General features: G+C 41.9%; 3 protein-coding genes across 3 annotated transcripts; 1 reads left to right on the plus strand and 2 right to left on the minus strand.

Moving 5' to 3' along the window:
* Nucleotides 1-9,731: 9,731 nt before the first annotated feature.
* On the minus strand, nucleotides 9,732-12,020 carry LOC306776519 (interferon-induced protein with tetratricopeptide repeats 1-like; the record flags this gene model as incomplete). Its single annotated transcript, XM_079267233.1, has 2 exons — nucleotides 9,732-11,040; nucleotides 12,016-12,020. 2 exons carry the CDS (start codon nucleotides 12,018-12,020, stop codon nucleotides 9,732-9,734), a joined length of 1,314 nt encoding a protein of 437 aa, XP_079123359.1.
* An 8,499-nt stretch (nucleotides 12,021-20,519) lies between these two features.
* Nucleotides 20,520-34,690, plus strand: pomgnt1 (protein O-linked mannose N-acetylglucosaminyltransferase 1 (beta 1,2-)). Its single transcript, XM_079267529.1, has 22 exons — nucleotides 20,520-20,619; nucleotides 20,805-21,051; nucleotides 21,936-22,038; nucleotides 22,783-22,898; nucleotides 22,983-23,048; nucleotides 23,230-23,343; nucleotides 23,438-23,555; nucleotides 24,289-24,387; nucleotides 24,585-24,712; nucleotides 25,399-25,469; nucleotides 25,894-25,969; nucleotides 26,377-26,460; nucleotides 26,669-26,710; nucleotides 26,922-26,980; nucleotides 28,584-28,656; nucleotides 29,230-29,358; nucleotides 29,939-30,064; nucleotides 30,280-30,344; nucleotides 30,473-30,517; nucleotides 30,613-30,748; nucleotides 31,071-31,180; nucleotides 32,421-34,690. Exons 2-22 carry the CDS (start codon nucleotides 20,932-20,934, stop codon nucleotides 32,500-32,502), a joined length of 1,962 nt encoding a protein of 653 aa, XP_079123655.1. The 5' UTR covers nucleotides 20,520-20,619; nucleotides 20,805-20,931; the 3' UTR covers nucleotides 32,503-34,690.
* An 8,204-nt stretch (nucleotides 34,691-42,894) lies between these two features.
* tspan1 (tetraspanin 1) lies at nucleotides 42,895-55,700 on the minus strand (the record flags this gene model as incomplete). The annotated part of the gene is made up of 7 exons (XM_079267025.1): nucleotides 55,641-55,700; nucleotides 52,585-52,791; nucleotides 51,603-51,677; nucleotides 45,943-46,041; nucleotides 44,845-44,988; nucleotides 43,408-43,491; nucleotides 42,895-42,954 (listed from the first exon to the last, which is right to left on the minus strand). Exons 1-7 carry the CDS (start codon nucleotides 55,695-55,697, stop codon nucleotides 42,895-42,897), a joined length of 726 nt encoding a protein of 241 aa, XP_079123151.1. The 5' UTR covers nucleotides 55,698-55,700.
* Nucleotides 55,701-72,089: the final 16,389 nt, after the last annotated feature.

A 72,089-nucleotide genomic window follows, 5' to 3' on the forward strand; every position in this document is an offset into this window, starting at 1 on the left:
AAATACTATAAAACAGCAGTTCAGGACATGTACTTCTTTACACTCCTCCACTGGTTGATTTTCCTGATGTCACATGTAGTTGCTTTGAGATACTTTAACGTTGTAAAATACTTTTGGAAACCACGTATGATTAAGACTCACCACTCGCTTGAAAGCAGCGGTCCTCATCCCCCCTACATTGTAATGTAGAAGTACATTGAGAGGTCAAGGGGTTACAAGTGAAACACTGTAGGGCGTTATCTGTCTGAGCAGCAGGGACTGAAAGAGAAAAAAACATAATTAGTTTGAGGAAGAGAGAACATTTAAGCTTCACAAAATCAATTTTTATCTTTTCTCATCTTAAATGAGCTACTTATCCGTCTGTACTTACACGGTAGAGTTGCTGTGTTGCAATTATCTGTGTTGCAGCACTGAGCAGATGCAACTGTACCCGAAACACCCAAGTTGACTGAAAATGTCTGAGAGCCTGTGGCTGGACACAGGGAGGATGATGCACACGCCTTGAATATTTGCTGTACTTGAGTTCCAGATGAAGTGGCTACAAAATAAAAAGTTGAGTTTGTCAATATTAACGGAAAGAACACATAACTTTGCAGTACATTTATTTCACTCAAAAGTAGAACATGGTATAAGGAAATGCCGACCTTGAATGGAAGCTGTTACACACATCGTCTCTGAGGAACATGTGGCTAGCGTTGTGGTTGAACACTGCTGATCTGTGCAAGTCTGACACTGAAGTGCCCGAGCTGCGATTGGGAGAAGAAATTGTCAATGAATAATGATCACATCTCAAATGTCAAATCAAATATCTAAAGTGTATTGATGGTTTGTAAAGACTGAAAAGTGCTCTTCTTCTACTTCTTCCCCGTCTTCTGAAACAGGATTGTAAATAATATGAGGTTGTAATTTCTAAAAATGGTTCAAGTGTCTAATACACACTACTTGACTCTTTACTCCAGCAAACATATCTGTTTACTTGCACAGCCAAGTCTTGTCATGTATATTGCCTAATCATTTTAATGTATCAAATGTTTATTGATTTTGTATCAAATTTTGTCATTCATTCATTTTTATTTTTCATTTTGCTGTATTCATTGTTCTAAATCAAACCTGTGCTAACCTGTGTAACTAATGCTGCCAGACAAATGTAGTGGAGTAAGAAGTACAATTTTTCCCTCTGACATTGTAGTGGAGTGGAAGTATAAAGTTGAATAAAATGGAAATACTCAAGTAAATTACCTTGAATTTGTACTTATGCACAGTACTTAAGCAAATAGTTATATTCCGTCACTGATAATAATATTTACTCTTACCAATCACAGCTTATCAAAACCCTACAACTTACTGCTTTTTATAAAGAGGTGGAATAATATTGAGCAGTATTGAGTTCAATCTTTTGGTCCGGCCCTCCACAACAGTCCCTGTTTCTCATGTGGTCCCTTGGGAAAAATAGTTGCCCACCCCTAGTCGAAATTATCTTTATCCCTTTCCTGCCCCTTTGGACTGCTTCTTCTGCTCCTGTATTGTGACATGCAAATTGACCCTCTATGGATCAATCAAGTCACATATTATCTTATCTATATCCATCTTAACCATGATTTTCAAGGGTTGGACATTTGTCTAAAATATATTAGAAGAACAGGTAATTACCTGTGCTGGAGAGTGCCCAGATTAGAGTCAGAGAAAGGATCAGCTTCTTCATGATGAACAGGTAAGTTCTGTAGATTACTATCCTTAAACGGTGATACTACACCTTATTATGGACGCTGCATTGAATATACTGCACAGGTGTTGTATAAATGTACCACACCTTTACCTTTGACAGTGATCACATTTTTGCAACGTGACGATTCAGACTCTCAACCTTGTCACAAACAAAAGCAGCCCATAAACTCACCTTCCCACACCCTTTCTGAAATTTTGGCAATGTTTTGTCGTATAAGTACTTCATCCTTAAGTGCTACATTTACATGAGAATTATGTATTTTTGTGTCTTTGATACAGTATTTTGCTTTCAGAAAGAAAGTGCAGGAATGCACAGCACTTTTTTCATAAACAACTGGTTTGTTGTTTGGTGTCATGCGTCAGTGAGCCTCAGACGAAAGAAAAACAAGATAAATATTTCCTTGACAACAAACCAATGACGTGTCACTGTGATAGAAGCTGTTTTAACATGGATGAAATAGTCTGACATACTGTGTTAAGTCCTTCACTAACACATTATCACACACTGGCTTTGCATGAGCTTCTTCTGTTGTGGAACTGGCAGCCCAACGTTCAATGACAATTCATTGAGTTGACTGAACTGTTTTCTATTGCAAGTTGGGTTTGGAGCTATTTATTCATATTGTGCACTGCACTGTAGCAGCACTGTCATTTTTATTTTACTGTTTACTTTAGTTTAGTTTGTTGCATTTGATCGTATTGTAATCGTCTTCGGCTTGTTTCAGAAGTGACAAAGCAAAACAATTCAGTTGCATTATGATTTTGAGAAATTATATAGATTTCTTGAAAATATATTAACATAAAAGTAAGCACAAATATATTGATCTTTGAAATATATTTTTATTTACCTCCTTTAGTGTCAGTAAATTGTGTCAGCAGCTTTCCTGCTTCTTAAGGTACATGAGGTATTGGTCTAATAGTGTATTTAAGAAAAATTATTAAATTATAAAATAGCTATAGCTTTGTGATTCTGTTTAGGCCAGCAGAGAAGGCTTTGCAGGCCCTGATGGCCCACCACTGTCCTAATGGTAGGCTGCCTTTTACCTTCCTGCAGTATTTGAACTGGGGGAAAAAGGCGCTGTTTGACGTTGCGCGATCCGGGGCCCTGCAGTTGTTGTTTGGGCAGCTGTTGTTGTTGGGGCTGCAGTTGTCTGTGGAGAAATGGTTGTTGTCGTCGGCGCGACAGTTGATAAAGTGCAGTTAGGAAGGGTTTTATCCCAAGCTACAATAAATATGTTGTCACATGGAATAGCATCCTGTCAACTAACCTTCCCACCTTGCTTTCAGAAAGAAAGTGCAGGAATGCAAAGCACTTTTTCATAAACAACAGGTTTGTTGTTTGGTGTCATGCGTCAGTGAGCCTCAGCCGAAAGAAAAACAAGAATTTTCTTGATACAAAAACAATGATGGTGTGGTGTGAGAGGCATTGTTCTGACAGGGTGGAAACAGTCTGACATACTGTGTAATGGAATGTTCTTACCAAACACGTTATTATTACACAGGTAGCTTTGCATGTTCTTTTTGTATTTTATCATTTAGAATGTTGTAAAACTGTCAACTTGACATTCTGTTCAATTAAATGGACTGTATTGTATTCCTTTGTAATTTAAATTTAGAACTATTTATTTATATCTTGCATTACACTGTAGGTGCACTGTAATTTGGATTCTACCCTGGTTTGTCCTGTTGTATCTTATTTCTTTAAAAAATTATAAATCATATTTGTGTCTTATTTACTGATATATACTGATATATATATATGCTAGGCAACGATTACAATTTTTAATCGCATGATTTTTCTGCGACTAATCTCGATTAATCGCATTGTTATGGCAAAGTTCATTAATGAATTCAAAAGTCGTGTATTGCGCACTTGTGTTTTAAAAGTACTGCTATTGTTACGGGTGTAGGTAGGACCCAGGAGCAGTACGACAAGACCAGGACTGGTATGATTTGAGTTCTTTATTTGAAACGCATGACAGGCAGAATATTCTCTGGAAGAACCAACAACAGGTTTCTCGTGGTCTAGGACAGAAGGGCTGAGTAGGTTACCAGGGCAGAGGCAAGGCGAGGTAGTCCGGGACAGGCAGGGTCGGCAACAGAGAATCAGTCCATGAGTGAGTGCGGGAAAGTTGATAGCTGGGATAGCTGACTTTATGTGAAACGTTCGACTGCTGTGCAACATGAATAAAATGTTGCACGTTTCAGCAAAATGTCTGTCTTCTGTCTTCATGACAGTCAGAGCATGTGAATGCAGCTCCCACTGTGCATCAATATAATGCTGTAACTCCGAGGTGACGATGGTTACTGTTGAGGAGAAAACTCAGGTGAACAGACTCAGGTCGAGGCGTTGAGCTCAATTCAAGCAATAAGGTTTATTTGTAACAGAAGTATCATGTCCAGCAGTTAAACGTGCACGGACCAAGAAGAATGAAAACAAAAAGAGTGCGCACACGGTGTATAGGTTCTCCCTTCTGGAAGCCTATTGGTGGAATACAAAGTAGGAGGCAGATCTGTTTCTAGCTTTCAGACAGCCTCGTTGGAGCACTGGGCATCTCCGCCCACACTGGCTCACGTCGCGGGACCGCCTTCTCTGCGTCATCAGTGCGTGTGCATGTTGATGTAATCAGCATATTGTTATCTTCGGCCGACTTGATAAGCTAGGCGCTAGATATGCTAGGGCGCCTTCTCTCTATCTCTAAGATGGAGCAGGCAGTTGAAACTAGTTCTCTGTAAGACTATGTGACAGTTAACTGGGGCAAAAGCTATCCTTCAGAGCTCTAGTACTTTCCACTTTGTTCAGGCGAGCGCTAGAGTACCCCGCCTGGAGTATTTGACCTTCGTGCACTAGAACTCACATATCCGCGTATAAGCTGTGTTAATGTATATTTTATTTACATTACCCAGCGATGTCCAGTAGTCTCCAGTGAGAGCAACAGCTCGTGCACGTTGTAACGCTGTCGCTTTTGTAGCCCTCACCTTTTCATACAACTCGTGTATTCTTCTTGTGATGGTGCGTCTCGAGGCTCATACGTGCAGTCATTCGCTGCGATTCTAAAGGTGCACCTTGAGAACGTTCCTCAGACCGACATCTTCCATAATACTAGTCGGCCTGCAGTTTGTATCCACTTCTCTGGGGCATTTGTTAGCTTGTCTTGCTTTTGTTTATCTATACTTCTCCCACACGCTGCATCCAACGTAGTCTGCCGAAGCCTCCCTCCACCGCTGCCAGTGAGCAACGGACTTTCAAAATAATAATAAAAAAGAAAATGCGTTAACGCGCGATAAAATAATTGGCTGGTAGTTTTGTGCTCATTCATGACTGTGTGCACAACACCTAACGTTAATTCAGAAATTCATACTTTTGACACAATTAGCCAAAGTGTATCAGCAAAAGCAAAAAACTGTAAGAGGCTTCCGGGTTTCAGCACCCATTGCTCCAGCTGACGGGGCTAATACAGCCAGCAGAACTAAACACACAGCAGGACTGTTAGTTTCCGTCTAATATGAGTGTCATCTTTGTTTGTTCATATATTTATTTTATTGACCCTTTTTTTCTTCAATGATAGTGTCTGTTACATGAGATGTGCGAGTGGAAATGTGTCTGATACACTTACAGTTTAGACGGGATGCAATTTGGGTTTGTATTCATTCAATGAAACATTACAGCAGTAGTCGTTGTGGCACTGGGTGGAGATCTGCACTCTGCTGAATGCACTTTCTTGTTTTTGTTGGCAGTGAGGTGTTGTTGATGTTATATGACGACATTGCCACACCTGCTCTTGTTGAATTGATGCCACTGACTCTGTCTGTCTTTACTTCAATAATAGAACATTGAAAATCACGTTCCCTGATTCATCAAGTGGGTTGGGCCTTGTCTGCCTTGTTCATTTCTAACTCCTCTATTTTCTGTGTCCGGACACCTCATAGTGTATCAACAAAGGAAAAGCAAAGTAGGCTGTGTTTAATTTCAAATCAAGTAAATTGTATTTACATAGTGCAATATCACGAATCACAAATTTATCTCAGGAGGTTTTATGATCTGTAGAGCCATACTAACCTCAGACCCTCCCGATAGGGAACAAATTAAAAGATGGTTAAAATACTCAGGAAGAACAAGTGAGGAGGGATCCCTCTCTCCGGATGGACAGACAAGCGATAGATGTCGTATGTACTGCATAGACCCACATAATACAATTACAGTATAGACAACCATATGACAAAATGATACATAGAATGTAAACATAAGTGAGAAAGATGGATCCAAGATGTCAAGCAACTGGAGCCCGAGCCACACAACTTCCTCTCCAGCATGCAACCTGGAAAGAGCAGGCTACACAAACGTACAGGACTGTCCACTGCTTATGTTCCCAACATTTTGTATGAAAGGTAGGCCAGGCTTACAACTGCACACAGGTTTGTAGATGCCAGAGGTTGGAGAAGTGCTTGACCCATTTGTCACTGTAGATGAAAAATATATCATGACACAGCTTCTTTTGTTGTCAGTTAGCAATTTTCTGAAATAAATGTTCAGATACTTTGCTGAATTAAAACGAGTAATACAACAACCAAAAGTTAAAGCACTTCCTCTATCACAGTGCTCTGTAGTTGTAACTGATTGAAGTGGAGCTAACTTTAACATCTTTATCTATTTATTGGCTGAATTTGTTGGAGATTAAGTAAAGAGTCACTGTTATGGTCATATAAATGTAGTAGTGATAATTGTTTTCTTGTTTTGTGTCATGCGTCAGTGAGCTCATAGTGAAAGGAAAACAAGAGAAAGATTTCCTTGACAACAAACCAATGACGATGTCACTGTGATAGAAATTGTTTCAACATGGATGAAATAGTCTGACATACTGTGTTAAGTCTTTTACTTTTTCATTATCTGTAATGTTGTGGAACGGGCAGCCAAACGTTCAATGACAATTCATTGAGGTGACTGTACTGTTTTATATTGCAAGTTGGGTTTAGAGCTATTTATTCATATCTTGCACTGCACTGTCATTTTTATTTTACTGTTTAATTTAGTTTGTTGCATTTGATCTAATTGTAATCTTATTCAGGTGCTTTCACAAGCCACAGCAAAACAAGTCAGTTGCATTATGATATTGACAAATGATATTGCTTTCTTATAAAAATATATGAATATAGAAGTAAGCACAAATAGATTCATCTTTGAAATATGTGGTTATTTACCTTCTTTTGTGTCAGTAAGTTGTGTCACCAGCCTTACTGCTTCATGAGGTACATGAGGTCTTTGTCTCTTGTATGAGTTTTGTTATCCATTGTTATTTGTCACAGATGGATGGGATGGTCATGCTATATTATGGAAATTGTCATGTAATACGAATCATAGTCAGTGATTCGCAGTTTCAGAAATCTTTGCAAGTTCGACGATCAGGCAGTGGCTCTTTAAAGAAAAAGGAGCTCTTCTGCCACCTTGTGGTCTACAAGTGTGGCTGATGGAAGAGCTATGATGTTATGCTATGATTTGTGTTGTGCTTCTTGTTATGTGTGTTCTTATTGCTTTGGGTTGTGAATTGTTCCTTACGCCGTTAAGCTTTGTGAAATGTTTTGTTTTGCCAAAAATATTGTGATGTAAAATGTGTTTTCTGAAATGTTGTGTTTTACCATCAGCGCAACCATCGGGGCCTTCCCCAACCCAAGAAGAGAGTTCCTGTCTGCAGCCAACTTTTCGCAGAAATTCCTGAAATAGCCCATCAGCTGTTAGCTCTAACTGTATTAGCCCCGTTAGCTGTTAGCCAAACACATGGCAGGACTCTGCTGTGCACCGGCTGCTAACAGATAACAAGCTCTCCTCCTATCGACATGGGACGACGTGCTCCGTTGCGGTCAGTGCTCAGTTCAGTTTGTCATTTGCTTCGCGATAGGTTTACATACCTGTGCCAGCTGATGACTCAAAACATTAGTGAGAACAAGAAGACAACCGACCCACAGGGTCATGGTATTTCACACTAATTGGTTACTCATCTCTGCTTTTTTTTCTATTGAACAAAATAACACAGATTTTGTATTCCGGGGATAGTATATACAACAATAACTAAAGAGCCAGGGTTCATCATATTTATCAAAATGAACATATAAATAAGATACAGATGGTAAGCATTTAGAGAACCTCATTTCCCCATAATATTACGTTTTCAAAGATATGATCGATAACAAATCTGCAAAGGTCTTTGTAGAATTTATTGGTGAGAGAACAATGCAAAAATAGTTTCTGAGCATTCATCACAAAAAAAACTTCTGCTTGTAGTGATTGGCAGGTTAATATTCATGAATATTCTTGAAGGACACTTCCTTAACCTTGTTCACATTTAGGCATTTATGAGTGTGACCCGGAGATACTCAATGCACAAGACCCAGAATAAACTGGAGTCAAAAATAAACCAAAAATATAGATTTTATTGACAATGCATGGAATAAAAGATTTGTCTCTACTCAAATGAGTTTCAATAGAAGGCCTAAATGCAGGTCATAATAAAAGAGGGATGAAGTACATTTTACGAATAGATAAATCAAATGAACAAGTGAACAAGCAAAGAAATAAACAATGTGGCTAAACTGCACCATCAGTGAGGTCACTGTCGAGCCTGAGTTACGGAGGCGGGACTTGTGTTGTTTTGCACCTTTTGCAATCAATTATTGAACCTTGAACCAATAACTTTGTTTGTTGTGAAGTTTCCTCCAATAGAACATTTCCAAATGCAAAATTAGACCTCTGAGCTAAAACTAAATAGTAAATTTAAAAAATAAAGGGGAATAAAATAAAACACGTGGTAATTTTTCAAATCAAATAATGATCAGTAACGTTCTGATGCTCGTGATCATTTGATACAAACTCAAAGTATGTTTGCCTATTAGTGTCACAATTCCTACAAAATGTTTACAAGCTTGGTTGTGATGCATATTTGAGACAATTTAATAGGTTTAAAAGCATTCAACTTAAATGAAAGTAAAAAAAGAAATCAGCTAATTTTTAGATTGCTTATTTTTTACAAAGAGAAATGCTATGCCAGCAGTGGACAGCATCTAATCAGGAAATAAACTAAGACGTGACACTGTGGGTTACATGTAACCACCCTGGTAATGAAGTGTGGCGTCCCCATAAGTGCAGCTAATTGAACTGTGGAGATTACAGCAGCCGCTGCTCCTCTGTGAAAAAGCCAAAAGTGGAGCTCGCTCTAATTCATTTATCTATTGCTGGTAAGTGATCCATAATGATATGTAATAATCTATAGTTAATAATTCATATTTTGTCTTAATAATCTGAATATGCAAAGTAACTAGTAACTGATGTTGTCAAATAAATGTAGTGGAATAAAAAGTAGCGTACACACTGAGTCGTAAAAGGTTTATGTCAACGTCTTACCAAGCGACATTATTTTCTCTCCAATTAATTTATATTATCTTATTCCTGTTTCCATGAGTGATTATGGAAAACAAATGACTCATAGTGTCACTGTATATCCTATTCTATGCCTCATGAAGTAGATCGAGTCAGTCTATACTTAAGAATACACGGATACAGTGTGAATCATCTATTTCATTTTAAAAGAGACCATCATTTACGAAATGACCATGCTGTATTGAAGAAGATTTAAAACTAGCGATTGAGACCATACATTCATGTTTACAATGTTTACTGAGGTAATAAATCAAGAGAGAAGTATCGTCATTTTCTCATAGACTTCCATACAATTTGAAACCAGAGGAGTTGCCCCCTTCTGGTCATTGGAAAGAATGCAAGTTTAAGGCCCTTACGCATTTGCTTCACTCTTCAGAAAAAAAAGTTGCAGCGTGGCTTGAATCAATATACATGCATACAATAATTCATCAAATGAATCTGAACACAATGCAAAAGGAGTCTCGTAGTTATGAACCTATGCAAGGAAGCTTTGAAGGAATCATTAATTACTTTGGATTTAGACCCAATGTTGTTGTTAACATTACAAACATCAAACGCTTCCGCTTTTGTCCAGGCTTTATTGAAGGTTCTTCAGAAACTCATCAATTTCTCTACACATTCGGTTTCTGTTTCTTTCTTTAATCCTCTCCAGAGTATTAATGCTGTTCTTACGATATGAAGATTGTTGCGGTATCGCTGCGGCCTTCATGTGGTATTTTATTGACTTGTAGCTCTTCTTTAGACTGAAATGTACATATTTTGCATAGTAGTTGTAAAGCATCTGTGCCCCTTCGGGATCCAGGTCAGGTCTTTCCAGCAGTTCCTCGTATATCTGGTCCGCTTCAGCTTGGTTATTGGACTCTGCGTATATGTTGGCAAGAGATATTTCTATCGGGAGTGAAGAAAGAGGGTAAAGCGTAATCACTTCCCTATGGAGACTGATTGCTCTGTCGATCATGCTGTGCTCCAGGGGATTGTCCCTCCCCTGGAAGATCCTCTTCTTGTAGCAGAGTGCGGCACATCTCTTCAGATAACGCTCATCTGGATGTCTTTCCAGAACCTCTTCTGCCAAATCAATGGCCTCATCCATAGATACATAGATTCTGTACAGCCTTAGTAATGGTGTGATACCACTGTAGCTGCTGATGGGCTTTCTTAAAACCCTCCTGGCCAACTCACGTGCTCCACTTTCAATGTTCTTCCCTTTCTCAGCACATGCCTCAAAGTACAGAGCAGCGAGGTACAAGTTCTCTGGATCATGTTCCTTGGCAATTTTCATTTTCTCAAAGATGTCAGCCCCCAGCTTTTTGTCACTGTGTCTAAGAGTATTCGCTAACCCTATGACGTGGCTGGTGTGCCACTCCACCATGTCCGGCTGCATCCTGATGGCTCTCTGGAAGTAATCTACAGCCAGCTGCCTTTTGTCTGTGCCGAACTTCATCAGGGTCCAGGCTTTTTCAGCGTAGATCTCCGGATGGAGCTCGTCCTGGGATGGAGATGGGTACTCATTCATCATGGCGTCGACTTTTAACAAGTAAGCCTGACACTCTGCTCGTTCTCCCTTATGGTAATGCAGCCAAGCCAGGTTCCCGTAGTTCACCACCAACCAGGGGCCCTCATCTGAGACGGTGTTTCTCATCTGGCGGAAGGCCTCCGCAGCCCTGCAGAGGAAACGGCAGGCATCATCGGTGAACCCAAGCTGGTAGTGAATATACCCCTGTAGGTTGTAACTGTGACCCAGCCAGCTGTATCCCTCCTCTGTGCCGATGTCCTCCAGCTGGTCCCTGAGACAAACAAGTGTAGTCCTGCTGGGGTGCAGATCCCAGGTGAAGTGGCACTGCAGGGCCTCCAGTTTGGACTCCAGTGTTGTTTGACTCCGTGCCGCACTGATGGGGATTAAAAATGACAAATGTCAAAACACTTGTGCAGTACAGTAAGATCATTTGCTCTGTGGTGTGCTAAGTTAGATAATCACAGCGATAATCCTCATGTTGAGGAAGGAAGGAAGGAACAATGAATGGACAGAAAGGAACGAATGTGTGAGGGAAGGAAACAATGAAGAAACCAATATCAGAAAAATAACAAGGAAAGGAGGGAAAGAAAGACAAAAAAGGTAATGAGTGAAGGAAATAAGGTAGGAAAGGAATAATTTAAGGAAAAGATCAGGTAAGAAGTATCAGAGGGGAGAACAGCTAGGAGAAAACATCTGCCTCTTGGGACTACAGATGAAAAATAGCCTTTTGGCTAACTGGCGCATTTACAGAAATGTTTTTATTTAATGTGCACTGTCCCGTATCAAATAAACCAACAAATAAAAACGAAATAGGAAGAAAAGACAGAAAGACAAGGGAGTAAGGTTACAAGTGAAGAAGGACTTAAAAGGTAAGAAGGAAGGACAAAACAGAATAAGTCCCAATAAATGAATGAAAAGGAAAATAAGGAGTGAATAAAGAAATAATGTATCAGAAGGCAGCAGGAAAATATAGAGGAAAAGACGATGGGTAGCACCGAAGGTGAGAAGGAAAAATAAGGAAAGAACTGAAAAAAGTCCGAAATAAAGAAGGAAGAAAATAATTAAAGAAGGGAAAAGAAGAAATATGGACATAAAGGACAATAAAAACTGAAAAAAGGGATGAAAGTAAGAAAGGTTAATCGGAGAAAGACATGGAGCAAGAAACGAAAGAAATCAAAGGAATAAATAGTGTGAAGAAAATAAACGAGGGAAAGAAGAGACCAGAGCGAAGGAGGAAAATAGAACGTATGGAGGGACAAAATCAAACAAATGACTTTGGATCCATAATGTTCAACATATATTGACAATGCTACTGATGGCAGATTGACATGCAGAAGCAGACGCTCACCTCATCATCCAGCAGTAGTTTGCTAAATATGAGTCTCTGGTGTCTGCTCTTTGCACTATGTACAGTGGTGCTTTAGGTGCGGTGCCATAAAATGACAAATGTTCAACTTCTGGCGTTGTAAATGATGTAATGTTGAGCACTAGATTTGAACTCAGTGGACTTTCAAGTAATAGAAACCTACAGGCACATCTGTCTTACTGAACAAGCAGCACAACGCATGACTCTTCAGAGCTCACATTATCATGTTTTTTCTCTCTTTTACTATATATTCAAGTCTTGGCTATGAAGTTGTAAGAAATTTGAGTAAAAAACTGTAGTTAGTAGATATAATAAAAGTGTTTAATAATTCATAATTAATAATTCATAGTTAGTCATAATCATAAGGGTTTTGAGAATGCATAATTAAGATAAACATAAGCATGAAACTTCTGCCAAGTGCAGAAGTATAACTTTTATTTTGAAGGATTATTATAGAAGGGTTTAAAACGTAACTGACAGTCATTGAATGTGATGATGAACTCAGAGCCAGACAGTAGAATACACTCCTGGAAGTTAGCCAATAGGAATCGGGATAAACGGAGGAGGAGGTGTTTCGAACAAATGTGGGAGGTTTATTTTGAAGACTTTTTCCTCGCTCTCTCTCTCACCTGGATGCTCCCGGACGACAGATGTGTTTTCACCGGAGGAGCCGAGCGAGGTTTTTTGCAAATGGGGTTTTATTGTTTTAATATGTCATAGGAGTGTACACTCCAATGTATAACTGTAATCGTGCTTACATCAGTGGAATTAAATTCCTTATAATTGTAAATCAGTTTCGGTAATGTTTTTAGCGCCGTGTGACTGAAAAGCTATCATTCCACGTGTGCTAGCCTGCTCCATTTTCATTGTGAGGAGATTTTAGCCTTAACAAATTTGGCACCCCAGATGGGACAGTCTTGCCGGCCTCGCTGTGTGTGCTGACGGCGGCATTAGTCAAGCAGACAATCCTGGGCCCACAATATCGGTGGGCAGAGCCGTTTCATGAAATCTGTGAGTTAGTTTCTAGGAATCTTAGAGGTATTTCTGCTTGGCTAAGCGCTGCTAACGGCTAACGCTACGTTGCCGGTGGGTACGTTCCAACGAGGGAGGCCATGTTCCACTGAGGTAAGTACGATTTGCTGTCTGAAGTATGATGAACTTAAGGGATTAGTCAAGAGTATAAGGATCCTAAGAATTAATTAAAGACGGACAGCGCTGTGTAAGTAATTAAATCATCACATTTGTACCAAGCAGTTGATTAGCTAGAGCGGACTAGCTTTGCATCGCTCTGAGATCCTCCGGCTCTGGGGTGCATGGCTGGGTTTGTGCTGACAACTGTTCAAAAGCAGGTATGTAACTTGGCGGACTGAGATTTCGTGGCATTCCGGCTTTGGCTTGCAACCCTTTGCGGGTCTCGTGCATGAATTTTCGGGTCTTGAAAGCGTACGCTGTGTAGCGTAGCTAGGCTAGCGGGAGTTAGCTTCTGAGGCGCAGACTTCAGGAAAGACACACTCGCTTGTTTTGGCTGTGAATGTATAATTAGAGGGTCGTGTGGATGATTCAGAATACGTAGAATAACGGCTTTTGGCGGTGCTAGGCGGACTGGGCGAGTGGGTGACGCTGGAAGTGTATAACTCGTGATCAAACGTAACAATGACCTCGGGTCTGGAGAAGCTAAAAGCCGGTTAACCGGAGGTTTAAGGGAAAAAAAACCGGACAATAAGTCCGATAATACGTGTGACTAGTCTGTGTTTTAGCAGCGTGGAAATACGTTTAAACTGATGAATAAATAAGTCCAATAATACGTGTGACTAGTCTGTGTTTTAGCAGCGTGGAAATACGTTTAAAATGATTGATATTGCATGACCGCGCTGTGGGGAGCTAACGCTAGCTACGTGTAGCTCCGGCGTTGCGGTACGCTGTATGTAAAATAAGTGCTTATAAAATAAAATAACGGCTGGATTGAGAGAGGAGACAGAAGGCGTATGAGTGGAATTAAAGTGTGGGATTTTGGTGATACTTGTGTGTGCGTACGCTGTATTAGAAGCTCCGTTTTTTTCGTTAGCATTGCGGTTAGCATATCTGTACAAAAAAGCCGGTTTCATGACAACTTCCGGTTTGGCGCAGAACAACTTCCGGTTCGGCGCAGACGGCAAGGCAAGTTTATTTATATAGCACATTTCAAAGTGCTTCACATAAAACCATTAAAAGCATCAGAACATAAGGCAAAAGAAAAGGAGATTTAAAAACAATTAAACAGAAGAAGGACTAACTGCAGGTAACCGTAAAGAAGTGTTTAGAATCTGAATTTTCAGAGATTCATTGTCTAAGAGCTGTGAGCTCATATCCTGACCTTAGTTTTAATTAAGCATTATAACTTTAGTCGTTGACTTTGGTTTTAGTTCAGCATTTTAACAAAGATTAATGGTTTCAGTTGTGTTTCTTCAATTCTTGAACTTAATTGTGACTCAGTATTGTGCAGACCAGAGTGTAAGTGCAGTTCAACAGTTTGACTTACATTGGTATTTCTGATTGAATATCTTTGAACACAGTTATTGATTTTTAAAGTTGAATTTAATATTTAATTGATTAATTATTCATTGTTTTTTAATTTCATTTTACTTCCAATTTTAAACCTTTCGAATTCTGATTTGGAACTGGATTGTGATTGTGATTCTGATTTAGATGTTGAGTTTGATTTCGGAATTCCAGCTTCAATTTTGGATTCGAGATTCCTTCACATATCCAGTATTGACTAATTTTGGTACATTTACTATTTTACATAGTTCCTAAGAATCAATTTTGACACGGACGGCGCAACATATTTGAGAGATCGTTGACCTCTCTTACACTACAGACGTATGCTAACATTTACTGCTGAACTTTTGGCAGTTCTGTGTTTGTTTTAGTCAAGGTGCATGGTTGAGTGGGTCCAGATCTGGGAAGTGGAGCAGCGGATCCCAGTTTTGGAGTCAGCGGCCACACGCCATACAGCACAGAGGGTGAGTTGACTTTGATTCAGGTGATGACAAGCATGCACATTTAATACACACATTTGAATACTCCTAGGCTGCATAATGTTTACATTAAAGAAGCAGAGTAAGGAAGTAGGAGCACTGGTAAGAAGACTAAAATGTGAAGTAACAGAAGTAGAACGCATTAGAAAAGATTTGCAACAGCAGATAGAGGAAAGACGAGCAGAAAGTAAAGAAGACGAGGATATAAAGAGAATGCAGCGGCGACTGCTGAAACTGCAAGTAGCAGAGGTCGACAGAGAATTAAATAGAAAAGTTCAGGCCAAGAAACAGATGATAGCAGCAGAAGCCCAGCAGCAACAAAATCCAGCAGTACCAGCCCCCACGGTGGTGTACAATCAGCCCCCACCACGATGCAGAAGTGGTGCATCCAACAGAGGGAGAGGTAACGATAAAGGGGGGCGTGGGGGTCTTGTAAGTAAAGGAGTGTGCTACGTATGTGGGAGAGAAGGTCATTGGGTGAGGGATTGCCCTCATAAAAGAGCAGGCGGATATGGCCAACCAGGAAACAGAGAAAACCCTGACAGGTTTGGTGAGTGCTACGTATGTGGGAGATGGGGCCATTGGGCCCGAGACTGCCCAAGGCAAATGGGAAGAGGAAGACAGCCCAATGCACCACCACAACATGCTCCGTTCCCACCACAACATCAGCAGTACCTACGACCAGGTCCAGCTGGACCTCCTCCCATGAGACATCAACAGATGCCCATGCTGTCACCAGGACCATGGGGGGGTTCAGTGTATAGCCAGCCATGTGATCCCTTACAGCAGAGATATCGAGGTAAAGGGGAGATATGGTAAGGTGTCAAACATTTTTTGTAGATCCACATTTAGAATAGTTTTCAGTAAAGGTGCGACTCACAATTTTTGAGATTTAATAACGTCATGACAAACCACAACTAGACTTGCTAACTCTAGAAATTGAGAAATATACGGGAGCTCTAACTAACATGAGCCGAGTGTTGTTTTCTCAGGTGACAAACGCAGAAGCAGCAGCTGACGAAAGGAAGCAGGCTGATGTGTCACCAGGCAGTCTGGTGTGGATAAGAGTCCATGAGCGCAGGTGGAGTGAACCAAGGTGGACCGGTCCATGGGAGGTAGTATTGGCAACCTCACATGCAGTAAAGGTGAAAGGTAAAACTAGAGCTACTTGACACCACCTCACTCACTGTGCAGCAGCGAAGGTAACGAGTGTGACACTCGCAGAGACAGGAGTGAACATCAGACAGGAAAATTTGAAGCCAAAGACACCTCAAAAGAGGGGTTAGACAGTACTGAAGATGACGTTTCCCCCACAGTTTAAGCGAGGGCGTCCAGTAGGAGACTCTAGGGTCAGTGGGTTATGGAAGTCTGTATTTATTTTATTCCTGAGTTCTTAGTTCTTAGTATGTGAAATTAACCACAGACAGGAACCAGATCACATGCATGACTACATCAGGATTCGACATTTAGCCTCAGTAGCTAATCAAACCGATCTTAGACCACGTAGAGAGGCTTCTCTGACGACACTCACCTATGAAAATGTAACTCTCACTCTTATGTTCAAAGAAGGTACAACATCAACGGTCCAGTTCGACTTCTGTGAAGTAATTTCCAGTCCCAAGTATGAACACGCCTGCGGGTGGATGACCAAAACCGTGTGCATCATAACTGACGAGTGTGGGCCTGCCACACATAAGTATGGGAAGCTGTTATCATATTATGCCTGTGATGTGTACAAAGGGGGTGGGTAGATGTAATCCTTTAAGACTTACCTAAATTGACTGACTGAGGACTTTACGTAATACAGGGAAAGGCTACTGATAGTCCTGCCCCACAAGGGCTCATTAGGATTATTGTTAAGCCTGTAAAAAGACCAGGTTCGACATACGACTGACGCAGAGGATGAGGTAAGGGGTGGAAACTGGAATGGCAGATGGGAATGTATGGTGGGTACAATATACGGCTTCAAGCCAGTAGTACAGATTGTATTGTGTGTTTAGGATCTAGACCCCTAGCAACACCAGTTCCTTCAAGATTCAGACTCCTAAGTCCTGAATTAGTTGTATTTTAACTCTGTTTACTGATGACACTTTGCCCCTCCAACACACTTGTCAGAGGCTACACTGAGATTACCCACCTGTATAATATAATACCCCACCTCTGTTCAAGGTTTCAGAGGGTCCATTTGATTGTATAGCCTCAGATACAGCTATGGGGCCCAATGTAGGCAGTATTATTGAAGCAAATTGTAGCAACAGTCACAACGCTAGCGACTATCTATATAACAGTGTGTTAAGACAGACAGCACCTAGAGCTGATTTATGGTGGTGGTGTGGAGGAAGAACCATACATCCAATCCTGCCTAAAGATTGGACAGGTGCGTTGATGCAACTTGTATTGTCATTCTATATCCTGCCTGTCACTGATGCAACTTATGGAGAACTCATCTCTCCACGCCCACATGCTAACAGAAGATCCAAAAGAGATGCCGGCGGCCCGAAGGGAGCTTTTGATGACCAAGTGTACATAAGATGTCATAAGACTGCCAAGGGGGGTGTCTAATGACTTTCAAGCCAGAAATCAAATAGCAGCAGATTTAGAATCTGTTTTCTCTCAGAGGGTGATGATTAATAAAAATGTCGATTGGATCAACTACATTTACTATAACCAACAGCGTTTAGTAAACTTCACCAGTGACGCCATATCAGGACTGCATGCACAGCTGGCGAAGACTAGTTTAATGACCTTGCAGAACAGAATGGCATTAGATATGATTTAGCAGAGAAAAGTGGCGTGTGCCAGATGTTTGGGTCTGCGTGCTGCACTTTCATTCCAAATAACACAGCTCCTGATGGATCGGTGACCAGGGCTCTGGAGGGACTGACAGCACTCAGCCAAGAGCTAGCAGACAACTCTGGTGTCACGAATCCATTCACCGACTGGTTGGGAAGTATGCTTAGCCAGTGAAAACATACATTTTTGGCAATCGTAATTATTCTGTGTGCTGTCATCATAGACCGCCTAGTTGTCTGTGGATGGGGGTTCCCGTGCATCCGTGGACCTCTACAGGGGTTTATTGTTTCACCGATGAGCCAGACACCAGTCCAGGCAACCAGTTATGTGACGAGGATGAGGACGAATTGGAGCTTCTGATGGCCACAGTCTAGATGAGGCCACCAGAGGGACTTCACGAGCGGTTCCTGACCATCCTCTCGGAGATCCTGAAGGACCTGATAGAGGCCCAGATGGACTTCTAACACATCCGGTGAGATATTGGAAATTTGGGAAATAGACTGATTGTTCTGGATGAGTAATTTGAGATTTTATCTTTGTTTAATGGATTATAATGGGATTTTAGGGTGTAAAGATTAAGAAATGTAATTTTGACAGGTGTAAAAGAACAGTCAAGGCTTCTCAGTATGTGTTCTCTAGCCTACAGGCTGTATCCTGATCCTGCCAGCCCCAAGACATGGAAGGCAGTGATTTTCAACGCAGTCGATCTTTTCCTTTGTTACGGATTCTATCTTTCCCTTTTTAAATTTTCCTTTTTGTCTTCCTTTTACGGACTCAATTTTTCCCTTTTTTACGGATTAAATTTTCCTTTTTCGTCTTCCTTCTACGGACTCAATTTTGAAACGAACTGAACAGAAATACTTGAAATGATATCTGTGTGCATGAATTGTTTGCCTCTGTTTAGATAGATAGGAAGCCTCTCCCTGGATTGAGTAGGGGGGAGGTCTCCAGGGACATTTGAAAAACTAACTACATTCGAGTAGCTAACTCACAGTGAACTGTGAGTTAGGGGGGAATTGTAAGAAATTTGAGTAAAAAACTGTAGTTAGTAGATATAATAAAAGTGTTTAATAATTCATAATTAATAATTCATAGTTAGTCATAATCATAAGGGTTTTGAGAATGCATAATTAAGATAAACATAAGCATGAAACTTCTGCCAAGTGCAGAAGTATAACTTTTATTTTGAAGGATTATTATAGAAGGGTTTAAAACGTAACTGACAGTCATTGAATGTGATGATGAACTCAGAGCCAGACAGTAGAATACACTCCTGGAAGTTAGCCAATAGGAATCGGGATAAACGGAGGAGGAGGTGTTTCGAACAAATGTGGGAGGTTTATTTTGAAGACTTTTTCCTCGCTCTCTCTCTCACCTGGATGCTCCCGGACGACAGATGTGTTTTCACCGGAGGAGCCGAGCGAGGTTTTTTGCAAATGGGGTTTTATTGTTTTAATATGTCATAGGAGTGTACACTCCAATGTATAACTGTAATCGTGCTTACATCAGTGGAATTAAATTCCTTATAATTGTAAATCAGTTTCGGTAATGTTTTTAGCGCCGTGTGACTGAAAAGCTATCATTCCACGTGTGCTAGCCTGCTCCATTTTCATTGTGAGGAGATTTTAGCCTTAACAAAGTCCAGATTCAAGACTGACAAATTCCAAGTCAATTCCCTAAACTTTATTTTTTAAGTCTTTAACAAGCTGGGGGCAGCTGTGGCCCTTGTGCGACACACTGATCCCCAATGCTTGGATGCTTAGGGTGGGTTAAATGCAGTCAAAGTCAAATTTCCTGTTTGTAATTTCATGTATTCAAATATAAAAAAATGAAATGAAGTTAAAGGTGTTTTTAAGTTTTCCATTCACCAACTTCAATCCAGAAGGACAATTGCTTTAATACAATTACATAAATATGGAAGCTGATCAGCTGTGTGTGTGTGTGTGTGTATTCTCTTTACACACAGTGCATAGTCAAATCCTTTGATCCAGACGAGATGGCTCGAAAAACCTTGCTCAATGTAGCCAAGTTCTACACATGACATCTATTGCACTTCTGTCCATCCTGGGAGAGGGAACCCTCCTCTGTTGCTCTCCCACAGGTTTCTTCCTCTTTCCTCCCCGTTAAAGAGTTTTTTTGGGGGAGTTTTTCCTGCTCCGATGTGAGGGTCCCGGGACAAGGAGGATGTCAAATGTGTACATATTGTAAAGCCCTCTGAGGCAAATTTGTAATTTGTGATTTTGGGCTGTACAAAATAAATTGAATTGAATTGAAGAAAGACCACAAAAACTAAAAACGTGTATTATTGGTTGTCAAGCATTATCATGTCTATATTAAGGTTATATTTTCATACACAATCATGTCGTTGTTTTTTAAACCAGGGTAAATTGAGGGCATTGGAAACACCACAAACTTTGTTGTACTCCAAGTGTTGTTAAACAACACCAAGGAACCAGATTTACCTTTCAAAAATATTATAAAATATAAATAATTCATGACAGTCGCTGGAGCTACGTCTTAAAAAAATGAATGGAGACTAATGTCATTCATTATTCGTCCTGTTGAGGGCAGTAATGAGCCTACGTTTGTATATAGTGCAGAGAGAGTCACAGAAGAAAAGAAGGGGATGATTTTTAAAAGGAGAAGAAGAAGCTTGGTGACGTCTTTGCTCTGCGACGTAAACACCGGGCATGTAGCGGCAGCTACAAGCGACTTTTCTGGATCTTGCTGCAGGCTACGAGATTGAAACGATAATGCCGGATTTACTGACGACCCTGTGAGTAGTAACGTTAATATCTCAGCAGAAAAGAGACGACTGGAGTGTGTGAAACTGAGCTAGTGAGCTAGAAATACCTACTTAATTTGCTGCTGTAGAAATAGTCAGCTAGCTGTCGTTAGCTGAACTTCGTGCTTTGCTAACTTCATTTCTGACCCGTGTCGTGGTATATTCGTGTTTTTCAGATGACGATGTGACAACCAGTCGTGTCTCGGCGTGTGTTGTGGAGCAGTGCATGCCCCTGGAGCAGGAGGTGGAGGAGGCCAGGCGGAGGGTCTGAGCTCTGTTGTCGGCGGCTGTCGGTGTCCCGGGATGGAGACCTGGACCCCCAATCCCAGAGCCAAACCTTTCATCCCTCGCCAACAAAGAAGCTTGTACCTCACCTGGAAATACAAACTAACCAACAAGAGGACGATTCGTCGGTTCTGTCAGGTAACGTTACGTGAAGCACGACTGTCTCTGACGGTGGAGCTCTGCTGGAGTTGATGTGTGTTTCATCATCAGCAGCAGCAGCAGCACAGACAAATCCCATTGATAAAACTGCACAGCCAGCGCTTCATTAAAAAAACACTTAAGTTTACAAAACTTTGCTTTTACAAAACTGTTTTGGTTCACGTGACCATGTTAGTCCACTCTTTCAATACTTCATCTATCCAACATGTTACAAGTTATTGGTCTTTATCGTGTACAAAACAGCCACAGAGAAGAAGTAGTTGAGAATGTTAATCTTGAATCTCAAGCTCCCTCCAACGACGCTCACACAATATGTAGGAAAAGATAATTAAGCAAGAAATAAATTACAATCTAAGACATACAATATATATAATATAGTTATAAAGTAGGGATACAATATAACATATATAATACAGTTATATATATGTATTTGTGGTAGACAGGTGAGTAAAGGTATAATGGAAACTCTTCTCAGGAAATGTTGCTTTGTCTTTTCAAAGTAAAAGTTGCAAGATGGATTGCTGCTTGCGACCTGCTTTCAGTCATCATGATTTTTTTTTAAGGGAGTGTTACGTTATTGTAACCTGATTTCTTAAATACCTACACAAACGAAATCTGATCTTTCACCATACCACACGTTCCCTTTAATCTTTCCGGTTGTATTTAGCTATTGGGCAGTTATTGGCCGTCTCTATTTGGCAGTGGTAATAATCAGGCAGTTGAAATGGTGAAGAGGTTAATGCTTTGTCATTCCGTGATGGGAGTGCACAGTTAGTAGATGACATGATTGGTAACGGCAAATAACCTACCGGCCTTGAAACGTTCATTTCAGATTTTAAAGGGTACGTCTCTTCGTCCCGCAGGCTGGCGCTGTGCTGTTTCTGTTGATAACTGTGATCGTCAACATCAAACTCATCTTGGACACAAGAAGAGTAGCTGATGAAGACGCAGCGGCTCACGAATATGGTGAGAAACATTGTCTAGTGTTCTTTCTGTTTACATCATTTCTGTAACGTTCGGACTAGCACAAGCACTGAATGCTCTAGTTGCAGCTTTAGGCTAAGATGTGACTTTGGCATGTTGTTTGGTCATTTATTGTGTTGCAAAAAATAGCGACTGTGTGTTTGTTGTAACAATTGCAATTCCAATAATATCTATCGGGAAAAATACTGTAGAATTACTTTAAGTGGGCAAGGTTTCCAGAGCAGAATATGACAATCGAATCAATCGGTAAGCCTCTTAAACTCTTGATGAGACCTTATTTCAAATTTAGAAACGTTTTCTGCTCTGTCAGTAATATCACATGTGTATTTTGTATCAGCTGGTTCTAACTCCTTATTGAAGTTTTGTGATGTATACAGAGAGTGAAACCATGACTATAGATGTCTTTCGCATAATTTCCTTTAAAGCACTGCTAGTTGGTGTCCCGAGGATGTCCACTGGAATGTTTTTTCTGAAGGTTCAGCAAGTTTAAGCAATGCTTGTTCTCACTATGAGACTGTTCAGGTGGATCTGTGGGTGGGTCTTTTAACAAGGTAGAAATCTCACCTTTTTCTGACTTGTCCAAGTCTGTTATTGAGGACTACACCTGATTACAGAGATGCCTTTTGTTTTGGGAATGTAATTTGACGCACTGTTATGAAACGTGTTTTGCATCTCAGCACGGCTTCACTAGGGAGAAACTAATCTTGTTTCTATGCTCCTTTTTAGAGGACACAATACCCAACCTGGAGACCCCACGCAGGCCGGCTAACGGACGCAAGGTCCTAGACATCGAGGTGTACTCCAGCCGCTCCAAGGTCTACGTGGCAGTGGACGGCACCACAGTGAGTTCAAATATAATACTGTGTCTTCTGGACAAGAATATGAAGCAAAAATGTCTGACTGAGCGTATCTTCATTTTCCTGCAGGTGTTGGAGGATGATATGCCAGAGCAAGGCAGAGGCGTCCATGTGATAGTTCTCAACCAGGCAACTGTAAGCGCTTTCTGTCTGTTAATGTTAAACAAACAACTTTTCCCTCATTACAGTTTTACGGCTTTTACTTCCTTACTCATTTCATCCCATGTTTGGTTGTGTAGCGTTGATACTATTTCTGATTGTCGTGTGATACCCAACAAACAAACAGGTGCTGAATGAAACTGTCTGTTTGTCTCAGGGTCATGTGATGGCCAAGAGGATATTCGACACCTACTCTCCCCACGAGGACGAGGCCATGATCCTCTTCCTCAACATGGTGACCCGGGGTCGAGTCCTCATCTTCACCATAAAGGTCCGTCACTGCAACTGTCTCAAAGAAGAATTGGATATCAGTTATTCATGTGTCATGTGGACTTGTGAAAAGATGCCCTTTTTTTGTCCTGCAGGATGAGGGCACGTTCCACCTAAAGGAGGCTGCGAAGAACCTGTTGAAGAGTCTCGGCAGCCAGGTGTCCCTCAACCTCAGCTGGAGGGACATGTGGACTCTGGTGGTGAAGAAAGGAGGTAGAGAAGCAAACTTTCACTTTACAAGTGGACGTAGATCTTTTGTGTGTGGTCTGTGGTTGACTGATGATATTTGAAAAACTAAACCACAACATGTCTGCCTGGAAGAGTTTTTTTTTTTTTTTTTTTTTTAAATCCACAGCTGATTTAACACCAGGCTGTTGTGTTAGAATTTAAAAAATTAAGTTTCTAAACGCAAAGTGGAGTTGAGGAGAAATCGCTATTCGTGGCTCGGATATCTGTCTGACCGTTGGGCCTCAGTGAAGCTTTCATGTCGTGTTGTATAACGTAATTGCTTATTACATTCAATGATTATTCAGTTACTGATAATTTACTTGGCCAGCTATTGATTAAGGACATTAAATAACATGGACCATGACAGAAAACAGTGTTTAGAAATCATCAGCTGATAATGCAGATCAATGAAACTTCTGAGCGTATCGGGCACAAAAAAGCCTCAAGACTAAAATGTCCGGATTGTTTTTCATTGTCTCGCTGGTAGCTAGTAGCAACACGTCCGTTTTGGCTACGGGACCAGACTCACTCGCCCCTCAAGTTTACAACAACACTTTACACTGGTGTCTATTTTCCACTATCGCATGTAGTCAACAAGAAGAAAAACAAGAGAGTACGAGCTCAGTGAAGGGGGGAGACAGGCGAGGATTAAGTTAGAATTCATAATAAGTTTAATGAAGCTTGCTTCATGAGGTTACCTGTGTGTTTGGGGTTCCAGGTCAGGTGTATGGAGAAAAGCACACAAAGTCTCCAGCTCTGTCCACCTGGGGAGACCCGGTGCTGCTGAAGACTGAGGTGCAGCTCACCGCCTCTGAAGGTAAGATCTAGCGAGTGTGGAAATCTGTCTAATTGCTCATATTGCGACGCACCTTGAAGGCCGAAACCTAACCAAACTCCAAAAGATCCAGTCGGTGAAAGGTGGGACATTCTCTCGATGTCTTAATCTCTAAAGCTGAGCCTGCTAGCACGCGATGGAGATGTTTAACGAACTGAATGTGGTCCTCCGTCCTGCAGAGGCAGAGTGCCACTGGGCAGACACGGAGCTCAACAAGAGGAGGAAGGTATTCTGCGGCAAAGTGGAAGGATACGGCAGCATCTGCAGCTGCAAAGACCCGGCGCCCATCGAGTTCAACCCTGACCCTGTAAGACACACAGCAGGACTCGTGACAGATGTTCGTTTCATTGAGCTGCACATAACTGAGAAGGACAGAAGAGCGTAAAGAGTAACGAGGGAGATGAGTCTGAATTTTTGACACTATATAGATTTTTAAAGCAATCAGCGGTTTGGTAAATACCTCTGATTTAGTTACTTTTGGCAAGGTCATTTTAAAGCTGCACAATTAACTTAATTCAAATCTTTACGGTTAAGTTAAAGCATATTTTGGAAATGACACCTATTCACTTTCTACTTTTGCACAGAACGAGCACTGTGGATTTTACCCACAATTACTTGCATCGGGATAATGAAAGGATGACCAGCGAGCAAAACCGGTTTCAGTCTTCACCTCGCGATAGACAGACTTGAAAAATTGTGAACTAATTTGTGATATTTACATTAATAGAGAGACTTTGTTTATGTTTGCAATGAGCCAGGTTTCCTGTTCCCTTTCTTCATGCTAAGCTTAGATAACAGGCTGCTGGCATTGTCTTCATATTTACCTTACAGACATGAGTCACGTCAATCTTCTCATCTAACTCTCTGCCGGAGAGTGAATAAGCATATTCCTGCGCTGAACCGTTCCAGTCTAGAGTCACAGAAAATGTTGCTCTACGTGTTCTTGTCAAAACAAAACTCAGCTGAAGAACTCACTTTATTGTCTCTCTCCAGCTTCACAACAGTAATGTCTTGAATGTCCCAGTGGCCGTCATAGCGGGGAACAGACCCAACTATCTCTACAGGTAAGATCTGAAATAGTTTGTCACAATACCAAAATCATGGCTTTGATACAATACCACGGCAAATTCCTAAAACATCAGGAAATAATACTGGAATAATAGAAGACAAAACATGGACTTTGAAATTATTATTTTTGTAAAAACAGCCTTCTTGCCCCATATCAAGGTTACTTATTTTTGTGGAATTGTAAAATAGCTATTTCAATGTGCATTAAAAAGTGTTTTTGTGGAGAGCGTCACTTATATATGAAGCACAAATTACATTTGTCTATCCTTCTGTGTGTTTTCATTAATACTGAGACCGATCTGACCCCATATATAGCTGTCCAACCTTTGTGTGATTGGAACAAATCACATACTCTTCTGATAAAAATCAGTTGCTCTCATTCATCTCCTTTGCCTAAAACAAAATGTTGTCTGTTTTCAGGATGCTGAGGTCTCTTCTTTCAGCTCACGGCAGCAACCCGCTGATGATCACCGTCTTCATCGATGGATATTACGAGGTACCAGGTTTTTCTTTCCTCACTCGCTCTCTCTATTTTTTTTTTCTCACATCATATGCATCCATGGTGCCGGTCAGTACACACCACAAGTACTAACACTGTGGCAATATGGGTGTAAAGCTACGGGTTCACCTGTAAATAATAGTGTTGATACAATACCGGAGTTTAAGTGCTGGTAAAACAAATCGTGCTTTGTTTATCCCAGTTAAAAACCCGCTAACATCAGCACTCGAACAGGGTTCAAAATGTCTCAAATGTTGAATGTCCAAACATAAACAGCCATACAGGAAAATACACAATACACTTGAAATACACAAGAACAGGAACTTAATGTTTTTTTAAAATAACCTGGTACCTTGATAAACCGCTCAACCACTCGTACATCTCTGCATGTGTTTTCGACCCAGGAGCCTATGGATGTCGTAGAGCTGTTTGGACTGAAGGGAGTTCAGCACACACCCATCAGCATAAAGAATGCCAGAGTGTCCCAGGTAAACAGTCAGCGCCCCGTTTAAGAGTTAATACATGATACTTATTACATATTTTCACTGTAAAATACCCTGAATTAGACTAATTAATTTAAGCCATTTTTACCTGGATTTCATGTTTCCACTGCGTGCATCACACAGAAATAACAGAAGACGTCCAGATGTTTTGCTTTAATACGTTTCAGCTACTTTATTCTGCTCTTTGTCGCAGCACTACAAGGCGAGTCTGACTGCAACCTTCAACCTTCACCCAGTGAGTGCTTTAGTTTCTTTTTGTCAATACAAACGACAATGTTACTCGTTCATGTACTTGATGAATGAGCAGTGAAATGTGTTTTTTGAATTAAGAGCAACAACTTTTTTTTAAACTTTATTTATTGTATCTTTTCATTTGTTCATTGAATACCTTCGACGTCTCACGACAGCGCTGACCCAGCGTGTGCTATTTTTTAAATTTTCATCAGGAGGCCGGCTTTGCCATCGTCCTAGAAGAAGACTTGGATATCTCCATCGACTTCTTCAGGTACGTCCTCCCGTATGCACAAACACGACTACATATAACTGAGTAGAGCTGACACAGTGAGTCAACTTATATGTGTGTGTGTGTGTGTGTGTGTGTGTGTATGTGTGTGTGTGTGTGTGTGTATATATATATGTGTATATATATATATACACACACACACACACACACACACACACACACACTATACTGGATAGTAAATCTAAATATAGTGAGTCTAAAAGTTTTAAACTGTTGGTTAGACAGAAAAAAACATTTCCCCCCCTATTTCTCACGTTTCATGTATGTATTTTCTCATCTATTGTGTAAAATAGATAAATCAACTGATTAATTGATAAAATATTGATATACAAGGCTTATCTTCATATTACACCTCAGGGGTTGACTTCACTTTATAAAACCCCTTTATTTAACATTAAAGTCTTTATGCCCTATTTTCTCTTTACAAGTGACGAGAATAAAACCTGTAATAAATAACAAGCAGATATATTAACGTGCATCAGCAGATGTGTAATTTAATCATCACTTAATCTTACAATTGGAGTTTGAATCTTAAATTTGGTTTGACATCTGTGGCAAATAGTTTTTATCTTTTTTTCTAGTTTTGGGGCATTATGGGTCGGTGGGTAGACGCCTTTCTTCGATATTGGAAACAGATGTTCCTTTTTTGAGACTGTCATCTTTGGAGTCTGATTTCCTTGTATGAGGACATTCAGTCTCCAAACCAACTGAATGCACAATCAATCAAGGATTACATTAGAGGAGATCTATGCATCATTTATATGGATATAAGATATGATAAACGGTTATGTGGAGCCCCTTACTACCGTGTTGCATAACATGTTCTGGACTTGACGGCGTCGGCAAAGAAAGCCCACTAAGCCGCTCAGCTGCCAGAACCGCCACTAGATGGCAGCAGAGTCGCAGTGATAAAGCTGCGTTCACCGCCATCAGAAACCCCAGTCCTTCCTTTGTTGGACGGACTCGGCTTTGAACTGTGCGTTTTGCGGCTGTAATAGTTCCAGCTCCCCCCTCTGGGCTGACCGGCCCCCTTTTTGAATCGCCGGCTTCAAATAGCTCAGAAGCACTCAACTTTTAGTGCCAGGTTGTTCTCTGAAACGAGCTTTAGGCTTCTGTCAACAAGGACAAGCCTGTTACTGCTAAAGAAAAATCATCTTCCAGGGTGCTTGGGAGTCCTCATAATCCTGAATTATATTTTGCAGCTGTCGGTCTATAGAAATACAAAATTATTTTACATTTGAAATGATGATTCAGTCATCATTAAAACATTCTTTGTCTGAATTTGTAGATTTCTTCAGCCATTCTAATGCTTCCCCTCCATAAAAAATAACACTGGCTTCATACTGACCTGCTGCTAGCCTGATGTGTGTACCTGTCTTTGAATGACATAATCAACCATCACAAATCAGGTGTCTACTGATTTCTGGCCATGTAGTTTAAGTATGTGTGTGGGTCTTAAGTTCTCTACTCTATTATTATACAATAATATTTTGTCTTACATTCTCCTCCCTGAGTTTACTGTTGCCCAACAAGGCGGTTTTTAATAATAGTCTGTACTATTGTTGCTTTTCTGTTTCTCCTGCAGTTTTCTGAGTCAGACCCTCCACCTGCTGGATGAGGATGACAGCCTGTACTGTATTTCAGCCTGGAACGACCAGGTGAGTGCCGACTGCTTCACCTGCTCAAACTGTACCAGCCCGTCACCATCAAGCCTCTGGTTTTCTGTGACTTATCTGTTTAACAGCCCTTTAGTAATTTGTCTTTGCCTGTCCACTGTTTACTGTTGACTCTTCTTTTCATCCCATACCTTCCCAAATACGCATGCAGCCTAGTTCAGACAGCAACAAGCATGACGACTACATGAAATCGTTATCCTGTTGCAGTGTAGATGCAGGTGTAATGTGTGTTTAGCTGTTAATGGTTGCGTAACTGACGTCTGAATGTCTGAACATCTCTGGAGGTTTGAGGATTGTTTGGAGTGAGCTCAACAATAGAGCATGTGATGAGGCGATCTATCAGTTTTCTTCTAACCTGAGGGTGTGACTTAACATCGTCCACAGTGGGTGGACAACCACAGGATCTGTTTATACGGAACATCTGAATGAGTCTCTTTATTGTTTTCATTTTCTTCCTGCCCACTGACTGACCAGCAGGAAGACTTGATGCCCACACAAAATGTCCATGCGTCACTGACCGGTGCTGCTGCTGTTGCTGTTGTTGTTGTTGTACAGGGCTATGAACACACAGCAGAGGACCCGGCCCTGCTGTACAGAGTGGAGAGTATGCCCGGTCTGGGCTGGGTGCTGAAGAAGAGCCTCTACAAGGACGAACTAGAGCCAAAGTGGCCGACGCCTGAGAAGGTGCAGCATTTAAGAATCTTTACCAGTGCTTTTGGGTGTTTTCCTAAACCTGTTACCAGCTGTGCAGATCCCAGCTGGCCATTTTCAAAATTGCATCAGATGGATTTCCAAAAACTCCGATTGGTTTCAGTTCATCTCTTTGAAAATGCCCTGGTCAGCTTTTATGATTTTATTTTTTCCATGCATTTACTTTTGCAGACAAAGTTAGTGGCTAGCTTCTTAAGAAAGTGGAGTATCTAGCACTTAAAGTTTTATTTATTTTTTCTTAAGAGTTGGCGAAGACTAAACCAGAGCAAAAAGGAGAATATCTGGATTATCTATCCACAACAAGTTTCTAATACATGCAAGTTCATTTTCATAGAATGAACTAAAACTAATGGCTGCCTATAAGGAAGGAAATCAGTTTTAAGAATTATGGTATCATTTGGGAAATGCTCAGCAATGTGTATGTAAAGTTTACATTAAATGTAAGCGGCTAGAACATGCAGAACTACATGCATGGTCCTTTTTTAAATGTGCGTGAGATTGTGTTGAAGATATTATGAAGTGTGGATGATCTCTGTGTGTGTTGGTCTTGTAGCTGTGGGACTGGGACATGTGGATGCGAATGCCGGAGCAGAGGAAAGGCCGAGAGTGCATCATCCCCGACGTGTCCCGCTCGTACCATTTTGGCATCATCGGCCTCAACATGAACGGCTATTTTCATGTAAGATCTGAGAGAGCTTATTAAGGTCTTTAATTTGGCTCCATGATACAACAACACCATAACCCGGGGCGACACAATTCAACATCTCCGTCTTTATCGGCCCTGTAGCAGTCAAAGTGTTGTGCTGTTTGTTTTTTCTTTCTAATTTTCAAAGTAAAGCTCTACTAGACGATATATAGATATTATGTCTCATTGAACAGTTTTCTGTCTCATAGGAGGTCTATTTCAAGAAACACAGGTTCAACACAGTTCCCAATGTGCAGCTGAGGAATGTTGACAGGTGTGTTGACTCAGGTTACACACTTTCTGTTCACTGATGTGCTGCTTTTCATGTCATACGTTCTTGAATTGTTTGTGGAACATAATGAAGCAACACAGTGACAGTCTTGGTGTTCTTGTTCTTCACAGTTTAAAGCAAGATGCTTATGAAGTGGAGATCCAGCACCTGTTGAAGTGAGTGCGATTTAAGAAAATAAATTCCATCAGTGATTTAGATTACATTATGAAGTTATATTTATGTTGCTGTGTGTGTGTGTGTGTGATCCCAGGGAAGCGGAGGTACTGGACCACACTAAGAACCCGTGTGAGGATTCGTTCCTGCCAGACTCCGAGGGGAAGACCTACATCATGTTCATTAAGATGGAGACAGAGACGGACACATCCACCTGGACAGAGCTTGCCAAGGTAAGACAGAACGGGAACTCTGGCTGGTTGGACTTTAGGAGTCCATGCCGGTGACGGTTTATTTCTATGAGAATCAACTTCACTGTCAACATGCTTTTGGCTTTATACTTGATCATAGCTATGTTGTTCCCGTCAGGTACTGCAGTTTTATGTTTGAATCCATTTTTTGTCTTTTTTATTTTATTGATATTGGCGTCTTATATTTGTCACAGGAACCAAACAATACTTCACAAGTATGTTTTATGCTTTTGGCTCATGAACTGAACCCCGTCTTATTGAGGAACAGGATAATATTCCTGGTCTTTCTCCGTCCTCTGCTCAGTGCCTCCATGTTTGGGACCTGGATGTCCGGGGATACCACCAAGGACTGTGGCGGCTCTTCAGGAAAAGGAATCATGTCCTGGTGGTGGCCGTGCCAATCTCCCCGTACTCGTAAGTTTGAAAATTTAGGCAAAATAGGTCATAATAAGAAAAGGTGTACGTGTTTGCTGTCCACTTTGAAGTACATCATGGCCTTCACACCTCCACGTCTATACACATCTAAGAGTATCATAAGATATAGGGTTTGGTAATATGATAGCGTGTAGCTAGTTATCTGTGCAGCGCTGAACGTGTGTTGTGATGAGGTTTCGGCCTGTAGCAGTGAGGCTATCTTTAGCACCACAGCCTGAGCTGCAGTATTGAGTTTTGGTGCCTCTGGTCTCCCAAGACTCTTTGAGGGGCCAAGCTAACACCCTGCTTATACCGGCTGTGTAATGAAAGCAGCACTGAAGCTATTTCTTTTCCACCAAAAATCTGAGGAATGAATACTTTAAGAGAGGTGAGTCTCATTGTCATGCTGTGCCATGGCTTCGTTGAGGCGCAGGCGTAGCGGACAGCTGGATCGATTACATTTGGAGTGTATCTGCTCACTCAGACACTTGTGAAACGGAAACCTGAAAAGTGCATCTGAAGCGGAGACGGCTTGTAAGAATTATAACTCTAGATCTGAGGTTTTGGGGAACCACATCCCCGCTTAAGGAGTAGGGTAACTGTGGTCGCACCATTGTGGAAAATGGGTCTGGGGGTGCACCTCACAGGTGTCTCCAGAATTAATACACAAAGTGGTTGAAAGCTAAAAGTCAGACGTGAATTTATTACACCACGTGTGCAGGAGGACACACACTATTGCAACGACCCGCTATCAAACGAGAACGGACGTCCAATCCTCCTTTCTCCCATTTTCAGCTTGGCTCTTCTACTTTTCTGACTGTAGTGAAACATATAAGTCACTGTACAAAAACAGGAAAGCACTTGCAGTCCTAATGTCGTTCTTTTCAACACAATCCACCCTCGTTTCATAGAAGACTGATATTTACTGTATCTTCAGCTTGAGCCTCCCGTGGATTTTTCCTCTTCTCTAGTCTTATTTAAGGTTTGGTTTTTTTGTTTTAAAGCAGCAACAAACATTCTTTGTATTGGTTTCATTCTTTTTTTCTTTTTTTTTCTTTATTTCTTTTTTTTTTCTTTCATACTGTAGGTAAAAAAATAACATGTCTCTGAACTTCTTTAATTTATTTATTTAGGATAACAACCGCCATCTGTAGCAGCAAACACAAGAAGTATGTCACTATCTTTCCGTCTCTTATCTCTCCCCACTGTCTGTCTCTGTCCTCCCGTCTGTCCATCTCAGTGTGAAGAAACCAGACAGTGTCACTCCCATTCAATTAGAGCCTCCGCCCAAAGAAGAGGGCGCACCGGTGGAGCAGATGTAGACCTGATGTTACACACACACACACACACACACTTCAACCAGCCCAGGCCTTAACTCTTCACCAACAACTACTCGTAATCCAGTCTGGGATCCATAACCACAGAACCTTTCAGACTTTTCCCAGATGTGAACTTGTGTACAAGAGGATACCTGGGAAATGGAGTCCTTTTGTATTCCTTTCCAAAGGAAAAGGGGGTTAACACTACAAAATGCACTACTTCATCCGTCCAACAGCTTGACGAGGCGCGATGATGCTGAAACCAGTTTTGGTTCAACGTGACTGAATAACTGAAACTGTATGTCGATTGAAACAGTCTGTTTCTGTTTCTGTGACAACTGTGGGCTGAGCCGCGGCCTCGTAGATTTCAATTCAACCTGTGACTTTTAAACAAGAACTGTACCAATGACACGAACATACTGAGGCCCAAGTTAGCCAGTTTTCCTCTGTGTGATGTGTTTTCAACTACCGAGTGCTTTTTTTCATTTTGTACATTTTAACTTATCTCTATTTATTTTACATCGATCAATCGAAAAGGAGTTCAATGGTTTTATGGCTTTTTTATTTTATTTTTTTTGGATCTACCTTTATTAAGATCAGTGTGTTTTTAAGAGCCTAACGTTTACAGATAATGAAATAATAATGTACAGACAAGCCTATATATTTTTTTGATGAAAAATGTAAAGGGTCAGCATATTTTTCCGCGTTAGATATTTACTTTGAGTTAAGGAGTTGATAACAGCCCTGTGGGTTTTTACTATTATTGACTGCTTGGGTCAGTTGCCTCAGATCAGGTTTCATGAGGGAAACTCAATAGTGGCTAAAAGAGACAAAAATCAACATACTCTCCAATCAGAAACAAAGTAATACATTGTGCTTACTCGATTGTACCACACTTCTGTCTATTTTAAATCTGTGCTCAAATCAGACAGTTCCTGAATAAATTAGTTTGACTGCATAGATGTCCTTTAAACGTTTGGGCCGCATACTCCAAACACAAATGTGTCTACTTTGTTAAATGAGGAAAAACATGTTTATAATTTTCCTGGGAGCTAACTTTACTATAGTTTTAGGTGTCTGTGTAGAAAATGTCGGCATCAGCAGCACCAGCATTGAATATTTTCAAGTGATACCCAGCGCCAACATTTATACTACAACACAAAAGTGGAAAATTATTTTTCAAAAGTTACGTTTTTTTCTCTTGAATTCAGTTTTTATTTTTAGTTCCCATGCTAAATTGTAGTCATATTTTCTTGCTTTATGATTTGCTTTTTGTTTTAGAAATGCTATTCTGAAAACATGTCGGTCTTCCGAGACGCTGCTCCTTTCATCGTGTTGCGAGCTCACTGCAGTGTTGTATTTGCTGCGTGTCCCTAAATGCAGCGCACGTTTCAAATCACTGAGTTTTGTGCATGTTTTGGCCTCTCAGCCACTTAAGAGGATGATGCTATTGTATTAGTCATTATTTCAAGCTCACAACTTACATTTCTTTTCAAGTAACGAGCAGTTGTTGTTTTTTTGTTATTTCGACATAACCTCTTATTTTTAGGAGAGCTGTGAATTCTGTGGTAATTATCTTGTTATCCTAAGATGAGAGACGGAAGATCCGACTGAGATACGAAGTCATAGATTACAGAAATCTGCATTCATAAAACACCCTCTGTTCTCACCATTTCAAGTGAAAGGGGAGTTTATTTGTGAGGAGAAGCTTCATCCACTTACTTCACTTTGGCTTTGAAGTGATTTCCGTCTGACGTAACGCTGTACTGACGAAATTAACGAGTGTGTGAATCACGTTTCGATGCATCGATCAATAGTTGCAGAGCGGTTTGATTTTAATTTGAGTAATTGTGTGCTGAGGAACCACATATTTTCTATCTGCAGTTAGATACTCCTGTCAGACATAACTACTTATTCAGCAGTAATACAGCGTGCGTCATGACTGAATTAATGTCCGTTTGTGGCCTGGAGTCTTCACTTTGGTTTGAAGAAGTAGAATATGCCTACTTTTTAAGCTGCTTTTTCATTGAACTGTATTATTTTGGTAGTTTGTGTGCATCGCTTTGCCAAACTAAATCATTGTCTCCTGTGCGTCCGTGCGTGTGTGCGTGTGTGCGTGTGAGAGTGAAGTTTGACACACGTATGAGTTCTTTTGTCATGGAGATGAATAAAGATGTTTTTTACTGATGTTTTATAGTGTTGCAATTTTTTTTTTTTTTTTATTTATTTTTTTTGTTTTTTTTTGAGAAGTCATACCCAGCTGTATGTTTAAATAATTCATACAGAAGGATTTATTATTAGTTCATATTATTCATGAAATAAACTCTGTGCTATTGTTATTCTTAGCTCAGATTTTTGTACTTGTGTGGCCTCTTGCTGCCTACGGATTTCCCCAGAGAGCTCCAGGCAGAGCAACGGTGAGAGGAAACTCATGCGGCAAGGGAAATGTATGCAAATCCTCTGGGCTCAGTGGATTTCTGCAGCCATTGCGGTCTACCAAGGACCAATGTGGCTTCCGGCCCTTTGAGCTCTGACCTTCATAACCTGTGATGTAATTAAACAGGACAAATTTGGCTCTGATCCGGGGCTATACTGCACATCATCAAAGTCCGATTATTGGAATAAACTTTTGCTTCTATTAGATCTTGAATCTTTTAAAACCGGATATTTGAGTTTTACATTTTTAACGGTGATTTTCCTACCTTCAAAGCAGCCTTTTATTATTATTATTATTATATTATTTATGATAATCTTTGGTAATGCACTGCAGCGTTTTACAAGTTATATTTCCGTCTGGAAACTTGTGACACAATGTATTTGTATTCTCTTCCCCTTCCTCCATCTTGACACATAATAGGATATCTTTATCTTGTGTAGCATGTTCCAGGTTTATTTTATTGATTGTATTTGATAGAAGTGCAATACTAAGTTGTCTTTTGTATTTATTTCAAGTCTACTACAGGTCTAGGAATATAAGTGCTTTAAATATGCAAAATCATGGCGATAAATTAATCCTCCAAATCTCCTTCAAAGTAAAGCATTGTGAGCCAGGCAGCAGGCAAAAGCGAGGACCCATGGATGTCGACCCCTAGCATCGCATACTGCTCTAGGGACGTAGAATGTCAAACTCTCTGGCGGGGGAGGAACCAGCGCCAGAGAGTTCTGCTGGGGGGTCTTCAACACTCATGTGGGTAATGATGGAGAAACCTGGTGAGGGGATGATTTGGAGGAACGTCACGCTGATCATGAAAGAACAGGTGTGAAGGACAGTCACTCGCTCGTAGCCACCATGCAAAAAAAAAAAAAGTCGAAATATTTTTTTTGCATCGTGGCTACGAGTGAGTGACTGTCTTCCTTCTTACCCGTACTTTCGTGATCCGCACCTCCAACAATCGTGTGCATTCCTCTTTTCTGTCATCCTTAAACTCCCCCCTCCCCACACACACACGCTGCTACTCCATCAAGCTGTCAAAGCTGCCATGGAGCCCACACTGTCACTAACTCCACTTCCTGAATGTATATTGGCTGATTTTTGGAAAACTGTAAAAGTGGTTTTCAGAGAGAAGCAGATAGAAGAGTCTACAATATTTGTCTACAATAACATGTTAAGATAAAGCTCCAACCTAAAGTCTTTAGATTACGGTGTAGAAGTGAACCACCACTTCACCTGGCGATTGAGATGGAAGATGATAAATTAAGTCACTGTTTCCTTTAAAGCTGGGATGGCCTTTATATACTGATACAATCATTAAAAAGCAAAAGCAGCATGTGTATACATTCATTATACCTTCAGTAGCTAGCGTAGCATAGACGTCATAACGCTAATTAATGATGTGCTAATTTCCTCTCCAAATGTCATTTCCACACATTTTGATGTAGAACGGTAATGTTTAGAAACTATGGAGCAGAGCTGTATAGTTGGGGAACCCTTGTCGGAGCTGGCCAAAGATACGCTATGATTTGCCAGTCTGCGTTCGAGGGCAGGACTTAGCGAAGGGTCAATTTACGGATTCACTTCCTGGTTGACATGGAAGTTGTCATGTGTTTGACATGCGTTTCTTCACCTGTCTGACTTTCTTGTGGGTGATTGTTCCCACATATATGCAGCAAACACCAAACACAAGAACCACGTTGGGATGAATTTAGAATTATCTATTGAGCACATTTTTACTGGATATAATCCAATATGATTGAAAACAGCTGAGGGTGCATTAACACCAGCCCAGATGGCCATCCATTCTCTATCTGTCTCATCAACAGGGACCTCAGCAGTGTCAATGAAGTCTGTCCTGTGTGTTTGTGAGCTGATGTCACTGTTTGTGTTTATGAACCATTCTGCTGGAAACATTTGCATCACGTCTAATTAAGATGGATTTTCTGACTGAATACAAAGCGATAGCTCTTGTGTGTGTTACTGCATTACGCACTAACTGACAGTGCCAAGAGTGCCGTGTAGCGCCTTTTTCTCCACAGGGCATTTGTTTCATTGTCAGCACACACACATCCGTCACCCCCAGCTCTAGACCTGGCCATTTGTGCCTGTCAGTCAGAAATTGCTGGTGCGTATCAGGGTGTGTGTGTGTGTTTGTTTGTTCGCCGCCTTTTAAATGCCATTTTTGACCGATTGAGCATTCTGATGAGCCGAACTCAGAGGCTGATGGCTGAGGTGTAGATGGAATATTGATTTTGTGTATGTGTGAGTTAGGGAGCCGGGGGTTATTGTTAAACATGGAGCTCAGCAGCACCGAGACGATGACCGATTTAACTCTAAATACCGCTCTCCATTTCAACAAGCCTTCTATGTCTAAAAAGAATTGTGAATGAAAAAGAAATTCCTGTTTGAAAGAAAACCTCGGAAAAGCGGCCGGTTTGCGGCCGGTTTGCTTAGGAGGGGCAGCATTCATCCTACTTTGGATGGAGCAGATCTCATCTCTGCAAATCTGACCCAGTTTCTGTATGGACCTGGTACATGACAACCCAGAGATCAGACCAGGAAGCAGAGTAACAGTCTTACACACTCCTCTGAGCTTCCATTAGAGCAGTTACTTAAGCAAAACCACATAGACTGTGTCTGCCCCACGGCCACTTAAATTAATTAAATCAAAAATAAACAATCGAGGAGTTAAACAAAATAACTTAATCCAAGTTAAAACTACCGCAACAGTACAACAAAATTGGATAATTAAATGTGGACTCTTAAATATCAGATATTTGTCATCTAAAGCTCTACGAGTAAATGAGCTAATATCAGATAATCATATTGATTTATTTTGTCTGACTGAAACCTGGCTGAGTAATGATGAATATGTCAGCCTAAATGAATCAACTCCTCCAAGTCTTATCAATACTCACATTCCTCGAGGCGCCGGCCGAGGAGGTGGAGTAGCAGCCATCTTTGACTCTAGCCTATTATTAAACCCTAAACCTAAACTAGACTATAACTCATTTGAAAGCTTGGTTCTTAGTCTTTCACACCCAACCTGGAAAACAATACAGCCAGTTATATTTGTGATAGTGTACCGGGCCCCAGGTCCGTATTCTGAATTTTTATCGGAATTTTTTCAGTTTTTATCAAGTCTAGTCCTTAAAACAGAAAGTAATTATTGGTGGTGACTTTAATATTCATGTGGATGTCGAGAACAATAGCCTCAGTACTGCATTTATCTCATTACATTCGATTGGTTTCTGTCAGAATGTACAGAAACCCACTCACTGTTTTAACCACACTCTCGACCTGGTTCTGACTTATGGCATGAACATGGAAGATTTAATAGTCTATCCACAGAACGCTCTTCTATCGGACCATTATCTAATAACCTTTGAATTCTTACTAACGGAGTGTACACCGTTAAGCAAGAGTTACTACACTAGATGTCTATCTGATGGTGCCGTAGCTCAATTTAAAGAAGTGATTCCGTCTGTATTTAACTCAATACCATGCTTCGATGTGACGGAGGACTCCTGTGCTAACTTTAGTCCGACCCAGATTGATCATCTTGTCGACAGTGCTACAAGCTCACTGAGAAGGACACTAGACTCTATTGCTCCTTTAAAAAAAGAAGTTGGTAAAACAAAGGAGGTTCGCTCCATGGTATAACCCTGAAACCCGCAAATTAAAGCAAACATCGCGAAAACTTGAAAGAACATGGCGTTCCACTAACTTGGAAGAATCTCGGTTACTCTGGCGAGACAGTCTTAAGACATAAGAAGGCCCTCCGTAATGCTGGAGCAGCTTATTACTCATCGTTAATAGAGAAAAAGAAGAACAACCCCAGGTTCTTCTTCAGCACTGTAGCCAGGCTGACAGAGTCACAGCTCTGTTGTGCCGAGTATCCCTATAGACCTCAGTAGCAATGACTTCATGAACTTCTTTAATGATAAGATTATAATTATTAGAGAGAACATTAATAATCTCCTGCCCTCGACCGATCTTTCCACAAATAGAGTAACCTTAGAAACAGCTGTAAACCCTGATATATGTTTAGATGGCTTTACTCCCATTGACCTTGACAAACTGACTTCAACAATTTTTACGTCTAAACCGTCCACCTGTCTCTTAGACCCTATACCGACTAGGCTGCTTAAAGAAGTGCTACCATTGATTAGCACAACTTTATTAGATATCATCAACCTGTCTTTAGTAACAGGTCATGTACCACAGTCCTTTAAAGTAGCTGTGATTAAACCTCTTCTTAAGAAGCCCACTCTGGATCCAGAGGTGTTGGCCAACTATAGACCGATCTCTAACCTTCCCTTCCTCTCTAAGATCCTTGAGAAAGCAGTTGCAAATCAGTTGTGTGACTTTCTGTGTAACAATAGTTTATTTGAGGATTTTCAGTCAGGATTTAGAAAGCATCATAGCACAGAGACAGCTCTGGTAAAAATAACTAATGACCTTCTAATCGCATCAGACAAAGGACTCGTCTCTGTTCTTGTCCTGTTAGACCTTAGTGCTGCGTTCGACACTATAGACCACTACATCCTGTTGCAGAGACTGGAACATTATATTGGCATCAAAGGAACCGCACTGAACTGGTTTGGATCCTATTTATCGGATCGATCTCAGTTTGTTTGTGTAAATGATGAAGCCTCGATGAAGACCAACGTCAGTTATGGAGTTCCACAAGGTTCTGTGCTTGGACCATTCTTGTTCACCTTATACATGCCTCCTTTAGGCAATATTATTAGAAAACACTCTATAACCTTTCATTGTTATGCAGATGATACTCAATTATATATATTGATCAAACCAGACGAAACCAACCAGCTTGCTAAACTGCAAGCATGTCTTAAGGACATAAAAACCTGGATGACCTGCAACTTCCTGATGTTAAACTCAGACAAAACTGAAGTTATTCTACTAGGCCCAGAACACCTCCGAAATCAGTTATCTAGTGATATAGTTTCTCTAGATGGCATTGCGCTGGCATCCAGCAGCACCGTCAAGAATCTTGGAGTTACCTTTGATCAGGATTTGTCTTTCAAGTCTCAGAAAAAAATAATTTCTAGGACTGCCTTTTTCCACCTATGTAATATTTCAAAAATCAGGCACATCCTATCTCAAAGCGATGCAGAGAAATTAGTTCATGCATTTGTTACCTCTAGACTAGATTACTGCAATTCCTTATTTTCAGGCTGCTCTAATAAGTCTCTTAAATCTCTCCAGTTGATCCAGAATGCTGCAGCTCGTGTACTAACGAGAACTAAGAGGAGAGATCATATTACTCCTGTATTAGCTTCTCTGCACTGGCTCCCTGTAAAATCTAGAATAGAATTTAAAATCCTTTTACTTACCTACAAAGCCCAAATTGGTCAGGCTCCATCATATCTTAAAGAGCTTATAGTACCATACTGCCCTACTAGAGAGCTGCGATCCAGTGATTCAGGGTTACTTGTGGTTCCTAGAGTCTTAAAAAGTAGGACGGGAGCCAGAGCCTTCAGTTATCAAGCTCCTCTTCTGTGGAACCAGCTTCCCGTTTCAGTCTGGGAGGCAGACACACTCACCACATTTAAGAGTAGGCTTAAGACTTTCCTCTTTGATCGTGCTTATAGTTAGGGCTGGCTCTGGCTTGCCTTGGACCGGCCCATGGACAAACTGGTATAGGCAAAAACTACAGGGGAACTTCCTACACTGAGCACCTCTCTCCTCCTCTTCTTCACCTCTGTCTGTATGCATTGATGTCCCATTAATGCTCATTACTAACTTTACTTCTTCCCCGGAGTCCTTGTGCTTCCTCTCCTCACAGGTTTCCATGGAGCATGGTTTCATCTGGACCCTGGTCCTTCCTCCTACCATGGCCCTGCTGACTCCAACTGCTAATATCACTTTTATTATTACTTGCATTACTATTTCATATTACCGATACCATTAATGCACATTATTGACCTGCTTCTTCACCAGAGTCTCTGTGCTTTCTCGCCTCACAAAGGGTTTTTTTGGGGAGTTTTTCCTGTTCCGATGTGAGGGTCCCGGGACAAGAGGATGTCAAATGTGTACATATTGTAAAGCCCTCTGAGGCTAATTTGTGATTTTGGGCGATACAAAAATGAATTGAATTGAATGTATTAGATACACAGCAACATTAGCATGCATTCCTGTTTTATCCACCCAATGAATGTTTTCTTCTCTTCCAACTCCTGAGAAACATATCTGTAGTTTGCACCTCGATGGTTCTTCTAATGTCACTAACTTTGTCTATCTATTGTTCGGTGCTGGGCATTTAGTCTACTGAGGACTTAACAGAGGTTATTTGCTGATAATGGAAATTATGCTGATGCGAGCTGAACCATACAATTCATAATTGGGCCTTAAAACCAAAACGATGAGCTAAAAGACGCTAAAAGGCTCGGTAGAGCTGAAGGGAGTCACTTTTCACATTATGCGCTGACATTTCATCCATCGTTAATACAAACATATTGATCAGAGGAGCTTAAAGAATGACATTTGCAAAAAATGTGAAAGATCTCCTCTCTGAGACATAGAAATGAATTATGGCCGCCGAATTCACGTCTTTGCACACAAGACTGAAAATAAGCGATCTCTTCCTGTTTCTCTCGCTCAAATTTCTAATTCACAATAGCTTTATTCGCATGACTCTCTCTCTTTCTCCTCCTCCACTTGCAGTTTCCGTCTCTGTCGCACAGACTGTTGAACAACGCCTGTGGATTTGTGATGAAAGCACTAATTTAGGAGCGGTACATAAACTGCTGCATACCTGAACAACGCTCCGCCTCCTGCCCATTATGAGGCCTTCTATTGGTCAGTATTTACTTAGCCTTGTGTCACATTGCATGTAATATCCAAGGGCAGGAGATGGAACATTGATGAATAGTAAACAGGACAAAAGATGTACTGTGCTCTGCTGTTTCCTTTCACTTGCATGGCCTGTCATATGGGGGCATGAGGCTTCAGATACATGTTTTTAAGAAAAGAATGTACATTGTCTTATAGTCCTTAGATGATTGAGATGTCCACAACCACAATTTATCCTTGTTTTCTATATTAATGTGAACAGATATGTAAAAGGCATTTTGGTGATTGTGGATGTTTCACGTTTCTTTGTGGTTTGTGACTTTTTGATGTCCCTTGGCATCGCCTTTATGGTTTATGTGCATTTTGTGGTAGTTTTGTGTTGCTTTGTGGCTGTTTTGCGCCTCTTTGTGGTAGTTTTGCGTTGCTTTGTGGCTGTTTTGCGCCTCTTTGTGGTAGTTTTGCATTGCTTTGTGGCTGTTTTGCGCCTCTTTGTGGTAGTTTTGCGTTGCTTTGTGGCTGTTTTGTGCCTCTTTGTGGGTGGTAGTTTTGCGTTGTTCTGTTGCCGTTTGGAATCGCTTTGTGGTCGTTTTGCACCTCGTTGTGATCGTTTAGCATCTCTTTGATGTCACTTGGCAACGCTTTGTGGTTGTTTTGAGATGCTTAGTGCTTGCCAGCTAGTCTCTAACTGTGTCCGTCTGCTGTTTGGTGCCGGGCAGGTAGTTTACAGCGGGTTTATCCAGACGGGACCAAGAGGAGCAGATAAAAGAGGCTAAAAAGCTCTCCAGAGTGGGCGGTTCAGAACTAAGCGACGCCTTTGAGAATAATTGATTCACTGTGTCACCATATACTGCTGTAAAAAAAGTTGACTACTCCATAAAATAAATGTATAGGGAACAACCAGGTGTAGTCATCGCTGAGTAAATGCTGTTAGAAATATTTTATTGGCATATATTTAAAATATTTACACTCTGCAGGTGCAAATAAACTCTAGAATAGATAGATCATAAACATGACTTTGTATTGAAGCTAGACATCTTTCTGAAAAGAGAGAGAACCAGAAAAGAGACAGAAAATAAATAATGCAGATCAAAAAACAAAATAACATGTCTGTGCCGTTCTTGTGGTGTTTCCCTGAAGGAGTTTCAACTTATTCTCGTGTCAAGGTGGCAGTACAAGTACATGGACACTATCATTGCAGCAATCTGAGGAAACAACAGGACACAAATGTTAATCAGTTTTTTGTATTATCTTCAGGCTACTAAAACCGTGCAGATCAGATGATAATCAGACATGACAGAGGTCTCTAGTATTAATAAAGAAAAGACTAAACTGCTCATATACCCACAGGGTTATCTCTTCACACATGTATTATATAATTTTCAAAAAGTTTCGGTACACATATTGTACTTTTGGGACTTTAATTTTTCCATCCAGATCACATGGTGTGTTTGGCTGATGAGACTGGTTGTCAGAAAAGCTGGCTCCATGTAGATCTCTAGGGTTCTAATCCCCCCTCTTATAATAAAGATATAATATTACCTCTACTAACTAAGACACTGGCCTTGCAGTTGGAGTTTGTTGATTGGGGATTTTTAAATATGTACCAAAGCACTGACTCACACTTTTGAAAGTTTAGCCTTTCTGTGTTATTTTACCTCGAAGACTCCGATTCCTGCTGCGATGCCTCCCACGATGTTGGCGTGCTCTTTGAGGGTCTCCAAGATATGTTTGAAACAGCCCTGAGCAAGATGTTTGTGTAAATAGAATGATACATTCGTAACAAATTGACACAATACACACAATAGACAACAAAGGAAGACGCCAATGGCCAAAATATATGACATTCACTGATTTTGCAATGTAATACACGTTTTTAATAGTAAGGAAATTAGGGCTGGCTGCACCTGATACACAGTAGCTCGTTTTAACTCTCAATGTATTGAAGGTTTTTTCAGTTTAATTAATTGGCCATATTGCCATGTTTAAACAAACATGGTAAATCACCAGTTTTCAGGCTCAAATCATTGTCCTTGTATTCTTTATTTGATTTGACCTCAGTCCAAAAACTAACTGGCATTTGTAGCCATGCCAGCGGCGGGTTGAACTGATGGCAATGACTGAAATAATTAAGCAACTATTGGATGGACTAGCCATGAGGTCATAGAGGAACCCTCTCTAGCTTTCTTGATACCGTTTTGTCCCTTTTTGTGTGTGCAAATGAGGACAACGCTATGAATGTCTTCCAGGAGAGAAATAACGTTTTTAAGGGATATTGCATCGCCCCTTCTTGAGTGTGGCTCAAGCTTCTGATTTCCGACGTGGTGAGACAACAAGTCTATATACTATGACATCAGCATGTTAGTAAAAAAATAAGACATTTGAGTCTCCCACATGCCTTTTGGTGAACTCAAACATGTGTTCTCATTGTGTTATGGATAAATTTGGGCCTTTTAGTTCCTTGAGCGGTCTCTGTAGCAGACAGCCCCGTCTGTGATTGGACAACCTTGACCAACTTAAGTTGACAACTTAAGTCAAGAACCGATGCTTCGGTACCAAGTCAATGCCAAAATGATGAAAACCAGAACGGCAGGTACCAAGGATCAGGGCTCGGAACTAACATCCTCCTGTCATCCTGGGGACAATAGAACGCCTTTGAGACTCCCGGTATGTTTGTACAACTGTCCCTTAGCAAGTGACAAAGCGAGTGCTGACGCTGGCGTTATACAGCTGAAAGCACGCGGTGAACTTGTTTTCGATGTATGTTGAAGATTTATCGTTTTGTTTTTGTAATTTTACCGGGATATCGAATTAGGTATCGTGAATCATGGAATTTAACTCTCACTGGTATCGACTACGACATTTCTGGTATTGTGACTTTCCTACCATGAATGTTGCCTGTACATGTGCGGTACCTCTATGAGCAAGAAATTGTTACGGTAAAATAAGATTTCCCATTTTTTTTACCGTTTTAAGGTAATGCCAGACCCAGTAGGCAATGCAAATGCAGTTGTGATGCTCCCTTTATGTGTGGGATGGATGTTAGCGGTGCGATTGTTCACATCATCTATCTGTCGTGGCGTTTTCAACCTCACCTGCACCGCGCTGCGCTCTGCCTCGTAAGGGCTGCAGGGGGCGCTGTTGGTCCAGCAGCAGCCAGGCGGCAGGCTGCCTCCGTTCTCCTTTTCAAACTTCGAGCCGACAAAGTCTGTGTAGTTGGTGAAACCGCAGCACTCCAGCTGGGGGGGGGGGGGGGGACATAGCAGGAAAACACTTGACGAGAATACTTTGTGGTTAAAGATGTCGTGTTATCCATGAGCATTCATCCTCTCCATTGTGCAACCATTTAATGAACGTAATTAATTAAAGTTTAGCGAGGGCCTTGCTGCTCTGAGAGGAAGTTGTGAGTTTAGTCGTTGCTTTGTTTTGTTGTGCGTTTGCATTCAGAACAGATCTGTATTTACTGTGTTGCATTCATTCAAAAAGTGTGAAACTACTTAAAACTATGAAGTAGCCATGACACACACATTGTCTGGGGTACCGCATTGCTTTGAGTTTTACAAATGTCGCTTTCAGACGCTTTGAGTGTCAACAACTAAATGAAGGCAAAACGTCAAGTTGTTTTTTCTTTTTGTTGTCAAGGTCGGAATGCTTGAATGTTTTACTTTGTCTATGTAAACTGAGCCGTTGGAGAGCTGTCACACCGTATGAATGAAGGTTTTTCTTTCTACTGAGTCACCTTGACTGAGGCTGTTGTGTGCAGGTGAGCTGAAGTAAAACGAATGGACAAAAGCAGGTCCATGTTACGGTCGACATTCCTGTTGATGCTTTTGTTTGATTTCATTTCAGAAATTGTTGCGCTGCATTTTGGAAACGGGTTGTTTATGTTTTATTGAAGGACAGAGAGAGAACATTAATCCATTAAATCAACTCTCAGGGGCTCAAGAATCCCGTGGTTCACTCTGTGTTGAGTTTGAGTTATTTTTATTTATTAATATGCACCACTAAAAAAAACAATATAGACTGTGTCAAAAACGCTGTAATGTCTTCATTATTTCCGTTTAGGTGCATATTAATAAATATAATGATTTTTCTTAAAGGTGAAGTATACATATGCAATTTCTGTTGCACGCACACATGCAATAGCAGTACTTTAATGCAAAAGTTAAAAATAAACAGTGCCGATACTGTACCTCTGTCATGGTAGTATTCCAGATCTTAGTGACCACAGGATCACTGCCGTAATCTGTCTGTAGAGCAGGGGTCGCCCACGCTTTGAGGATCCCTTCTGCCTGGGAAAAACACACGCATGTAAGGACACTTATTGACATTTTGTTCTCCCGCGCCTCTAACCGTAACCTAAATGCAACTCTAACTACAGCACCAAAAGCAAGTCTACATTCTCTCATCAGGGCAAAGAACTCTGTCGTCACTGTTCTGAAGTGTTCTCCCTCGCCTGACAAAAATGTCCGCTTTCTGAAGTGTCCTAATTTTTCACCATATCCTCATTTTCTAAATATTCACACTTTCTATAGATGTCTTACTTTGCAAAAATGCCATCACTTTCCAAAATGTCTCAGTTTTCCCGAAACATTCCTCACTTAAAATGTCATGTCCACAAAGGTCCACACTTACCAAAAATGTTGTTACTCTCCAAAATGCCCTAATTTTTCCACAATTTCCTCCCATTATAAAATACTTAACCTGGCTCCATTAAAGGTAAAAAAAAAAAAAAAAGAAATTCACTTTTCAGAAGTTAGAACTGTTCAAAGTTCAAAGTTCAAAGTTCACTTTATTGTCAAAGTTTCCACATGTGTTATGCATACAGAAAATTCGAAATGCCGTTTCTCGCAGTCCCACAGTGTAATATAGACATGAACATATAACATATAATAGAATAAAATAGAATAAAGTTAAGAACATAAGGGCCTAGATAAAGGATTAACAAGTAGCAGCAGAGAATAAAAAGTGACTGGTGCTGGATGAGGGAAGGGTGTGTGAGGGGGGTATTTGTTCGTAGCAGCAGAGAATAAAAAATTAAAATAAATAAATAGAAAAAGTGACTGGTGCTGGATGAGGGAAGGGGTGTGAGGGGGAGTAGATGTCCTGGTATGTTCCATTTGAGGCAGTGGGGAAAGGTGGGTGAGGGGGAGGGTAGAGAGGTCAGGGGAGAGATGGCAGGGGGGGAGAGAGGGGGAGCGAGAGGAGAGAGGGAGGGAGAGAGTTCAGCATCCTGACCGCCTGGTGGAAGAAGCTGTTCCTCAGCCGGGTAGAGCTCGAACGGAGACTGCGGAACCTTCTCCCTGAAGGCAGGAGGCTGAAGAGGCTGTTGGAGGGGTGGGTGGGGTCACCCGCAATGCCGAGTGCTTTGCGGGTGAGGCGGGTGTTGTAAATGTCCTGTAGTGTAGGGAGTGAGACTCCGATGATCCTCTGGGCAGAGTTCACAATGCGCTGCAGGCTCTTGCGGTTGGAGGCGGTGCAGCTTCCGAACCACAGCGTGATGCAGCTGCTGAGGATGCTCTCAGTGGCGCCTCGGTAGAATGAGAGCATGATGGGGGGGGGGGCTCCTGCTCGCTTGAGCTTCCTGATGAAGTACAGGCGTTGCTGGGCCTTCTTTGCCAGTGCAGTGGTGTTGCTGTTCCAGGTGAGGTCATCTGTGATTGTCACACCCAGGAATTTGGTGCTGCTCACCTGTTCCACAGCAGCACCATTGATGGTCAGAGGGAGGGGGGGTTGGGAGTGGGTTCTCCTGAAGTCAACAACAATCTCCTTTGTTTTCCCCACATTGAGGAAGAGATTGTTATTTTGGCACCAACGGACCAGCTGGTTCACTTCCTTCCTGTAGTGTGTGTGTGTGTGTACAGTGAAGGGGGCAGGCGTACGAGATGCCCAACTGCAACCACTAATGGATTAAAATCGCTAATAAAAATAATTGGCAACACATTTCAGCGATTAGTTGGCTCTATGCTATGATGCAACGTCTCCTAAGGTGGGGACAACATAGCAAGCCAATACCACGCTTTGTGTAGCTCACGATAATAAAATCGTAATAAAAAAGCACCAACACACTGTCTCTTTTAGGATCCAGTATATATGAAAGGCCCATACATGCAAATAAGGTCCTGTAGATGGCTATAAAAGCACATGTCTTCACTGCAGAAGTCCAACAGTGTCACACACACATACACGCACTTGAGTATACACACATCACACTATGGAAGCCCCTGAAAATAAAATACTGCAGCTGATTTCACAGGCAGGATAAATAATTCTCTGGGAGTCACCTATTCATCAGAAATTAAATAAATCTCTCGCACAAAGCACTTGGGAAATAAACAGCCCCGGCCTGGCACTTGGAAAAAATGAAAATAAATCAAAAAATGACCTGACATTATTCTCCATTCTTCTTCTCCTTTTTATGGTCATGAACCGGGGGGGCATTTACATATATATGGATGTTCCTGATGGCTTTGGTCAGGACACATTTTGTCTGCCATTTGTGTTTATCCAAAGTGCAAAAAAAGGTTATGGTTCAGGTAGTATGAGAGAGTCTTCTGTTCACAAACACACAGGTTAGCTTTCTTTCACGGCTTCCCGTCCTCCCTCCCACAGTCTTTTTTTTTTTACCCCCATTTTGATGAATAATCCTGTCGCGTACAGTCACGCAAAGACCCATTTGATGAGGGTGAGTGTGTGCCTTACTGTATGTGCATGTGGACAAGTGCAACCGAGTGTATCAGGTGTATGTGTCTGAAAGTGCTTCTTTTCTTCCTCCTCTCCTTGTGCGTGTGTGTGTGTACAGTGAAGGGGGCAGGCGTACGAGATGCCCAAGGGTATGCTGGGATACATGCCACAATTAAAAATGCCCCCCCAAGAAGCTGTGAGAGCGGCTGAGATCAGAGAGGGTTATTACCAGCCGGCTAATTCATCACTGTCACTCTGCCCCGCGCCTCACCACATCCCGTTAAACACACACACTCGCATGCTTACACACTGATATGGGCCCCTGCAAACACACACACACACGTCTGACAGGCAGGACAAAGCCTACAGTAACCCACGGCACAGTGAGGCGGGAGGCGATAACACATCTAACAATACAGTAGAGGGAACTCCTGCCACACACACACACGCACACACACGCACACACACACACGCGCGCGATAAAAATCTTCAGCTTCATGTGTTATTGATCTCTTGTTGCTTTACCTTGTGTTGCTGCGCCTGGAATAATTATTGATATCTTTTACGTCAGTGACTCGTCAGCTGCTAATTGGTTATTGTTCTTAAGTGGAAAAGCAATAAATGTAGATCTTATTACATTCAGCTGAGCGTTGCTTTAAGAGGAAAGGCGATGCGTCGTGCCATTAGTCATAAGCTGCATTTCCATCCACCTTTTTGCATGACCATACAATTTGAAAAGGGAAAAACATGCAAATAAGAGTGATGGAAGTGAACATTTGGAATACACCCGTTTGTGCTTCATCTGCTGTCGACAAAGCCCCAGTTTCTGCATCTCTTGTCTTCCAAGTCACAGAGCTGAGCATCACTTAAAAAAAAGAAAAAAAAAGACGTCCTCAAAGAGTAAACATCGGGAAAAAATATGTTCCATCTCCTGCACAATATAAAAGTTGTCCAAACAAAGACAAGGTAACGTTATTGTGTGTGGAAAATAGCAGATGATCACAATGCTAATGCTTTCTCCGTAGAGCTGAGGGGGAACTACAGCACTGGTGTTGATTCTCTGTGGGTTTGTCACGAGTGACCCCTTCCACGTACACGCGTTTCTTCCATTTATTTTAATATAATGCTGTTGATTGCTGCAGCATTAAAGCAGAAGTAATTGGAGTTAATCATCCCGCATCACTTACTCGGGCTCATCTTTCCTCTTACTGACGAGATACGAAAGCAAACACCAGTCGGTATTGGATTACGTTTTGAGAGAACAGTCCTTTACTGTCCATAGACGTCGGTGCGATTCAATAAATGCCACATCGCATCTATTTCATTCATGCAGTGTGAAGTCCATATCGGCCCCCGGTAATAAATCTCCACCCAGGTCACTTCCGAATCACTTGGCGGAGAAAGAACAACCATGACCACTGACGGCCTCTCATAATGCCTGCTGGAATTGCGTTTTAAATCTCAGTTATTCTGACCAGCTGAAGGTTATTGGTGCTTCGGTTAGATGAGCTGCGGGGGCCGCTGGCCGAAAGGCAGATTTATGCCGCAGATAAGTAGGACCGTATAGATCAGCGCTTTATTCATCCTCCCCTTTCATTGTCCACGCCTCTGTCTCTTACTTATTGACACAGGCGGATATATGTATGCATATTAGGTGTGTATTGCCCATATTCATTATTCTGATGCTATTGTGTTTACTGTCTTATCAAAAGCAGGAAATGGACAGCTGCTCTGATGCACTCATAACCGCCATGGACCTGGCAATGTCCTTTGTGTTTGTAATGAACAGATGATGCTAAAGCTAACAAACCGCGTTAAATTGACTGAACCTTATCTGTGATCTCCTTCAGGGAGACGACTCTTGAGTTATGTCTTGCATTTCACTGAGCTCTCTCTCGCTCTCGCATGCTGGCATCTCAGCAAAAGCTGTTTACAATGCTCGCCGAGCTCAATAGCTCAGTTTTTGTCAATGACAAGCAAGAGATGGGGCAGATTTATTTCAACAAAACTGCCTCAGCAGCAGCAGTTCTGCCAGCTCAGCCTCCAAGGACACATGCACACACATGCACTCTCTTAGCTTCTTTGTGAGAGCAGACACAGGGTTGGACAGTATAGCTGAGAGAGAAAGTAAACATGAAACGGAGAGAGAGAAGGAGAAGTTAAAGGTCGACCTGTTTACTGCGAAACAGAAATCATCCACTTATCGTTTCTGTATATAGTTGAGTAGGCCTACAATAAAATATCAATTTAAAAAATGAACTATTTTAATATTTAAAAAATAAAATTTCAAGAAGGAGTTTCTGAAAAATGCGGCTGAACACTGAATCGATGCTCCCAGTAAAATTCCGACATTCTGACATCACGTCTTCATCGGGTATGCGATCAATAGAGTCCATGTGAATTACATGAATCACTTTAGTGCAATATCTTTCATCCACTCTGTGCGGACCTTTTAAGAGTGCAACCAAACTACTTGTGCTGCACCTAAAAATTGAGTGAAATTCCCAGGCAGTGCAGAGTCCACTCTCCGTTCATCAACTCCTCCCTGCACATTGATACAGTTTAGATTACCTCTTCTGCTCCTGGGGACTAGATGCATCCTCTGATTGGTTTATAAAAAATAAAAAATAAATTCTTTATTAGGATCCAAATCTTCACTAACCTCCTTTTACATTCTCATTTGAAAGCCCTGTACTTATTATACGTGGCACTTAATGTAAAGGGAGCATGTGTGTGTGTGTGTGTGTGTGTGTGTGTGTGTGTGTGTGTGTGTGTGTGTGAGAGAGAGTGAGAAATAGAGTGAGGGTAACGCGTATGTAAATAGGCTGTTTTGCATATAAAATGCTTTACCTTCAATATTCCAGAGTAATAAATTGCTCAAAGTTAGCGACAGCGCACACGGCCCTGGGCTATCCCGGAGTCATTAAGTAGCCGAATGTAGTGAGGCAGACATAAAGCCAGTAATTCAATGATGGCTACAGCTATGATGGAGAATTTACGTGGAGATATAATCCAGAGAGTGGGACGAGGAGGTGAGAGGGTGAAAGAGAAAGGATGAGACAAATTAAGAGACAAAGGGAAGGGGAGTGAAGAGGAGGAGAAAGAGGGGTCATAGAAGCGAAGGGGACGTGATGAGGCAGTGAATGAAGGTGAAGAGGGGGAGACTTACAAATGAAGAGTAGGCCAGAGCCACGACTCCAGCTGCCACTTCAGTGATGAAAATGATGAGGATGATGGAGAAGAACTGCAGGGAGGGAAGAAGAGGAGATGAGATGTTTTTTTTTGTTCTGTATTTAATTATATCAAAATAATACAAATTGTGCAGCTTTCCAAAACCAAGTCTAGAGCTGAAATGACCTGTATTTATATTTGCTTAATGCTGTAAAGCTGTGGGATTACCTTTTATCAACATTTTCTCTGATGAAGATTGACTTTTTAACTCTGTAATAAATTGGGTCTGAGAGTATGGAGCCTTTTTCAAAAAGACTGAATGTGGAAAGTAAAATACTGAATTAATAAATGAATCATTTAAACATCAAGAGGTTTGTAACCACCAACACATCTGAACATCCAGGGTCCAGTTAAACAGCTGTTGTACGTAATAATCGCAGACTTGTCCATAAAGCTTGGTTGATTACACAGCGGGACAATAAGGAGCCTCGTCGCCTGAGTGATGCCCTCTTTCAGCTCATCCATTGCAGTTATTCAGTCCATTACAGCTGTTTCTCCCGTGAGCCAGATATCCGCCGTCAGTCTCAGGATCCACTGCATCATTCAACTCGATGGCAGATGTGGACATGATGGGGGGCTCTACAGGGGTAAAACGTGCTGCCTGTGTTCTTCATTAGACTCGCGGCAGTGGACTAAGAGGTAGTTAGCCTCGTCGCTAATGAGCATAATAATGTACGCCACTGTTCGGGGGTTTGGTGGTGTTGCGGGCATGAATGAGGCAGGAGGAGCTCCTGAGAGACATATCTGGCTCTTTAGCTGCTACATTGTACAGTGGGTTGATGGGGGGGGGTAAAGGATTATTGTCTTTGTCTCAGCGTTTCTAGAACTCTAGTGTACAATCACAGCCTTACTTCCGCCTCGCCTTTGACTTGCCTCTGCACTCGTGCGGTCACTTTATAAGCCGTGTCTTTTACACCCACCGTGAGCAGCAGACACTTGCTCTCCTTGTGGGCCCCACAACAGCCCAGGAGCCCCAGCAGCAGCAGCACGGCCCCGATGGCGATGCAGAGAAAGCCCACGTTGACGAACTGCATGCCTTGGCCGGAGAACGGCCCCAGCAGCCGGAGGAAGGAGCCCCCGTCCACGCTCACCCAGATCCCCGTGGCCAGCAGGGTCAGGCCGCCCAGCTGCAGGAGGATCAGAGAAAACATCACCAGCATACAGTTGAGTTATGTTTCACTCATATTATTGAATTAGTGCTGCGAAAATGCGCTCTACATTATCTTAGATTTGTAAAGAACACAATTGGAGATGGGGACATGTTAAGCTGTTAATAAAAGCAAATAAAGCAGTCTTACTTGAATATTATGAAATATTTTATAATTAAGAATAGTGTTAATACAAACTTTACAGAGAATTGACAGTAGTTGAACCTGCTTCATAATCTCTGACTGTGAACAAAGGCGAGCAGGCAGTCATTTCGTTCGGGGACACTGAAGTGTATTTCGTGAAACTATTGGCTCAAAACCTGCAAAACCCGCTCATAACAATCACGATCAAAACTATGTCAGATGTTTCATATTACAGTCTGGAAATTACCTGATCCCACTGTCATTGTCTCTCTCTGCCTGCCTCTCCCTCCTCATCCCTCCACCTCTGACCTCCTCCTCCTCCTCCTCCTCCACCCCTTTATCCTCCTCCTCCGTCTCCTCCGTGTATTTTAACCCTGAACTCCTCGCGCTGAGTGATTTCTCCTTCTTCTCCCACCTCCCCCCTCAGGCCCCGACACGCCACATCTCCTGTCAGACGCTGACATCGCCCACGTGGGGATCATCCCCCCCCCCTTCTTGTCTTTGTCTCCCTGTCTTGGCCCCGCTCTGCCTCTCTATTTTTTGCTCTCCTTCATTCTCTCTGCCTCGCCCCACCTTTCACTCCGGGTTTTATTTTCTCGTCTCTTGAACCTGTTCAGTGCCATCAGTGCACCGCTGGCTAAATGTAATACGACAAGCATATTCCCCCTCTAACTCCTCGTGTGCCACCATCATCCCTCACCAGGTATAATTATAGCTGGCACAATGGCTTTCCTTTTTCTTTTCTTTTTTTGAAAGATGTCTCATCCCTTTGATGGTGTGCCACATGCAGGTGGATGCCCTGTCAGTTGAACACCCACATGGCAAAAGGACTGGAAGTAAATCAGGTTTTTGAAATGGTAAGGGGGGGGGGGGGGGGGGAGAAGAAGCAGTGTCATATCTATGGAGATGGGAAATAAAAGCTATTAGGGTTAGAGGAGAGGGAATGGATAACAGGCTGCAGAATAGGAGGCCATGGCCTCCAGGGGGAGGTGGATGGAGAGATAGAAAGATACAGAGGTAGCAGGAAAGAGAGCGGGTGCGGCCCACCCCAATTTAAATGGAATTGGTTCTCTTTGAAAAGGCTGGATTGAGAAAGACGTCAGTTCAGTTTAAAAACCCATTTTCATGAGTCATATTACTGGGAGCAGACAATCTGATTAAGTACCGACGCTCGACCGTAGGTCTGAACAAACACAACATACATGGAGACACTTCTAATTCCCAATGCAGTCACATCGGCAGAGGGGAGATGCACACTTTGGAGCTGAAATCGCAGGCTAACTTGTATATCACTGTTGCTGTTTGTTCAGCTACGTTTTATTTTGAGATCTTTAAAAGATAATTCATAAATGGAATTGAGAATCAGGGTACTGGTACTCGGTTCTTGACAATGGAAACATGTTTCAAAAGAGCACATCTTCCTCAACTTCTTCTGCCCTCTCAGACGGATTATTGTATCCAATAACAATCCGACAACAACAATCTCGTCACTGTATTTTGCATCGTTTCATGTCATACGCTGATTCATTCATTCAGACTCACGGGCTGTTTGGTCACCAAAGGACATTTTGGTCGGCCGTCAGTGCTCATGTCTCACGGTGACGTCTACTGTACTAGAACTACCTCTTTTGAATGACAACCAAAGATTTCAACCCTTGTCTTGGACAGCCCAGCATTACAGCGTGTAAAGGGACTCTCAACAGGACTGCTTGGCCTCACCTGCTGGAGTCAATGGTCTGACTGCATCACTGTACAAACCTGCTGCATTTGGCCAATCGTTCTCCCCTGGCTTCCACCTGTCTGGGTTTGGTGTGCTCTCCTCTGGTTCATTTTCTCTAAATGAATCTTATTTTAGGTTTTGCTAAGGGGAATACCAAAAAAGTAAATTTGATACAACCGGAAATTGTGAAATCCTGGAGACTGCACTTTGAAGAGATATTTCCTTCTTCATAGCATCATATTTAGCAGCTTCACTTCACTGCAAACGTGATTCTGTGACTTCCGATGGAGAACATCGATTCTTATTTGAATCCTGGCCCTTATTTCCTCGAAAGATAAATTCTCTGAATGCAGATCCCGACTCCTCTGATGAAGAAGGTGATGTTAAAGTTGCAACGGCGAACGTTAAATGCCGCTGAATGTGTTTGAGCTAACACTTCAGAGAGACATCATGGTCAGTGCGCTGCTGTGAGTTTTAGAGCTGCCACGCCAGATTTATTGAGCATCGTAACTCGGGGGGAATGATGACTTGTGCTGGGAGCTTCATCTGTGACAGCGGGAGCCCAGGTGGGCCCGACTCGGCGGGCGGATTCAGCTTACCCTCGCCAAAGTTTCTCTCCATTTCACAAAGCACATTGGTTATCAACATTAAGCCGGGATGTAGGTGGCAAAACTAGAGACGTTTGAAGTCAATGAGATGAAAATTGCTGCGGTGGGGAGAAAGTGGAGGAGAAAATAGGCCTTCTGGCTCAGTGACCCGAAATGTTTCTGTACCGTCTGTTTGCATTGAAGGGCGACATGAAATGATTTTCTGGGCATTGTGTCAAAAGCCATTGTTTTTCTGTATTTTGTATTTTTTTTACTTTACACATTACTTTTCGTGTTAACAATCAATGAACACCCCCCCCCCCCCTATACCCTCCTCCTCATACCCGGGCATGCAATCAAAGCGGAAACATACTCACGAAGATAAGCAAGTTGAACAAGACCGTCATCAATTTGACGAATGTGAAGCAGCCCATTTTAATCTGCAATAAAAGAGGAAGATGAATTATTGCATTTCCTCTTTCATGAGCGGAGACCTTCTATCTCCCACTCGCACACGATCTTCACACGCACGCTTTGACATGACATCCAGCCCACATCCCGGCCAAATTGCTGTGAAAATGACATCACTGACAATGAGTCCTAATGATAACACACGCAGCTGTGAGAAACGGTAAAGACATCTGTTAATGAGAGAGGGAGAGCCACAATGGAACGGAAAGTTGAACGTGTTTACATGTAGTCATTGTGGAACACAAATCTTACCTTTTTTTAGTTTGCTAATATTTCTTTACATCCAAAGTTGCGCGGATTTAAACCAGTCCTGGCTTTCAGAAAGCAAAGCTGACCTAAAAGAAAAAGCAACACATGAAAACGAATACAGAAAAGAAGCAGGCGTTCTCGGTTTCTTCCGGCCCAGGTGTTTCCAGGTGTGCGGACGTGAGTGCGAGGACGACGACTGCCTGTATGTATCCGTCGAGTGACGATGTCCACGCAGGTGTAGGAGCCTGTGGCGGAGATCAGTAATCTGATGAGCGGAGGACTGGGTGTGGTTCCAGAGGATACAGGTGACAGCAGGTGGATGTTGTTCAGGTGCAGAGGAGAGGAGCTCTGACCCCTGCAGGTCCACAGTGACACAGATTCATGGCACAGGATCGCCCCCATCAGGAATTTCGAGGTTCGAAAAGATGGACGTGGAAAGACAAAAATAATCCTGAGAGTGGAGAGTCGCGTGAATATGTTGCGCAATATTGGTGAAGATGACCTCATATGTCGAGTCTGTTGAGTTTGCATTTTCTCCTGCCAATCACGTCATCGCCAAACTTGCAGCAGCTTCTCCAAAAGTGATTTATTACGATCCCATTCTGTTGTTATTCACTTTTTTCTACGAGATGATGAATGTTTAAAAATGATGCCAGAGTTACAAGTCTGCACACAAAGAGGGATGTGAGATTTAGTTGTTGTGTCATAATGTATGAAACAAGAATACGAAGATTCTCCACAGTGTTGCCGTTCAAGAGGTTTTCTCTCAAGCCAACTCTCCTTTTGTCACACCGGCTTGTACAAATAATCATCGTTTCAAACCCGAACCCTCTGTGTTCCCTTAAACAGCAGTTAGCTTAGCAAGTGTGGCTTTCATGTGTCTGAGTCATGATCATGGGAGGCTGTCACGCAGTAAACATTTGATATTTTGCTGCTTTGCTTTCTGCTGTCGACTCTATTGTTCCACCTCTCCTTCCTTTGTTCCTTTGGCCCCCCTGGACCCTGCAGTGGCCCCTGCTCACCACCGGAGGGGGGTAGTGAACTGCAGAGACTGCTGTCAGAGCCTTACTGGTGTCCTACAGCTTCAACTGGCCAGGAGTGTTCGTCTTGAGTGGAGGAATGTGCTCGTCTTTGTCCAGGAGGAAGTGGAAGGAAATAAATTGTTCCATTATGTTTCTTTGTCATCACCACGTCCTGATGCTGTAATTTCAGTGGCACATTTCAAAGACGATCAGCTTTAGATTGTCTAAATAACAGCAATCTAAGGCTCTGACTTTATATTCGATGACAGATGTTGCATGCGTTGACAGTTACCTCAGTATTTATGGGTGAATGCAGCCGCGGAAGCGTACAGTCTTCCTTTGTCTCCTCGCTTGTTTCTTCCTAAGATTTGTCTTCAGTCAAAGCCTATTTATACCCAGCTGCAGGCGAGAGGTTCAACAACAACAAAAAACTCTTCTGAAAAATGGCAGGAGCCCTCCGCCCAATGCCACCTTGTTGGAGAGTTGAGCCCGTATCAGCTGAAGTAATATCACTTTAATGGCTTTATTGTGAGTTATGACAATCTCACCCACACCGTCATTAACCCACCGGTCCTTAATCTCAGCGAGAGCACCACCTGTCACGCTTCGTTATCCATTAAACCGTTAATATTCTTCCGCCCACGTTCACACTTCTGCGGCCGCGGCGCGCGTGGAAAAAGAAATGATTGGACGCGTGCTTTTTCATCACCTCTGATGAAAGCAGCGAGGGGCGCTGTGGAGATCTCAGGTGAGATGGAGAAGGTAAAAAAAAAAAACAAGGGTCCCTTAATGAGGTCGGTTAGATTGAGTATTTTCAGCGGCCCCCCAGTTATGCATCTACTGCTGCCGAGGCGGCTGCCATTACAAGTATCCCTTGTAAGTCCCATGTGGGCATTGATTCATCCTTTAACTTGATTTTAAGGTTATGCAGATTGTGCTCAGCAGCTTTAATGCTCATTAAAAGCTCTTAGAAATGTGACTCATTGTAATCAGCCTGGAAATGCCGGATCGTTTGAGCAGCTATAATTTACTGCTGACGGGTGAGAATCTCTTATGTCTCCATGCTGGCGTTCGCTGCACTCCATTTGTCTGGAAAACGTTCCTCACACTGGTTCCCCGACACTGGGTTTGATAACAATTATCAAAATTCCTTAAAAGTGCACATGATAACCTAAATTGTCCAAACAGTATACTAATATTGTTATGCCCTCATTAGAACTGACAGGATAGAGAGAGGACTGGAAACGAGGGTCGAGATGGGGAATAAAATGCAACACGTGTCCCCAGACTGACCTGAAAGGAGGGGCGTTACCGTTGGCCCCTTACATCCCTCAGCTAACAGGGGTCAGCAAGATGTGTGTCAACCAGTCAGAGCAAACCACCATTTCCCAGCATTGACGTGTTTCATCTCTCCAGTAAAACAGCTATTTTATCACATCCTGACTACTTCAACCCGCCTGCCAGGCTACAGGACTCTTTGTCGCCTAATTACAACCCTGTCATCTACAAATTTACGTTGCCGTACAACTAAACTACGCCCTCAATTACGTTTCGGGGGAAATATATTTTCTACCGGATCACCGTCGCAGTTTAAAAGACATTGTAAACTTTGTAAAGTGAAACAAAATAAAAATGCAACAACTTGGTTCGGTTTAGGCAACATAACTCCCTCGCTATTTGACCCATACACTACCCCGACCACCTCCCCATCGTCTGTGGACTTATTTGAAACTTATTTGCGATATGACAAATGCAAGCATATATCCGACGAAACACGTTCCCCTCGAAACGTCATTCACAATGTAGTTTTGTTGTATATGGGAATGTGTTGTTGTTTTTCCCGAGAGGAGAAAATCACTCTTTGATTGAACTGCTGACACCAGACATGCAACCTATCACGAGAGGTCAAATTAAGGAGTCACAAGCAATAAAAACACTACGCTTGTGGTTCATTTTTTGAAACCATCTCTCTCTAACCTTAACCAAGATGTTTTTGAGTTGCCACAAAAAATACAAATCATGCTTTAGTTGCCAGAAGTTGCTATGGCAGGAAGTCAATTTACATTTTTATTCAGTAAGAACATTTTACGTCATTGCAAAGTAAAAAAAAAAAATTCCTTCTATTTGAAAAGGTTGAAAAGAAAAATTTCCAAGAGACGGATTTAACCTAATTGCCTGAGAAATTTAAGGGGAAAAAAATTCAAGAACTCGCCGGGAAGAAATTACAGAGCTGTGGGAATGAGTGTATTGAGAGCTCAAATTCATAATTAGGGGGAATGTTCTTAGCAAGCAGAAATGACTAATTTGATGGGGCCATTTGTCAGAGATTTACTCGAAACCCTCTCACAGATGTGCTGAAAGTAAAAAACATGGTTGTTGCTCTTAGTTAGTGCCTGAAATGTTGACATTGTGAAGATGAAAGGTTTTCACCCAACCGTGATGATCCACTCTGTGTGTGTGTGTGTGTGTGTATGTGTGTGTGTGTTTGTGTATTGTGCAGGTGTGTCAGCTGAGTCTCAATCATCACAAATGCACGCAGAACGATTCACAAATACATTGCAATGCACAAATAAATAAATTATGATTTATATGAATCTAAAAAAAAATCACAAATCTATTTCTGTGTGGATTTGTACAAAATCCACACAAGTACTTACAAATGCAGAAATATATTTGTGATTTTTTTTTACATTCATATGAATCGTAATGTATTTGTGAGTCTTTCTGTGTGCATTTGTGATTATTGAGACTGATCTGACCACATAGCTAGCTGTTTGAAGCAGTAGAGGTGTGGGGTCCTTCCGTGGTCCGAATGGGATCGTCTGTGGTCTTGGGGTCACCATCCATGGTCCTCGGGGGTCAAGAAACACAGACGTTTGGTTCGTGTATGCCACATACAAAGAGAATGGAAAATGGATTTTGTGTGTGTGTGTGTGTGTGTGTGTGTGTGTGTGTGTGTGTGTGTGTGTGTGTGTGTGTGTGTGTGTGTGTGTGTGTGTGTGTGTGTGTGTGTGTGTGTGTGTGTGTGTGTGTGTGTGTGTGTGTGTGTGTGTGTGTGTGTAGCAGGGCGCTGATAGGCCCTCTGTCAGACATGTTCTGATATAGACCGCAGAGTTCACGACTCCGTGAACTATAAACCACCAGAGCGGGGCCTCTTGACTTTGGATTGGCGTAAGCCTCTGGCCATAGAGCGTGTGTGTTACAAAAGTCAGATGATGATGATGAGGGTGATGTACCTATCCTGACCTCTCCTCCCTGCAGGATGAGTCTCTAATCTGCGGGTTGTTGTCCTCGGTCAACAAAGGGGGGGGGGGGGGAATACCAGCTGATGAATCTCCTCCAAACGTGTCGCTCTGACATCCAATAATGCCTTTTTTGTTCAGACAATAACGATCGCTGCTCCCGATCTTTATGACCTGCCTAATTATTGCCACATGGCAAGTGATATTGAAAGACTTCCAAACGAGCGAAGCAGTCACTTTATTATTGTTCATCATCCATTATGTCGACATTACAAATTGATCATTTCTTTCGAGTGAGGGATGAAAATTGGGAGCCGGAGTGGCGCCAATTCAACCACCGTCGGTACAGAGAGAGGTACCTCTGTGACCTCTATTGTGCCTCCTGCACTTTAATTTATCACGCACACACATAAGCATTGCATATTAATTCACAGCAATCCATTAGGCCAGAGGAGGTCCCGGGTCTATAAATCAAAACTAAAGGCCTGGCTAATTGACTCACACACAAAGGACCAGGACGGCTATGAGGAAGACGGGAAGAGATAGGAGGAGGGGGAGAAGAGATGAAGAAAAGGCGATGAGGAGGAAGGGGTTAGAATTCAGTGAAGGACGGGAAAAAGAGGAGGAAGATGAGAAGAGCAGCGGTGTATCGTTGCCTTTGACCCGTGTGCCTCCTTTGTTCTATGACTGATGGTGTCCTGCGATGGCACACATTGCTTATGAGCCCCTGTGGCCATGTGGGCTTGATCTCACCACCTTTAGGGCCACTGTGCAGCAGCATATAGGGGCCAATTCTCCCAGGGCTCTTAGCGGCGCTGCTAATTAGCTAAAAGGGGTCATTTGTATGCAGCCTCTCTGCCTCTTTATCTCCCGCTTTTTCTCTGTCTCTCCCTTCGTCGCCATCTCTTTTTTCTCTCTCGGTCTTCAATCCACCCCCCCCCCCCTGTCTTTATCTCAATTTGTCTCCACAACTCTAATTGTATCTCTTCTAATAATTAGCATAATTCAAGTCTAATGAATTGGCAGTTAACAGACTCGTTCAGAAACTTTAATTTCCTCCTCCTCAATGCGTCTGATGTATTTACAGAAGCACATTGATGCCTTTTAATCTGTTACATATCTCTTCGATTTCTAGAAGAGGAACGGTTTTGATTTTTGATTCAGCTAACGCGTAGTCTTGTAGTCTTTCTAGTAATCAAGACCGGACCTGGAACCAGAGTCAGGACAGGTCTAATTGATGTACAGTCTCATCTGGTTCTCGTTATATCAGTCTCTGGTCTGTGTCGAATATGGTCAATACCCAAGTGGATCAATGTGGACTTGCTCTGGTAATTAGAAACAAACCGACATTTAAACAAACTACAAAACTGTATCTATATTTCCCCATAATAATCAACAAATTATATATTTTTTTGAAATTATGAGGGACAATTGGACCCATCAAATAAAGAATGACTAAATTCCACTACTTATATGCCAAAAAATTGAATAATAAACCTTAAAATAAGTCTTGAAAATTCTTTGAAACAGTGTTATTGACCTCTATGTTGGGGGAAAAAACAACAAACAATAGAATACAACTGAATGCTAATAGAACAGTTAAGTAAAGCAATACTCATGTACTCACTAACAATATGGAAAATCTAAATACTAAAAATCTTTTAAAGGGAGGGGCGGGGGCTCATTACTCAGCCCTGGTTCTGCATCATAATCACAGCAGCAGAAAAATAGGATTGATGATGTAAATCAAAGAGTGTGAACCGTGAACTGCAGGGAACATGACATGTTTGCTGATCTTTTTGACCACAGCTGCGCGTTAATCGGTGGAACATCATGGCCTCCGCCAGCGTTGGTGTTCTCCCTCTCTGCTTGTGCTTGTTTGTTTTCCTGATTTAATTATCCGTGGGTCTGTTGGTCAAGCTTTCCTCTCATACCTCACAGGCTTCAGGCTACTGAAAACGTGTTTCTTTATGTCAAATTTGAGTCCGTTTTCGGACTGTACGAAGACCTCTTTCTATTGTGATGTGACATCTTCTGTTTCTTTCTCCTACTTTGTTTGCTCTCCCTCCTTTCCTTCTTCCTTTGTCACACACACACCAACAAACACACTCTGTCAATCTCGGTCCTTTTCCCGGCTTGTGTTGGGGATTGATGGAGATATGGGAGGCTGTCATGCAGTAAATGGCATGGACATTGGCTTCCCGCGACGAGATGGGAATCAAGGCTGCTTCTTGGGCGCTTAATGCTTCCCCTCTCCCACTGTAACTCTGGACTTCCTCCCACCTCCTCCTCCTCCTCCTCACCTGAGAAAGAAAACGTTAAGTACGGATGGTGGAGGGAAGCGAAGCCACTGCGAAACCTCCCTGCCATCCCTCAGCCTGATGCACGAGCCAATCTGCCTTCCCTAACAAAAGCCTCTCAAAAACATTACTCCTTGTCCTCCTTCTCTCTCTCTCTCTCTCTCTCTCTCTCTCTCTCTCTCTCTCTCTCTCTCTCTCTCTCTCTCTCTCTCTCTCTCTCTCTCTCTCTCCTTCTCCTCCTCCACAGCTAATCTACCCCTCTCCCCTTCCTGCTCCTTCTCTTCCTCTCCATTTCTTTGTTTGGCCCGCTGAATGAGTTATTTCCCTGCGTCTCATCAGGCATGCAAAGCGCCTCATCGCGGCATCATGGACAATGAGTCCCTCTGGATCGTGAAAGGTTCATGCTTTGGATGATTCTAAATTGTTTGGCTATTTCAAGGGGCTGTGAAAGGGATAAGTCAACCATAAAATTTGATCGGCTGCTCTTACTCCTACGCCTCTCTCATCTGTGGCATCCCCTGTCACTTCCCTCAATCATTCTAATTTCCCATCTTCTTTCTATCTATGCCGTCCTCATTTTCTCTCTCGCTCTCTCTCTCTCCCTTCACTCTCGCAGTTCGCATTTGGCATTTTCCCTTTTGTTACCCAAACACAAGTTCAAAGGTGATGAGACTGAAATCTCATCCCTGTGGCGTCCGCCGTGGCCTTGTTCCACATTAAGGGGGGGATTTCAGGGAAATTGCCCCTTCTCGCTTTATACCTTTAGCCACAATTTACAGCATGAGACGACAGTGGACTACAGAGTAGAATGACTTTCATGTGCTCACATGGTTATCATTAGGCCCAGCTGGAGTACACAGCGTCCCCCATGTCGCCCTCTATAAAGCGATGACCCCTCAACTCTTTGAACAATAAAAGCTGGCGTCTGGGTGGCTCACTGGGCCGAGACATGTTTCAGTTTCCCTTCAATGTATAGAATGAAATGGAAGGATCCTATACGACAGTTCTTCTCTGACTTGATTATTACAAGTATTACAATGACAAAACTGGTCGTTTATCACTGCTTTCCACAATTCAGTGCTTGTAATCAAATGACTACAACATTAAAGGCATTAAAGACATTTAAAATCCTGTCTTATTTGACGTTATATTGTGTTTACACAGGTTCCTAAATACAGTTTTGTTTGATTAAAATAGCGCAAACTAACAGGGACCAAAAAAAGTAGTTCTTGGTCTCTGGTTTTCTATTGTCAGGAAAATCATTAAAAAGATAAAGGGACCATATACTGTATATACCAGAGAGTGATCTGTCAACCATTGACATTGTAAACTTAACCTTGTAAACTTAACCTTATCATTTGTGGACAGTATATTCAACCTTCAAGACTTCACTGCACTTGTATAAAAATGACAACGCTTGTAGAAAAGTCCTAAAACAAACTGTATTAGAAACTAGAAGATTTCGCATGAATTTTGACATTGTGGCTTCTACTGCCCGAAGACGTCGTAATATATATACACGCCGATGTTACCGGTAGCATCGTTGAGGTTCGATTGAGATATCTCTTTTCTCTTTTCTGCATTTTAGATTCATACTCTTGGATTCAATCTTGTATTCGTGATGGACAGTCCACAAATTGCTCCCGTCATTTCTGTACTGGACATGTACATCTTTGTTTGAGAAGCCTTTGGAAATGATGGGAGCTCACTATGGATGAGCTAATTATGGGGCGAATTTCTCTAAAAAATAGATAGCACACGATTCCCGATCAGGCCGCACGTTTTGGTGTGTGTGTGTGTGTGTGTGTGTGTGTGTGTGTGTGTGTGTGTGTGTGTGTACAGGGAACACCAAGGTTGTCTTCTAATAGAGGATCAATTCGCATCCTGTTCAGCTCAGTGTCACATGTTGAAATCTATTAGTTTGGTTTACAGGGACACGACCTGTAAACCTGTAAAGTCTGTTTTTTTTTTATGCCAATAGAAAGTCAATTAGGAGACAAATGTATATCTCAGAAACCACTGGATGGATTACCATGAGATTTGGTACAGATGTTCATATTCCACAGAGGATGAATCCGACTCATTTTGTCGATCCTCCGACTTTTCCTTCAAGCACCACCATGAGGTTGACAAATGCGATTTTAAATGAAATATCTTCACAATTTTTGAATGGATTGTCATGCAATTTCATACAGATGTTCATATTCCCCCAAAGGACGAATCATAATTACTTTGGCAATCTCTTGACTTTTCGTCGAGCACCATCTTCAGGTCAAATTTTCACTTTGTCTAAATGTTTGGTTTACAAGCAAACATCTGCAAAACAAATGTCATTAAAAACAGACATTAAACCTGCTAAAGTTCACCATCTTAGCATTGTCATTGTGAGCATGTAATCATGCTAATGTTAGCGTTTAGCTCAAAGCGTTTAAATACCTAACAGACTGTACACTATTATGGACTTTACGCAACAGGAGCCTGCGAATAGTTTGGAACGAAACTATTAACACCAGCAGAGATGCGTATTTGCGACTGTTGCAGAACTTTTTAACAAAAAGGTTTGAACAGATTCACGCAGGCAGAGGACCAACTACCAGCATCCTATTGACCCAGAGCAGCGACTGGCAGTCTGTCTGAGGTAAAACATGTTATAGCCTTTAAGGTACTGTAAGATTGAGTTCCCTTTTCGCGAAATGCTCCCAGAACAAGCACACAGCATGTGCTGAAAAGTGTCACGCTGGAGATGAGCGAAAAAGAGCGATTTCTCAACCACTGCAGCAAACTCTGCTCTTCATAAGAGTTTGATATTGTTCTAACAGGTAAAATAGCAGTAAAATGTCAAGAGTTGTCTTTATTCTTGTTCTGTATTTTCATAAACACAACAAACTATAGTTTTTGTATGTATAATATAAATATATATAAAACTTTATAAGCTGTGATATCAAATAGCTTTTGCGGCTCCAGACAAATTTTATTTGGTGGAAAATAGGGCAAAATAGCTCTTTGGATAGTAAAGGTTGCCGACCCCTGATCTAGTGGGATCAACTGAAACACCAGGTATTTCAGGAAAAAGGCAAAATGAATGCGGCTTTTACTATAATTTTGACAATTTTGTACCAATATTCGATGGGCCGGATTAAAAAGCCCAACGGTCCGTATATGGCCCGCGGGCCGTAGTTTGCCCATGCCTGCACTAGAGTCTAATTGGTTGGAAGATCTGGGGGAATAGCACGAGCATCCTGCAGGTCACACCTACATGGCTCCTCTTTGACAGGTGCTTCTCTGCAATGACGACCAAGACACGTTTTGAACGTAACACTTTACTTCCTGAAAACTGCAGTTTAACAACTGTTACAGTGAACAGACCGCGCTCTTGCACCCGACATTTAGGGTTTTCACTTATCATTGTTGGCGTGAAGAAGCACGTATCATGCTACTTCCTGTCTCTTCACAGTAAAATCACTTCTGTTGTAATGCTCTTCACAATAAAAGTAAACATGCAATCAAAACTATTTACAACAGTATGTCCACACATTTGTTTTTTATTTTTATTTCAAACACAAAGTTTATGTTCATACATTTGTCAAAGCTACAATCATGGATGCATCAAAGAATGCGTCAATTATGTACAGGCTCAGGGGCTGTCAGTGTCAGGGGAACCCTCTGGCCTTCACCGACAAAATGTAATTTAAAGAGATGTGAACCAAAAGAGACTCAAAGTGCCGAGAAGGAAACACAAAACTAGTACAAAAAGGGGCAACACATCCACAAAGAGACACACAAAGTGACACAAAACAACTACAAAGAGACAAAAACAAGTACAAAGAGAAACAAAATGATCACAGAGAGACTCAAAAGAGATGCAGCACAACATATTGTCTTATTTTACAGTTGATATGGACCTTGTTACGCCCCCTGACTTAACGATGCCTCTTTTCTGGTGGAGAGCTCTGTCTGTCTTTCAGGTCTGCCACGCTCCCTGACGATCACTGAAGCACCCGCAGCTGACGCCCTGTCCTCACTACTCCGTGTCTAGTTGGATGTAGAGTTGTCAAATAGAAACGATCTCCGTCCACACGGGAGTTTCAGCATTATTCTCAAGTTGATCTGCATCCACGCGGCAGCCTTCGAAGGCGGACAGCACGTACACTGGGCATGCGCGTGACGGTGTAAACAGGAAGTGGATTGCTTCACGTGATAGTGAGTGTGACGGAGACGTCATGGCTTCTAATAACCAATCCAGTAGCGAGCAGTGGGCTCATTTTTTTCTAACACACATCCGTATCCGACGTCTACACTCAACCAAAACCCCGGAGTTTTCAAATACCTCCAACCTCGGCGGAGTTTTCAGGCTCCTCCGTTTAGGGTGCTCCAAAACTCCGGCATAGTGTGGCTGCTCAGTGTAAACGTAGCAAAGATGGAGTAAAACTGGAGTCATCTCGTCAGTGGAGCTGCATATAAACCCCCGAATCCAGTGTTCCCGGCCCTCGTTTGTGCACTCTGGGCCTGTGGGTTTGCTGCTGCTGCTACAAGAGCATTTGTGCTGCCCTACCTGGGTTTTCAAACTTAGTGGAAGCTTTGTAGGGGTTCTCTGCCTTTTATGTCGTAAAGTTTTTCTCCTGTTTTTGACTAGTTAGGGAGTTCAGTATTGTGTTTTCGTTTGGTCGTAGTTCAGCTGATCTCCTCTTTTCCAGTTAGCATGGGGGTTTTGTTTATTATGTTGGCCTTAGAGACCCTGACGGCTACGCTTCCTTATTTAGTTTGTTTGTTTCTGTTCATCCATCATTTTAATAAATGTGTCGAATTGCCGCTGCCTTATCCTCTTGGTTTTTTGGTGAACTTTTGCCAAGGTTCTATCACCTTTTATGTTACTTCCTGTGTTCCCCTAGGCACACTATATAGGCCGTAACATAAGTGGGTCCTCGTCCGGGATATGGCTCTGTTTAGTTTGGAATTTTTTTGAATAATCCTACTTTGAAACAGTTTGACAATTGTCAAAAAGATGACTTATGTTTAATTGCTGCCCATTATGAGATTCCTGTATCTAGGTATTGGATTAAGCAGGAGTTAAAGTCCATTATTCGGAATGGTTTGGCAGAAAAAGGTGTGTTTCTTCTAGCAGGTCCTGAGCAACAGACTCCAGCAGATGATCCTGAGGCAGTTGCTACAGGGAAGGCAGAACACGCAGATACAGAACAACACAAGCATTTACTTAAGAGTTGTGTTTCTGGACATTTAATGAATGTAAGTCAAGAGTCACAGTCAGCTACAAACATGGCTGATAAGAGCAGTGAGAATTAACTAAAACAGTCCAGTTGTGGGGCAAAAAAATAGCTAAAACCTAAGAGACACTAAAACGCTCTGTAGAGAAGCAAGAGGAAACGATTCAAAATCTGAACGTGGAATCAATAAGCAATGCTCTCAAGTTACAACAATAGGAAAAAAGAACCATATTTCTTCCCCTGCGTTATGTGCCATGTGGTGTCAGAATTACCTTTTGAACAGAGAAAGATGAAATGCACATTTGTATGAATGCAGTCCATTCATTAGTGTAGCTTACAGGAAATGCACAAACGATCTTCAATGTTAACACAATAGAATATTTGACACAAAATGACATTAATAAAAAAAAACAATGAAAAACCCACATTGTTCAATAAAAACACACTGTAGCTCCTACAGTACATAACACAATGAAATGGATGTTTATGAATTATACATGTGATAACTCAAACAATGAAAGAATGTTTAGAACTTGTGGTTACTGTGGAAATTATAGAAAATTGTTGTTACTCCCCTGCGTTGTGTGGTGTGTCAGAATTACCTTTGGTATACAAACAGAAGCACTAAAGCCGGTTGTCTCTTGTATGAGTAATGATGTGTAGCTTCAGAGCTGACTTGTGCCGAAATCTTTCATCACACACTGAGCAGCTGTAAGGTTTCTCTCCTGTGTGGGTTCTCATGTGTGTCTTTAAATTTGAACTCTGGTTAAAAGAGTTCTTACAGACTGAGCAGCTGAAAGGTTTTTCTCCTGTGTGGGTTCTCATGTGTGTCTTTAAAGTTGAACGCTTAAAAGATTTCTTACAGAATGAGCAGCTGTAAGGTTTTTCTCCTGTGTGGATTCTCATGTGTGTCTGTAAAGTTGAACTCTGGTTATAGGATTTCTTACAGACTGAGCAGCTGTAAAGTTTTTCTCCTGTGTGGATTCTCATGTGTGTCTGTAAAGTTGAACTATGGTTAAAAGATTTCTTACAGACTGAGCAGCTGTAAGGTTTTTCTCCTGTGTGGGTTCTCATGTGTATCTTTAAAGTTGAACAACGGTTAAAAGAGTTCTTACAGACTGAGCAGCTGTAAGGTTTTTCTCCTGTGTGGGTTCTCATGTGTATCTTTAAAGTTGAACAACGGTTAAAAGATTTCTTACAGACTGAGCAGCTGTAAAGTTTTTCTCCTGTGTGGGTTCTCATGTGTGTCTGTAAAGTTGAACTATGGTTAAAAGATTTCTTACAGACTGAGCAGCTGTAAGGTTTTTCTCCTGTGTGGGTTCTCATGTGTATCTTTAAAGTTGAACAACGGTTAAAAGAGTTCTTACAGACTGAGCAGCTGTAAGGTTTTTCTCCCGTGTGGATTCTCATGTGTCTCTGTAAATTTCCACTCCTGCCAAATGTTTTCTCACACTCGGAGCATGTAAATAGTTTCCCACCAGCACTATGTCTTGAATCACTGACATGGACTTCATCAGGTTTCACAGAGTTTAAACCTGACTGAGGTTCTCTGGTCTCCTTCCAGTCATCAGTGTCAGAAGAGTCTCCAGTCTTCTCATCAGTATCTGGACCTTGATGTCTATCTGGATCTGAGTTCCTGTCTGGTTCTGGTCCTCCACAGTCCTCTCCATCAGCATCTGTTTCCAACAGCTGCTGGACGTCTGCAGGAAAACAGTAAACACACACAGAGACGTTACAAAGAAACATTAGTATTGAGCAGATAGTCTCCTGTACATACACTTTTATTTCCTGCCATCATTCCCTCTTACACTCCCTGTGCACAGTTACCAAACAGACATGCCGACACAAAATGTAAAGACACAACGCACCAGCAGCCATGAGGTCATCAATAGTTTACATGGCAAAAAAGTGTGTCACTACCAACATTGTTAAGTATTCAAAGAACCCGCATCGTCCATAACGTGCGGCTGAGATGTGATCATGTGGGCAGTTATAGTCGACTAACGTAAACCTGCCACCGTAGAACCAGTGGATAGAACCTTCAGAAGCAGCCACAACGTAACCGTGGACGCGCATCATCGTTTCTGAACCAATAGCACTCCACCTCGGTCGTCAGACGGAGAGAACATCCACGTAAAGATGATGAAACTGAAATGTGACGATAACAACAATGACACAATCTGAAGTAATAAACTTCATCTAGAGACTGCTCTCAGGAACCTGGAGGTCAAGGTTGAACCCTCCCACCCCCTCCTACACACACACGATTGTTTGTTGCTTTTAGGTAGTACGCTTGTAATTGTTTGTTTGTTGATGTATATTATTGACTTATGATCAGTATTGTTCAGCAAATAAACTGTTATATTTTAGGGAGCAGTGTTCTGTGATGATCTTGTACATTAGTGTTGTGATAACAGCTGGACGTTATAGTCAGTGCTCCGATTCAAACCTTCACCGTTCTGGATGTGGTAAAAATACTTTGACTGTTGACATTTTGAGTGAACACCAATATTGAGACTATCCACAGTTTGGTTATTGGTCCCTGATCCCAGGGCGGTCCCTGTTATTATTGATACATTTTAAATAATCCTATTGATGTTAATCATTTCATGATTATCAATCATTTCATTTTCATACTTGCCAGTAACCAAACCCGCTCCTGCCAGATCCGAACACACGTATATATCTACATAGGTCTGTATGTGTCACGATAACGAGGTCTGTCTATGTTGTACGATTGTTTAATTCATTCTATCATTGATCAGGTTGTATTCAGTGATTTAAATCCAACCGTTTGATACCGTTCTGCAGCAATTAACAATTAACTCGTATTAATTCTGTAAATTAAGGTTACATTAAATAATCAAGACCGTTGTCAGGATGGGAGTGGTTCGGTGTTCACGCTGGTTAAAAGATCTCTTACAGACTGAGCAGCTGAAAGGTTTCTCTGCTGTGTGGATTCTCATGTGTTCCTGTAAATGTGAACGCTGGTTAAATCTTTTCTCACACTCGGAGCATCTAAATAGTTTCTCACCAGCACTACATCTTGGTCTGGTCTTCCAATCATCACTGTCATCAGTGTCAGAAGAGTCTCCTGTCTTCTCATCAGTATCTTTAATGTGTGGGGGCTCTGGGTCCTCCTGTTCTTCTTTAATGTGTGGGGGCTCTGGGTCCTCCTGTTCTTTAATGTGTGGAGGTTCTGGGTCCTCCTGTTCCTCTTTAATGTGTGGGGGCTCTGGGTCCTCCTGTTCTTTAATGTGTGGAGGTTCTGGGTCCTCTTGGTCCAGACTGGAGCTCCACTCCTGCTGCTCAGGGGGAACCTCTTCTTCAACCACCAACAGCTGCTGGACGTCTGCAGGAAAACAGTAAACACACACAGATGTTACAAAGAAATGTTAGTATTGAGCCAATAGTCTCCTGAACATACTTTTATTTCCTGCCATCATTCCCTCCATACCCATATCCATATCCTATATTCCATATCTTATTGTACATTTCAAATATGTTCTATTTCCTGCACTGTGCTGACTGTTTTTGATAGTTAAGTGTTATTTGATAGTTAAATGTTATTGTTTATTGTTGAATGTTATGCACCTTCCACCACGACAAATTCCTTGCAGGTGAAAACTTGCTTGGCAATAAACGGTTCTGGTTCTGATTCTGATTCACACTCCCTGTGCACAGTTACCAAACAGACATGCCGACACAATGTAAAGACACAACGCACCACCAGCCATGAGGTCATCACGTAAACCTGCCACCATAGAAACAGTGGATAGAACCTTCAGAAGCAGCCACAACGTGGACGTGACCATGAACATATGAATCATTTTAGAATTCAACAAGCTGCTAAATCCACGTGGTGTTATCAAAGAGAACAACGTGTGAATATCTTCTGTCATAAAGAAGCTGAGAGAATAAACAATGAACCAAACCTGCTCTGTGTAACCGGAGCTGAGGGATGAAAACAGCGTCTAGTCGTCTCTGTTGTCGCTCGTTCTCCTCTTTTGATCGAGAAAGTTCCTCCTCGTACTTCGCTATGGTTCTTTCAAACAGACCAAAGATCTCCTCAGCAGCCGCAGTTAGTCGCTGGTTGACTAAACATCTCAGCATTTGGACTTTAGACATCTTCACGAAACCACAGAAACTTCTCCGCCACACAAACTAACCGTTAAAAACGGTTCGCTCACTCTGACCTGCGCTGTGTTGCTAGGATACGTTCGGATCCGTCTACTTGCTGCTAGCATGCTAACGCCATTAGCTCCGTAGGACACGTGGAGACAATCCACCAGTGATGTTACGAGATGTGCCGACGCTTCG

Source organism: Melanostigma gelatinosum (genome assembly GCF_949748355.1).
Source record: "Melanostigma gelatinosum genome assembly, chromosome: 4".
Lineage (NCBI taxonomy): Eukaryota > Metazoa > Chordata > Actinopteri > Perciformes > Zoarcidae > Melanostigma > Melanostigma gelatinosum.

Coding starts and splice junctions, on each gene's coding strand:
- pomgnt1 (XM_079267529.1), top strand. CDS start 20,932: ATGGAGACCTGGACCCCCAATCCCAGAGCCAAACCTTTCATCCCTCGC. Junction 25,470..25,893: donor AGACCCAACTATCTCTACAG/GTAAGATCTGAA, acceptor GTCTGTTTTCAG/GATGCTGAGGTCTCTTCTTT. Junction 30,518..30,612: donor GAGATCCAGCACCTGTTGAA/GTGAGTGCGATT, acceptor GTGTGATCCCAG/GGAAGCGGAGGTACTGGACC.